This window comes from Quercus robur, chromosome 5, assembly GCF_932294415.1.
Source record: "Quercus robur chromosome 5, dhQueRobu3.1, whole genome shotgun sequence".
NCBI lineage: Eukaryota > Viridiplantae > Streptophyta > Magnoliopsida > Fagales > Fagaceae > Quercus > Quercus robur.
In genome coordinates this window covers 40,852,212-40,921,481 of record NC_065538.1, presented here as the reverse complement: position 1 = coordinate 40,921,481, position 69,270 = coordinate 40,852,212, and the positions used below count along the sequence as shown (strand labels likewise).

Below are 69,270 nucleotides of genomic sequence, written 5' to 3'. Positions count from 1 at the left end.
TTTTTTTTGAGAAAGATGTATGCACTTGTTTGTTCTCAATGATCGAGCTTACAAACAGTCTTCCTTTGTATTCGGCCTATAGCGATAGAATGCTACTTCTCCGTGACTATCTGCTTCGTATGTTTTTTTTTTTCGAATCTGTACTGTAGAAGCTGGTCCATATATGGTTAGATATTTGTCAATGTCATTTTTATGGTCTCTTGTCATGCATCGAATTTTGATTGGCTTGGCTTTCAATTTCAAACCCAGCTGGTTCATGCATGATAGAAGTAGAATCGAGCCCAAATTTCCATCAAAGATACAAGCTAAATTAAGAATCTCGTAATTTTGCAATATTAAGTTTGGTTCAGCTTTTTATAAAAGTACATAATAAAAAATTAGAGTTTTCAAAAAGTACATAATGAAAAAGTATATTTTCAAAAAGCTGAGTGTAAAAACTGTTAAAAAGTACTTTTTTAAAAAGCTGAGTGTTTTGCTAGCACTTATAAAAGTGACAGTTTGAGGGATAAATTACCAAAAATGACAATGTATATATAAGGGAGTTTATTTCATAATTTTTTTTTTTTTTTCTGGATGTGAGTTGGTTAATACTTAAATCAACTACTTCATCATACTTAAATCAATTTTTCTCTTTCTGAAAAAATTATTTTTTTCTCACCAATATTAGTTAATAATAACCTACCACTCAAGATTTATTGTAAAAATATTGTGATAAAAATTGATATTGATTTTAATTTTAACGTGCTATTAAAATTTTTTTTTCTCTTTCTAAAAAAATTATTTTTTTCTCACTAATATTAGCTACTAATAACAGCTACTAATAACCTACCACTTAGGATTTATTGTGAAAGTATTGTGATAAAAATTGATACTGATTTTAATTTTAACGTGTTATTAAAATTATTTTTTTCTCTTTCTAAAAAAATTATTTTTTTCTCACCAATATTAGCTACTAATAACTTACCACTTAAGATTTATTGTGAAAGTATTGTGATAAAAATTGATACTGATTTTAATTTGAACGTGCTATTAAAATTATTATTTTTTCTCTTTCTAAAAAAATTATTTTTTTCTCATCAATATTAGTTAATGTAAGGACTCAATTTGTGATGACCCCAAGATGATATTGGGCTCGTACATAAAGAGGGCCCAAACAATATCATTTGTAGAGCATGAGTTTGAAGGACTAGGCCTCAGTCACTGGTCGGTGGATAACCATGGTGTTCATACAAAAGTAAGCCATGTTCGCTTCAAGGAGTCTTTCTCCTCGATACGGTCTGGGAGGCTCTGGTTCTTGGCCTTTTTTCCCAACCCTTTTTTGGCGCATCAACCTTCACATTATATAGCCCTTCTTGGTTGATCCTAACCCTCCACTTGTTGATTAGGCAGGTGCCTACTTAAGTGTCCGTCCCATCGACTGCCTCCCCTTACTTTTTGTTAGTTACGATGATCGAGGCCACTCTATTCAGGCGTCTTTTCTCATTACTATGGTTAGGACGTTTGCGGGCGCATTTAATGCGGAGGGGACGTATTTACCTTGAACCAGTTCCACACCGTACCCCCACGTGGGTCCCATTCTACTCGCCTCTTCTTCAGGGGGCTTTTTGGGTGCTACCTTCAACGAGATGTTGCTCTTCCCTTTGAAGTCTTGGAATGCCGAGTACAGGGTCATCCTCGGCTGTGCCCCCAGGCTATTCGGCCTTTCCCTATTCGTCCTCGACAAATACTTTCCTCGGCACGGACCCTGGGCCCTAGTAGAGTGTGGGCCAGATCATAAGTTCTCTGGCCCCACAGTTAATAATAACCTACCACTTAAGATTTATTGTGAAAATATTGTGATAAAAATTGATACTGATTTTAATTTTAACGTACTATTAAAATTATTTTTTTCTCTTTCTAAAAAAATTATTTTTTTCTCACAAATATTAGTTAATAATAACCTACCATTTAAAATTTATTGTGAAAGTATTATGAAAATATTGTGATACCATTTCTTTTTTTTTTCCCTCTTTTTTTATCCTCCACACATTTCCCCTTTTTTTCTTCTCCACACACGTACCCTTACACTTTTCTTTTTTTTAACTTCTTTCCTCTTTTGTAACCTACCACTTCCTCCAAACTCCAGAACGTTCTAGCTCTTCTTCTTCTTCCTTTTTTTTTTTTTTTTCTTAGCACTCCCTTTCTCCCTTTACTAAAAATATACCCTTACTCTTTTCTTTTTTTTCCTTCTTTCCTCTTTTTTTTTTTCCTTTACTCTTTTCTGCTCTTTGTTTTTCCTAGAACGTCACAGAGCTCTCCTTCAGTCCTTCTTCCTCATTTATTTTTCCTCTTAGCATATCGTCTGTAACACCCATGTAAGGGATTGATTTGATTTTTTTTTTTTTTTCCTTAGCTGATTTGAGAATTTGTTATAGATTTTTTTTGTGTTTGGATTTGGAAATTTGTTATTGAGAGGGCAGAGCAGAGAGATGAGATGAGAGGAATGAGGGACGGCGTGAGAACTGATGATTTAATCAAGGGTAATTTGGTAATTGCCGGAAGAGCCCAATGGATAGCTTCAGAACGCGCATGGACTTTTTGTTTATAAACCTCCAGAGCTCCATAATTGGCTTGCGCGTTTTATGCCTCGGCCCAAAACGCAACTTTTACCCAAAAGTTGCGTTTATGCTGAACCAAACATGCGTTTATGTCCAGCTTTCTTTAAAACGTGTGTTTCAGCCCCTAAAAGTTGAAACAAACGGGCACTTGATCTCTTTGATAATGAGAACCATATATGCATGGCTGAAATTCTTCATCCCCACTTATAATAAAAATTGAATTTGTAGGGGTATTGGGACTAGGAACTCATTATCCGTATATATAATGGGTCTAAAGCCCAAGCTGAGGACTAGAGGTTGTTCGAGGAAGGTAGACATTGTCAAGGGAGCATATGTTAGTAAATGAAGAAGTCAGTTTTGATCATAACTGTCCAGGTGATTGGGTCGAGGACTAATGCCTCCTCGGCTAACCAAGGTCGTAGTCTGTAGAGTTGTTCTGCCGTCTGGGGGAACGTTCCAGGAGCATTATGTTGATACGGATAAGCACTACGGGAACACAGGACAGAGATGAGTCCTAAAATATCTAAGAAGAAAGCTGCTACCACTGCATTGAATGCTTTGCAGCTAACTTTCTTGCCACATTAATGTGGAGAAGACCCCTGAACAGTGTTGCATTGGCTACCTCAATACACAGAGGAATTGAGAGGGTGTCCGATGGGACAAGCACTTAAGTGGTGGCTTGGATGATCAACAAGTGAAGGGCCAAGATTGTCTAAGGAGAACTATATAATAAAAAAGAACCTCCATGGAAAGGGGATCGAGAAATCAAGAGAGAAACACTGTAACAATCAGGAACCAACTTTGTAATTAGGGAAATGCTAACGAGTGCCCTTAGGGCACTGGTTAATAATCCATATAAAGAAAGTTTTTATGGGAAATGAAAAAAAAGTAATTAATATTTTGACAGTTTTTTTCATTTCCCATAAAAGTGGTATCAAAACTTTCCTAAAGTGGATTATTAATGAGTGCCCTAAGGGCACTTGTTAGCAAAACCCTTGTAATTAAACTTGTGAGAAATATATAGGAACTGACCTCCTCGAACTGTGCTGATGATGATTTTCTTTGGATTAATTCAATCTACTCTCCTATTCTTGTCAATTGAGCTCACTTTATCTGTTGTCTAACTCATTTTAACTCAATTTTCCAACTCCCTCTCTACAAATTCATTGTTTTAGGCTTTTTGGACCTAGGTTCGTCCATCGTCTGGGCTAGGGACTCAAATCTGGTTCTTACAAAATTATTTTAAAAATGCATAATAATATAAATTGTGTTTTTTTTTTTTTTGACAGTCTTTTAGAACCTAATATTATTTTTCTATACCGTGACAAAATCCTACGACTTTCATTATTCTCTCTATTCTCAAGACACACATTTTAATTAAAATGAAGATTTTAAACCTTAGTAATAATTCAAGAGTACATCTCATCATTTGCTCTTTGCCTAAAGAAGCGGGATTGCTTTTTTCTTGGTTTACCTTAAAGTTCACTCAAGCAAACAGCATAAAGTGCTTAGGATTTTTTTTTTTTAAAAGAAATGGACACTGTTTCGTTAATTCATCAAAAAAAAGTTAATTGTTATCATTGCGCCCAAAAAATAAAAAAAGAGTAGCATCTTCTAAAAATGGTTAAAGTAGACCACTTACTTCATATTTAATTAAAGAGTCCAATCATTGCATATCATTATGGTTTGATAGTCACTTTATAAGTATAAGTCAACAAATCTGAGGTTTAAGTTTTCATGAGAAAACTATCTGGCCATCTCAAAAAAAAAAAAAAAATATATATATATATATATATTTATAAAGAGTCCAAGTTGCTAATTAATTTATTATAATCGGCCAACTCCATATATATTAATATTTTTGTGAGTCTGAGGAGGTAACTTGCTAGCTAGGTATTTACGGGGTGTTTCTATGCAGTTCCACTTCGAGACAAACATTGGTCCATGTAGTACAACAATCGAAATTCAAATTCGACACGATTTTGTGAGCGTTTGGTTTCAGTTGAAACCAACGTTCACGTTTTCATTTCATGTTTCTGTTCCTTTTTTTTTTTTTTTTTTTTTCAGCGCATGAACAGTAAATTTATTGTGCAGAGACAAAAATCACTGTTCATGCACTGTAGCAGTACTGTTCATATACTGTAGCAATACTGTTCATACATTAAAAATATTAAAAATAGGTCCCACGGTACTTTTCACACATTTAAAAAATTATTTTACTATAGTGTTTTCAGTTTTCAGTTTCAACAACAATAAGTTCAATCCAAACGGACTCTTTAATTACGAAAAGGCAAGGGACAAAAAGTGCAATGTGGCAGCTAGGGTAGGGACCAAATCCCATTTTATCCTTTTTTTTACTTAATTAGCTGCCTGCGTCAGCGCCTACGTTTCTATCTACACGATCGTCTTCTTCCAACTATTTTCCCTTTCCGCGGCTGACAAATTATTGCAGCAAAAGCCGAACAGAAACACAGTTTGGTTGTAGCTTCATACAATCCATAATACAATTGCCCTTTGGAATTTGGACAATGAAATAGCTAGATAATTAAGAACGGGTAGGTACTAGCTAGGTACTACTACTACTACTACTGCACTCTCTTGTTTACTACATGGATTTGATTAACGGATTTTCTCAATAAAAGAAAGACAATAAAATATGGATTTAAAGGAATGAAAAAAAGTGGTGTAACAGTATATGCGTTCAATGAGTGGTGCAAAAGTAATATGTGAAAAGAAAATTTTGAATTTTATTTCATTTTTTTAGGGACTCTGAATTTGGTAAAGATTGGTGTAAACTCATATTTTAAACTGGATATAAATGTACTTTTAGTCTCTATATTTTCCATTTTTTTTTTTAAATTTTGGTTCTTACATTTTATTTTTATCACTTTTAGTCCTTAAACTAATTAACGCTTGACATTTAGGTCATTGTCGTCACCCAACTAACGGCAAAAGCTGATAGTAGAATAAAAAATAATATAATCACACATTAATTAATTAAATTAAAAACAAACATTAAAAAAAAAAAATTCATTAGTTTTTCTGAAGAACATGACTGTTCATATTCTTCATTTTCTTCCTTAAACATGTTTGCCCAAAAATTTAAAATATCGAAGATTTAAAATAACGCATTAATGCCCTTGAGTCCTCTCTTCACCATTTAAAAAAACTTACTTTGTATAAATTTATGATCTTTCCTTTTCTTCTTCCATTTCAATTCCAGATCCTTTCGTTCTCTTTCTCTTTCTCACGGTGCATGTTTGTGTTTGTATCTTTCTTTTTCTTCTTCCTTTGATCTAGCTGTCGATCCCTTACTCTCTCTTAAATCTTAATCTCTGATTTCTCTCTCTCTCTCTCTAAACCCAATTCTCTCTCCCACTTTGTTGTTTGATTGATGATGGTGGTGTGGGTTTGATCGGCAATGGTGGAGTGAGTTTGATCGGGTTTTTTTGGGTTTTCGTGGGGCTGGGTTTTTCTAGCTTGATCGACGATGGTTATGTGGGTTTGATCAGGTTGTTATGGGTTTTCGTGGGGTTAGGTAGTTCTGGCTTGATCGGTGATAGTGGTGTGGGTTTGATCGGGTTTTTCTGAGTTTCCAGGTCTGGGTTTGATCGACAATGGTGGTGTGGGTTTGATCAGGTTTTTCTAGGTTTCCGGGGTTGGGTTTGATCAGTTTTTAATGGATTTCCATGGGGTTGGGTTTTTTTTGGTGATAGTGGTGGTGTTTGCTGCTTTGGGAAATGGGTTTGATTGGTGGGGTGGTGTTGTTGATGGTAGATTTTGGTCAAGGATGGTGAGTTTGGTTTCGTATTTACAGGTTGTGGGTCTTGGATTTATGAACCTTGTATGGATGAACGTGAAAGAGTGTTTGGTTATGGGTTTATGGGTCTATTTCTTGGATTTATGGGTTTGATTTAGTAGAGGTTTCAATGTTGAATGTGTTAGAATTTTCTTTGTTGAGATTGATTATGAATGTTGGCCGGTTGAGTTTGTCTTGATTTGGTGAAGAACATGAAGTTCATGTTCTGAAGAAGAAGAAGAACATGAAGATTATTAACTGTCATGTTCTTACCAAAAACTAATGAGTTTTTTTAATTTTTATTGTTTATTTTTAATTTAATTAATTAATGTGTGTGATTATATTATTTTTTTATTCCACTGTTAGCCATGTCAGCTTTTGCTGTTAGTTGGGTGACGGAAATGATCTAAATGTCAGGTGTTAATTGGTTTAGGGACTAAAAGTGGTAAAAATAAAATATAGGGACCAAAATGAAAAAAAGTGCAAAATGTAGAGTCTGAAAGTGCATTTACGCCTTTAAACTATCTAATAAAAAATTGTCATATATATATATTTATATACTTAAAATGCAATGCATCCTATCACATATAAATAATAACAACTCATCTCAATAAACTCTTAGTTATTAGAATTGATTGGATGTGGTTGCGTTTATTTTTTAATATATAATAAAATGATGTGGCATGCATGTATAGATTAAAGGGTGTAAAACTCAAGTTTTAAACCTATCAATATGTGATAAAACTTGTGTTTTATATCACATCTTTATAGAATTTAATTTATTTTCTAAAATGTTTCTTAAAAAAAAAATTGCTTTAATGAATTGATGAAGATTAAAAAAAAAAAAAAAATCATAGGTGTAGAAAAAGAAATTTTATATATTTCTTTAGTAACAATTTATGTTTTTTGATTCAATTTCTTAATGATAAGATATACCATAGGCAGATTCCAAAAAAGGAAAAACGAAAAAGATACCACATATGTTTCTATAGCTAGCCGTGTCTGTGCTGTGTTTGGTTAAAACCATCAAAGGGTAACATGTTGGTGTGTACAAAATAATTTAACGTCAGGACAAACGAGCACTTACCAATCGCACTAGAAAATCGAAACCTAGATCTAGAGGTAGATGATGTTCTGTTCGTACACGGAACTTATCTACCGTACTAGATAATTGAGCAATCTTTTTCTTCTTTGAAAGGACCGTAAATCATAATCGTTGCCAAATGTAGAATTTAAGGGACAGGTCGTGTGACTGTGTATCAGAGTATGACATAGACTTGATTGAGAGAGAGAGAGTTTGTTTGTGTGTTTTTAGTGTTTACTAGTAGCCTAGACCTAGTACGGTAGTACCACTACTTAACTTACAGGGGGGTCTCACGTGAAAGCATTTTGAGTTATTGACCTTTCCCAAAATGCAAGGGAGGAAATAGGAATGTTTTTATGAACAACTTTTAATTTCTTGCAAATTAATACATTTACAACATAATTTTATAAATGTATTTTATTTATCTATATACTATTAAAAGCCTGTTCATGGAAAATATAAAAAATTTACGCTAACACTAAAATAGTGAAGAAAAAAAAAAATCATAAATTCAAACTCCTAAAATTTTACTTTCAATTTTAGAGTCTATATCAGATTTGGTGAAATTGGACCTAACTTGGTGACTTGACATAAATTTAAAGGAAAATACTAGATCTAAACCCAAGATTTTTTACCTAAAGTAAAAATGAGTTGACCTATGCTCCGACCTATTTTTTAAACATATTTCAAGGACAATGGGATAAATAGGGCTAAGTGTAAATAGTGTGAAAAAATTTATATGCCAAATAGCGATTCTCAAGTATGAAGATTTTTAATACTAAATTTACTATAAATGTTGAGTACGTTGAAGTGCTATTCATATTAGATATTTATTTATTCTTCTTTACCTAACATGTTATGATTTATTTTCAAAACCATTTTTTATTTAGTTATCTTTCTCAGTAATAATAATATGACTTCGTTAATATTTTACATGTAACAAGAATATATGCACTTGAGAAGGTTGATAACTTGACATGGTCTACGACATTCAAATTTTTTTTTTTTGGGTTATTTTATGGTGATGATATTAATTGTGAATTTTGAATTATGTAAACTTAAGAATTTACATATTATTTAACTTTTATTTTTGAGTATTATATTATTTTTGACATTTGGTATTTTTTTTTGTTCATTTATTTATTTATTTGCATGTGAAAAAATGCAAGTAGCTAGACACATGTAACCCAATCAATTCAACCCGGTTACCAAGTCTACCTAAAACCAACATTTTGTCTATACTCTATAGGTTCCTTGACATCAATTTCAATATTGAATAATCATCTGGTTTGGAAGAAATCCAAGAATTTATAGAGAATCCTAAGTTCATGATATACTTAAGCTCAAAATATGTAATTAACTGAATCCTCGGTATATAAAATAAACTTTACTAAAATTTCAACTTCTTCATATATCCATTTCCTTTAATAGTTAATATATATTCTTCTTTATGTTCGTTTGCTCTTCAGATGATGTCGAAGCCTTGGTGGCTGTGAGAGCCATCCTTTTAGCACAAGATTGGGATTTTCATCATTTACCCTTGAAGGAGACTCCTAGGTGGTCATCAAGGCTTTTAATGGCAATGATGACTATGAGTCCTTCACTTCATTTGGTCACCTCCTTATCTTGGCAAAATCCTCTATAATTGCCTCAAGTAATATTTTTTATTCCCATACATGTAGATTAGGCAATGCTACAGTGCACAACTTAACTAAACATGCTAGGTACGTTAGAGGTTTATTAGTGTGAATAGAGGATGTTCCTCCACGCTTCTATGCTGTCTTTTTAGCTGATCATGATTGCCTTTCTCTCTAATGAAAGTTTGAGATCTTTCTTTTCAAAAAAAATTTCGTCGCATGTAATTTACAAACTATGTAACACCTTTTAACCTAGCTTCATAATATTGGGGTGAGAGGTCTTAAACTTTGGAAGTTTTCGTTGGAAACACTATAGTGCCAATTAAGGTAGAAAGCTCTTGGTATTTAGCTTCATACTTTTAAAAGTTGGAACTAATCTAATTTTTATTAATTTTTCAAAAAATTCTTAACACACATATAGCTTGGGTAAAAGTTTTGTTAGGGCCATTGAGAAAAAAAATCACACCATTTCTCACGTTCCATTCCACTTGGACCCATCACAAACATAAAAAGCAAAAGAAGTGTGAAAAATTTGACACCAAATTTAGCGTCTTTAGACTTCTCAAATGAGTAAAGAAGTTTTTATTTATTTATTATTTTATTATTTTATAAATTTGCCAATCACCAGGGTAAAGAGATTAGTTTGTTTCAATCTGGTCATTTGTATAACATTGCTCTCAAAAAAAAAAAATTAATTTATTACAAACACAAAATAAAAGACCATAGTCACCAAAATTCACAAAATACAGATCTCCCAACCTTTTATTTATTTTTATCAATAGCATTTCAAACTTATGATGTCCGTTTCATGATAGTTGATCTTTATTATCAAGTTAAAATACTAATTGATTTTTTGGGGTAAACGAAGATTAAACCTAATTATCTTATTTGACGACAAGAGATTTTACTAATTAAATTAAGGCCAAAATGCAAAATTGACCTCTAAGTTTCACTTTTTGTTATTTTAGTCCTCCAAGTTTCAGTTTTGTTATTTCAGTCTTCTAAGTTTCAAGTATAGTTAATTTAGTCATCCGTTATTCTTTTGCCATTTACAAACCAAAATGACGCCATTTTGAACGATTTTTTTTTTTTTTTTAATTTCTTAATTAAAAAAAAAAAAAAAACTGAAAACGTTGATTACAAAAAAAGAGAGGAAAAAAAGGGCTTAGGGAACGATGTCGTTCCCTGGCCACTGAAAGTCATAAACCATCGTCACTCTCACTGCCAATTAACTGAGAAATTTGGGGGAGAAGATTGTTTTGCAAAAACCATTTGTAGAGGGTAAAGATCCCAAGCAGACTAAAAACACCTAACAAGATCTTGAGTGGAATATAAAACGAAAGGCAATGTTGATGCATTTAAACTTTAAAGGCTGAGGAGTATTTTCATTTGTAACCAAGATCAATTTTGAAAATTTGGACTATTATTTCTTCCTAGTCTCCCAGTTCGGTTTTCCAAATATTGATTCACTGTTTGCAACTAAACAATATACTGCATAAAGGACAAAGCATTTGAAGGTGCTTCCCAATAGAACTGGGTTCATAAGTTCTCCACATTTCTTTTCAGCATTGACTTGATTGCTCTAGACAAGAGGAAAAGAGAATGGTGGGCAGTCTAGGTTCCCTAAAGCCTTCTTCTTCTTCTTCTTCTTCTTCTTTGTAATTAACGTTTTTCATTTTTTTATTTTAAAATTAAGAAATTAAAAAAAAATCATCCAAAACGACGTCATTTTAGTTAATAGATAGCAGCACTTAATAGAAGATTAACGAATGACTGAATTGACTATACTTAAAACTTAGAGGTCTGAAATGATAAAACTGAAACTTAAATGACTAAAATGATAAAAGGTAAAATTTAGAGGGTTAGTTTTGCATTTTAGCCTTTAATTAATTCAACCCGCTTCAAATTTCTCCTCTGTTGCTTCTTGCTGTTGTAAAAGAAATTGTTACCAAATGTAGGCTTGCATCTAGCTAAAAAAAAGAAAAAAAAAAGAAAGTATTCTTGCCTTGTCAAAGTGGGCTTTAGCTGAATTAAAAAAAAAAAAAAATTTGGGGGTTGGGGCTTTTGCACAAAAGTCCAGCCCTTTACTCGGGCCAACTTCGATAGAAACCCATTAATAATTATCCTCCTGTTTCTTCTGTGTTCTGAGTCTTCTGACCAACCAAAACAGCGTCGTTACTCACTCTCGTGTGTGTGTGTGCGCGTGCAATTCATATATTGTATTCGTATATCATACTCTGAAAAAGTTGAGAAAAATATCCAAATCTGTAAGAAGAAAAATAGATAGCAAAACGGTGAGCACAGCACAGTGCTAATAATAATATATATAATTACCTAAAATTACGATTAGGGTTTCAAATTCGAATTCTAAACCTACAATGTCCGATTACGCCTCTATTGACAACGAAGAAAGACGCGAACCCGAATCCGAACCCGGTCGCTCATCTCCTTTCGATGCTCGCCATTCGCATCACAAGGTCTTATTTATTTATTTATTTCTGTATTTTAATTGCTTAATTTTTTATGATTCAATTTTTTCGAATAATGTGTTTATTTTTTGGTGTGGTCATAATGTTTCAGCAAGTGTTTAGACTTTTGAGTGATGTGGTTTTAGAGTCCGAGTTCTGTTTGAGATTAATTTGTGTTTGGTTCATAGCTATGTAAAAGTATAGTTGTACTTAGGAAAAATATATACGAGGTTTTTAAAAGCAGCCGGACGTGAAAATAAAATGGTATTTTGAACTAAAACAAACATGACCTATGTAACCTTTGGGGCTGGAATTTTCCCAATCCAGCCTATGGTTTTGGATTATAAGCTGAATTTAGTTGAATGAGTAACTTGTATGTCTGTGTGTGTAAAGACGGCTCGTGCTATCATGCCCTTCCGTGTACCATAAATACTGCACACATTTGGCAGACACACTGACATACTGTGCAAAACATCAAGGAACAATTCTTTTTTGTGTGACAGTTTTTAAATTTAGCGATAAACTTAGGTTCTCCAATTAAATGCAAACACGTCTAGACTGTATTGTACATTGTACAAACAATATTATCTTTCCTAAGGAGAATTAAAGTCAATCTAGTTACGTGTTTGAATTTAATTAGAGAACGTAAGGAACTGCATCTAAGGTACTATGCCTAAGTTTTATCCTTAAATCTATTGGTAAGTTACACATGCAACCAGTAGGTGATCGCATGACCTTGTCCTTCATCCTGTTATTATGGGAGGAGGAAGTGCCATTTGAGGTAGAGCTCATTGGCTGTGTGGCGTGCTTAATCAGCTTTCGTGAAATTTTGATCATTTTTGCGTTTTGTTCATGGATGTTGGTTTACATTTAAATTTGTAACTTCTCATATTCTAATAGTTTTGGTAGTTTTACTGCTTTGTTGTTGTTGTTGTTGATATTCTAGCTTGCAGTGTATTCTTTGTATCTCTTATACTCTTAGTTTGTTTAGTAATCTGTCATTATGGATATTAATCAAATGACTGACTAGGGTGAAATTATCTCAGCAAAATTCGCGTGGATCAGATCGTGAGAGGTTGAGGGTTAGAGAGCGAAATCGGGATAGGGAAACAGATGGAGACCATCATCACAGGAACTATAGGGATAGAAGTATGAGGGATGATAAAGGAAGGGGCAAGTATGATGATTATGACCGTCATCAAAGCAGCCATTATGACAGGTTATCACGTTCTCACTGGTTTTATTCATTTACTGATCATCAAAACGATTGGAACTAGTCAGTGAAAAAAAGAAACTATTGGTTACAAGATTTACCTGCACATTTTAACGTGTGGTCCTTTCTAGACCATTGTTGCACTTTGGAACTTATTTAATGTAAATCCCATTTAATGTCCCACATAAGTGAGTTGAACATGCTTTTCAGATATATTCTTATATTCTGACTAGTAAATATCATACCTCCCTTTTGTAGGCACCGTTCTTATGGCGGAGACAGAGAGAGGAGGCATAGACATAGATCACGATCCTCTTCTAGGGATGGATCTAAGAATGAATCCAGATCAGACTCTCGTTCTCGTTCTCGATCAAAAAGGTATGCAACATAATCAACTATTTCTGTTTTTTCACTTTGATTTTCACACTTGCAGATATTCTTCTTCAATCGCACTGGATTGATCTTCCTATTTTTCTCTAAATAACTGTTGATCTTACTATGCATTTGTATCACATGTTCCCCACTGATTGGTATACCATAAAATAAGAGAAATGGTGGGGAATTTGTTATAACTTTGAGATCCATAGAAATTTGGAAAATGTTGTTATTTAATATGGTTTTGAAAACTGTATCACTCCACTATTATTTTGCTGATTGTCTACATGTCTGCAGCAAACGAACAAGTGGTTTTGACATGGCACCATCTAATGCCGATGTGCTGCATGGTGCTGCTGTTCCAGGTTTGCATCTAAACTCTTTACTTACATATAGCAATTATTATCAACTAGTTAACTATACTGGGTTCTGTTCAATGCGAAACTTGTATTTTCATTTTTTAGTAGTTTCTGCTCTTGCCTGTATTGTTTAGAGTTGCTTGTGGCTTTTATTAAATGATTTTTTAATTTTTTAATAGTTTACTGTGGTTACTGAGAACCATTGTTGTGTTCTTTGGCTGTTGTGTGTGGTTTTTTGTTTGTGTCTCGTGATTGTGGTTTGGGTAAGGAGGCAATGTTGGACTACATGTCCCACTGTGGTACACCTCGGCGTGACTGCTGTAGATCTTATGTTCAATGGAGAATCAATGCACTGATTGGCTGGATCTTGTTCGCCTCCCACCGGCAACAGTTTCCATTTGGTAGACTTACACATATTTCCCTATCATCCGCAAGGGATTTCATTTCTTACTTTGTTTTTTGATGGTATAATTTAGGTATGGTAGGTTTCTTTCTTGTTCTATTTATAATGCGATAGATAATTAGGCTTTTAGATGTGTAACTTCTCAAAAATCTCTTGTAACTCATTTTAATCTTTCAGTTATATTAGTCATTCTTCAGTATTTACTTCTTCCTTTCTGGCAATTATGTAGTGCAACCACCAGTTGTTTCTCAATCAATGCCAGGAATCGTACAGAACATGTTACCTTTTGGGACATCACAGGTGCATGTTTTCCACAAGCATCTTTTATTGATTTCCTCTGTCGGCTCTGCCATTTTTATCTTCATGTTCCTAAATTACATGTCATATACTGCAGCTGGGAGCTATTCCCCTAATGCCAATCCAAGCCATGACCCAGCAGGTGAATTGTGATGCCTTCCCCCCTCCAGTAATGAGGTATGCTTAAAAGATTTCCAATGGAGTTTTCTCTACCTGTTTCTTTCTTTCAGGCTACAAGGCATGCACGACGGGTATATGTTGGTGGGCTTCCTCCAATTGCAAATGAGCAGGTTTGCCTTGGTTTTTGCTTCTTGTTTCTCTTTCCTAAGTATAGACAAGGCTCCTGTTTCCCTTGTTTGACATAATACCAGCACCCTTTATGAGTTTATGTATATATTCCGCTACGTGCACTTTCAAATTCTTATTTTTTGTGATAAGGTTGGTAGCAGGCCCCTTTCTGTTCCTTTTTCTTAGCCTTAATCTGGCACTCTTGTCGTGCTACAATGTGTATGCATATGTTGCATACATCTTTTTACTGCTGACTTGCAGAACCATAAATTAACCCAAGAGACCCATTCATGATTTATAGTGAATAAATCTTTATGCTGTCCATCAACCTACTACAACCCTTTTTTTTTTTCCCGGTTTTGGGATTGGTTGTGAGAAAAATATATAATACTAAGCAGACACAAGTTATAACTTAACCCAAAAGATGGTACTGGGAACCAAAATTTTTATATTTGACCAATAACTTAATTTAAAAAATTATCGGAGGTGACTGAAGGATATTAGTATATATTTCAGGAAATAAGATGTATCATTTTCTGTCTCTGCTATGTACTTTATGCATGGATGGGTAGTTTCCCTTCAATAAATTTACTTTATGCATGGGTGGTACATTGTATTATTATCTAACAAACTCTTCATGAAGCTAATCCAAGTCAAAAGGCATGTCTCTAATTCAAACTATTATCTCATATAGAATAAAGTTAAAGTAATAATTCTCTTACTCTTAGCATAGTATACTAGCATCTAAAGTTTCTTCTCTCTTTTCCTCATTCTGTGGGAGCTTTGTCAGACAATCATTTATGTCTGATAGGATTTCCATATGCATGTTATGCTAGCTAGAATGCTAGTTAATCCATGTTCTTTTGGATCTTTCGTGTTGCTAATTTATAAGAAAGCTTGCTAGATGCTGTTACATGATAGTTGCAGTTAACCTTGAAACTTTTTATTGTATTTTATTATTATTTAATTTTCCTAATTGTCACCTCTTATGCATCTTGCCCTTTAAAATAACTGTTTCGTTTAATTCTTTGAAGCATGCTTTGAATGATGATTTCCTTGTATATTTGAAACAGACAATTGCAACTTTCTTTAGCTCTGTCATGGCAGCAATTGGTGGAAATTCTTCTGGTCAAGGTAGTCATTTAACTATAAACATGTTGCCCATGCATATGTTTGCAATGGATGATTCAGTTCGACTTTGTAGTACATGTGTATGGTCTCACAAGTTTTGTTTGATTCATAATCCTGTATTTGAACTTGTAGGTGATGCAGTAGTCAATGTCTACATTAATCATGAGAAGAAGTTTGCGTTTGTGGAGATGAGAACTGTTGAAGAAGCAAGTAATGCGATGGCATTAGATGGGATTATATTTGAGGTGTGCCATTCTGAAACCTTTTTTTCTTAAAATATCTATTTCTTTTTCATAAGGAGAAAGGTGGCTTTCGTAAATAACAACGAAACGAGTGGATGTGAGAATGAAATGAAAAGCACATATGGGATAGAAACTCATGTTATAATGTACATAGAAAAAGGAACTGAACTGAGCATTGACTCAGATGAAGTTATTTGATAACAAATTCCTCATTTGACATATTTTTTGTGATCACACAAGGGGGTTGCTGTGAGGGTGCGAAGGCCTACAGACTACAATCCTGCATTAGCTGCAGCACTTGGTCCTAGCCAACCAAGTCCTCATCTCAACTTATCTGCTGTTGGGCTTACACCAGGGTATGCCAGCTCTATTGTTTAATTCATGACTTGGTTTGGAGATGTACTCTTTATAAAGTCTTTGTAAATTAATATGTTGTGATCTGATTGCAGTTTAATTGGTGGAGCAGAGGGTCCTGATCGTATCTTTGTTGGTGGACTACCATACTACTTTACTGAAGCACAGATAAGAGAATTGCTACAGGCCTTTGGGTATGGGGTTTAGTGTTGTTTTTATTGATAATTACACATGCACCTAGTAGGTCTTGAATATGAGCTGGAGCTCCTTGGCAATTATGGGGCTTAAATAACTACGTATCTATGCTTTTTTGTTCTTAAAATCTCATGTTTTCTTTCCCCTTCCATTGATAGATCTGCTTCCATTTGTGATCAACTATTTTTTCATGTCCTAAGTATACACTTGACCTATCACAGACCTCTCCGTGGGTTCGATCTTGTTAAGGATAAAGACACAGGAGTCTCTAAAGGATATGGTTTCTGCGTCTATCAGGTAAATAAAGTTAACATTTAGAATCTCCAGATCTTAACTTGGACTGCGGAGACTTAAAGACTAATCAAGTTGATTAATTTATATGGCAATCTCTATTCTCATATTTGTACAACGTTATAATTCTGGAGGATTCTTCCTCCTGAAAACTGTTCAGCTAACATACAAGAACTTCAGGATCCAGCTGTGACAGACATTGCTTGTGCTGCTCTTACTGGCTTGAAAATGGGTGATAAAATCCTAACGGTCAGGCGTGCTACTGCCAGGTTTGTTTTCTTTCAACCCCCGCCTCCCCCCCCCCCCCCCCCCCCCTTTTTTTTTTGTCAATTGAGCCTCAAATGTATATGAATTGACAATCTTTAGACAATCATCATCAACAGTGTCATTTTTATTCCTGCTTGTTTTATGAACATTGTAGTTTGGTTTTAGTGGAATTCCTTCATTTTACTTCCTCTTTTAGGTCTTTGACTTAGTTGACACAAGAAGTGCAGTAAGAAATTCTATTTGTAAAAAGTTTCTAGAAATTAAATTGACTGGGGAAGAAATATCAGAAAAGTCTGCACTTTTTCTAGCATTGAGAAATTGTGTTTTGATCATTAAATCTTACTCATATAGGATATATGTATTTGTATCATGGAATATTTATATTTAGTTTATTTTGATTTTCACGGTTGTAAATATGATAACTTGGGTGCAAAAAACCTAAGCCTTATGAGATTTTCCCGTTCCAAAAGTAAAGTGAAAGTAGATCCAGTAGATACATTGGGTCTTTTGATCTATATCTATCTGATGTCTTGTTTAATATTTACAAAAGATATGATAAATGTCTATATGTTGCTATATATCTACAAACAAGCACTAATTTGTCAAATTTAGTAGTGGCAATATGCATGTTTAATTATGAGCCTGTGTACATTACCTGAAACGTTGTTGCCTTGGAATTTTACAGCTTGGGGCAGTCCAAAACAGAACAGGAAATGATCTTAGCACAGGCACAACAGCATATAACTATGCACGTAAAGCCCGAGTTTGTGTGGCTCCTGTTTCTTTATTTTTATCTCATTCATTTCCATTTTTGATTTATCTATTGCTTTGTCTTTTAGAAAATGGCTTTGATAGCTGGTGGTTTGAATCTTCCTGGGGTAGCACCAGTAGCAAATGCAGAACCTGCAACTAAAGTTTTATGCTTGACTGAGGTATAGCTTCTAATGTAATGTAAACCGCAGCTATATGGATTTTCCTATTATTATTGGCTTCCAATGTTCATTGTTCTGCCACTATAGTTTTAGTAAAACATCCAGACATCTGTCCTGCTTGTATGGTTAAGATAGAACATTATTCTTTAGGTGATCAAGTTTTTATTTCATCAGTTCTTTTCCCCTTTGAGATTGTGGTTATTAATAGGTTGATTTAACTAGCTGATTTCAAATACTTCGTTTTTTCTTCCCTAATGATAAAAGGCAATTACTGTGGAGCAACTGAGGAATGATCAAGAGTATGAAGAAATCTCCGAAGACATGCGGGATGAATGCGGCAAATTTGGTATACAAGTCTTATGAATTTGCTTCTCCTAATAACCAATTTTATGTTTCTAGTGACAAACCTGTGTATGTAGAACATTTACAAACTAAATAAAAAAAAGAGAAAAAAAGGGGGGGGGGGGGGTTGGTAGAAAACCACCATAAATTATGGGGTACTTGCAATTTGCACCCCAAATTATGAAAATGCTCAATCACCATCCCAATTGTAATAAACCTTGCAAATTGCACCTCATTGTGTTAAAATTAACAGTTCATGCAAGTCGTGTAACTACAAAAAATTTAGTATATTCCCCCCTCACCCCAAACAAAAAAAATACTGAGTTAAATGAAAAGAGAAAGTTGTGAATTGTTATGTGTAGACCCAAGACTAGAGTAATGATTCAAAGAGAAATTGAGAAAGAAAAGAACAATCACATAGAAAAGACAAGCAATATACATGGTTCAGCCTTTGGCCCGTATATATATGTATATATATATATATATTTTAAGTAATGAGAATTTTTAATGGAAAAAACTGAGTACACCGGGGTGTACTCAAGAGGATGTACAATCAAACACTTAAAATCACAATGCTTAAACATATCTAAAAAAGAAAAACAGGGAGCAGAGTGAACTTTCTAACAATAGATGAAATACAAATACAGGAATTGCTGGTCTCTCTCTTGAAACCTATCCCCTGCACTTGGAAGCAGGATTTTGATTGTAACCCAAAGATTTTGAGACCTGTGTGCCGGTTTGTTTACAATTATTTTGTATCCTATATATTTGGTCTCCCCACCCCTCTCTACCCCTTTCCTTCCCTTTGCCAACAAACTTGTAGGTTGGACTACAATGATTGTTAGGGCAGCATAGAAGACACCATTATAACAAAGTATCCTTAAGAGATCCACGTATACTATATCTATTTCTGGTTCATGGTTTATACTACTACCAATATATAGTAAATAGAAACTTTTTTTTTTCTTTGGAATGATAAGGAACTTTGGTGGGCATCATTATTCCTCGTCCAGATCAAAATGGAGACTGGATCCCAGGTGTTGGAAAGGTATATTTAGTTCTGTTTTGCTGTATGTAATTTATTGGGTTTCTGCCTGATCTTAGTGCATTCAATGTTTAATTCCATTTCTTTGCTTTTTAAATGTACTACTACTGTTAAGTGTATCATTTGCTATTTTATGTTTGTACCTTGGGCATTAAGATCTCTGTATGGTTTTTATTGACCTAGAGAAAGTGTATGGTTTTTTTTTTTTTTTGATAAGTAGAGAGAGTGTATGATAGGGTACCTGTATCTCTCTTTGCACTGGTGATGGCTGCGCTCACTAGATTAATTCAAGATAATATCGCTTGGTGTATGCCTTTTGTCAATGATATAGTTTTTTTAGTGAATGAAACTGGATGTGTTGAAAATGTTGCTGTGAGGGATAAAACTTAGTCCCCTAACTCCATTAGATTTTGTCACGCATTGTGACCACTGAGGCAACTGCCTTTGTTGCATCATTTACATATATTATCAGATTTGTTTTTTCTTTTTTAATGATCAATAGTTATATATTACATTTTTTTTTTTTTTTTTTTTTTTTTGTATTCTTTGCAAAATATATTTGTGATTCAAGAAATGAGCTTTTGTACGTGAAAGTGCTATTTATGAATTTATTCTGAAAATTGTCTTATTTTATACTAAAATTCTTTTTACTTGAAGGATTACTTGAGTAGTAAATGCAATATGCTTAGATATTTTCTAATAACCTTAAAAAAACTGTGAAAATTCATTTGAAAGTTATTTACCTCTTTAGAAATTTTTTAGTCAAATTTGCTAATTGTTTGAATTCATTTTCATTGCATGCTGGAAGCTATTAAAATGTCAACCAGTTAACATGGGAAGAGAGGAAAAGAGATCAATAGATGTAATATCTTAAATAGCCATGTTGGTGCTCTTTTCAGTGTTTGTAGAGTTGCTATGGCATCATGTATGGCCTGATCATGACAAAATTTGTGTTTGTTTGGTGGCTTTCCTTCTGAGTAGGGCAATTGCATATTGTTTTGTAACATCTTAGTCTTCTTTGAAACTAATAGGCAGATGGTTTTGCAGATTTGCAAGATTTTGTTTCTACTTGTGTTGGGAAAAGGTTGCGTTCTTTTAATTCCTTGCTAGATTTTCCTCAACAGACTGTCCTTTTAGCATCTCACTAGATTTTTCTAAACAGAGTTTTTCATTCTCTCTCATTTTTTTCTCCCCCCCCACCCCCACCCGATAAGTAAGTTTCCTTCTCTTAACTCAAGTCTTAACCAGGTTTTTGACTAGAATGCCCTTTTTATACAATTGCTTGCCTGGCTGTATAATTCATTCCAAATTTTAACAATGATTAGGAAGTGAAATTGTGGTTCACAAGTATTTTGAAAAATCAATGGCGGGTACATCAGTATTATCATCCCTTATGATTTTTCATTTGCAGGTGTTCTTGGAGTATTCTGATATCTCTGGTTGTGCTAATGCAAGGAATGCACTGAATGGGAGGAAATTTGGAGGCAATGTAGTGAGTGCCGTTTATTATCCAGAGGACAAATATTATATCAAAGATTATGGGGCTTAAGTATCACAATGTCAACTAGTTTGCTTTTACTGAGATAATTTATAGACAATGGTTAAAGTGTAGGGACAGCTTGTCATAACCTTTGATTTTGTTTATTTTTCGTATTTGGGTCAGGCCTTTCCTGTAGAACCAAGGCTTTGCCCACTTTTCCGGGTAAATTGTAGCTACACATCATGTATGTAAGACGTCATAGAGATTAGCTGCACATGCTGTATCTATACGAGGGCATACCTTACTGTGTTCTTATACACCAAAATGAACAGTATCATTGGAGTTGCTTATTTTCTTTATCAGTTTCAATTTAACTCTGCTTTTGTATAATTGTCAAAATTTTGAAATTTCAACGAAAACATATGAATAATAAATCTAGTGACCTAATTATTTCTCACCTTTGCACTTCTGATGTAGTTCATTCTAATAGGTATATAAATAATAAAAGTAGAGTTAAATTAGAGATTTTACTGTGAGAAATGCTCTCTATTGGCCCGAGTGTTGAAAAACAGATGGAGATTCGCTTCCAGCAACTTTGATAAGCTTCCTTGCTCTAGCACCTGGATTTTCATGAAGAAGGGTTGGGATATTTTTGAAAGAGGTACCCAAGTGGAGTCTTGGGCGGGGCAGTAACCTCAATTTTTGGTTTGATTATTGGATTCAGGGGCTGCTTCTCAGGGAGGAAGAAGATTTTTTGTTACCCATAGTTTGGATGGAAGGAGAGAGGGGGAAAGTAGAGTAGAGTTAGCCGAAAATGAGTCTGCTTAGAAATTAAAGTCATACCTTATTCTTGTGTGGCTGCAGTTAATTATAGTTTAATTAGGACCCATCCCCCTCATAAGCTTGAATTTGGAGGACGCCTATGCCACCTTAACCTCTTTTTTATTTATTTATTTATTTTATTTTAGGTGTGGAATTGTATGGCAAAATATGGGGATATTTGGCCTCTAGCATGATTATAGAAATAAATTCGTTAGGAAGCAAGGTTTTCAAACTATTTAGGAAAGTATCATCTCGAGCTTTAAAGGCTTGAGTTTAGTGAAGAAATTTGAGCCTCAAGGACTTGAGTTCCAAGCTCATGTGGATAAATAATTCACGTGGAACTTGACTCTTGGAGGCTCAATTTCCATACAGTGGTGTACAAGTGTAGGAGAAGAAGAAGAAAGAAAGGAGAGAAAGAAGAAAGAAAGAAAGAAGAACCTAGAAGAAGAAGACTCACAACACGCACAAACCCAGTCTTTGTCAAGCACATCCCGATTGTTGATCTACGGTATAGTTCACGATCTCCATCACCACACACGATTTGAACCAATTACACACACACACACATGCACACATAAAGATGTGAATGATTTGAAGGAAAAAGCCATGGAAGAGAGACGAAATTGAATGAGATTTGAGAGGTTACAGATGATTTTTCTTACAATGTCTTCTGCAAATACCCACTTGATGGACTTGACACTTCAAGCCCATTAATCACTGAGCTACTATTATTATTTCTGTACACACTCAATGAACTCAAGTCTTAAAGACTCAAGTTCCACGTGGGTTACATGTGTATACTGTTCCACATCAGCTGTGTGCCACCACTGGAACTTGAGTGACAAAACTGAGTCTTAAAGACTTGAGATACTATTTCTCCAAATAGTTTTAGAAAGATGACAACTTACAAAACTGTTATAAAATTAAGGCTAAATGCAAAAAAATTCCACAAAACATGGATATATCTCACAAGCTTGTTTTTATTTTTATTTTTTGTCTTCGTTGTAGTAGCCTAGAAACACCAATTCGTGTTCTACAGGACTATTTTTGGTCAAGACTATTTGGACTAAACTAAATTTTACATGTTACTTATTGTGTTTTTTTATATCCCGTTGCAAGATTGAGTAAACGAAATGCACAATTCAACTCTTCTATTAGGGGGTATTCCGTATTCCTTGGAACATTACTCTCCCTTTTTTACTTCTTGGACTATTTGGTTAAATAGGAATTCCTCGTTTTCTGCTATGAATTTGTTCTTCCATCAAAGACCATTAACCTTGCCCTATCATACTTTATTGAATATATTTTTCTTAGTATAAACATTGATGGGTAACCAAAAAATGAGTCATCGTCCATAGGAGTTGTCCGAGAGAGAATAAAGAAGAAGGATCCAAGAGAGAAGATGAGCTCTTTCTTTCTTAGTATCAACATTGATGGGTAACCAAAAAATGAGTCATTGTCTATAGGAGTCATCCAAGAGAGAAGCACTAGCTATTGGCATTTGCAATGTTTGTGGACGTCATTTTGTTATGTACAAATTTCCTAGTTGGTATATAAAGCAGTTTGTATTTTTTACTAAGTGTTTTTAATTTGTTATGAAATTAAAGTCCACAAGAAAGGCTAAAAACCATAGATGAATAAAATCTCTAGACGCAGAGACATATCGTCAATAGCCGTCCTTAGACGACAATCATTGATGGCAAAGCACCAAATGGTGAAACAAAACCTTAAGGTAATAAAAAGTAAAGGAGGAAAGAATAAACACCTCCCACACATACTCGTTGATGAGAAATAAATAAACAAATTAAAGCATGCAATAAGTGAAGTCCAAACAATGGATGAGAAAACACTTAAATATTTCAAAATCTCTAAAAAAGTGAAGTCCAAACCATGGACAAGAGAACACTTAAACATTAAAGCTAGCAACAAAAAGGGATAAAAGTAAACGTCCAAACACGGACGAGAATGTATTTAATAATAAGGGGAAATTACAGTAAACCCATTTGTGATTTGGCCTGTTTCCACTTTGTCTACCCGTGGTTCAAAACTTAACACTTTGTCCATCTGAGGTTACATCTGTTAGTCTTCTGTTATCCACTTCCGTTAAAAACAAGGATAAATATGTATTTTTCTCACATTTTATGTCTCTCTCCTCCCAAAACAAAATAATACATAAAAAAAGAGGAAGAGAGAAATAAGATCTAAAAACAAATTTTTTAAATTTGTAAAACTTTATTTGAAGAACACCCTTCCTCTGGTATGAACATTCTTGAGCCAATCAATCCAAGTAAAATAAAAATTCAAAAAACATTCACAAACTACACTTATATACATGATTAACTTAAAATTTCAAAAATCCTACACTTTCAGGCACACAAGTAGCAACTCAAAGAGAGACAGACACAGGGAGAGAGAGAGAGAGAAGAGTAGATCCAAGACTTCACCAGCCGATCAACTATCGATCTCAAAAACCACCATAACCAGAACCCATGACAGATCCACCACTGATCTCCAAGACCACCATGACCAGAACCCATGGCTGATCCACCACCAATCTCCATGGCTGAAGCTTCACTGGAGCCATGGACGTCTCTACTTTTGAAGCTTCATCGATCTCCATGGTTGACGATTTCTCTCTTAAACCCTATCTGCTTTCTCTGATCTACACCAAGCTCATGACCTCAAGCTTCACCCCCTTTCTCCCTTAGTCTTTGTTCTAAACCAAATCCATACCCATGGTGGAACTTTTGTTCTGTGTTTATTATGATCTATAGGCTCTCTCTCTTCAATCTTGTGTTGTATTGTCTTGTATTTGTTGTGATATGTAGGCATTTGATTTATATTAGTTTTAATTTCAAATAATTTGATTTGTAATTGTTTGGAATTTGATTTGTAATGTTCATCTTTTTTTTTTTTTTTTTGAAAAAAATTCAAACCCTAACTCTTTGATTCATTTTAAATATTTTTCAGTCTTAAAAAAATGTTTTTAACAGAGGTGGATAACATAAGACTAACAAAGGTAATCTCAGGTGGGCAAAGTGTTAAGTTTTAGACCACGGGTAGGCAAGGTGCAAATGGGCCAATCCACAAGTGAGTTGATTGTAATTTTCCCTAAAAACAAACTTGATCAGAAAAGGGTAGACAACCACTGTTTAAAAACCCTTAACAGTAATAAGCTTAAAAAGCAAGTGTATGAAACTTCCATCCTTAAACATGGACGAAGTGAATGTACTTAGAGAAATTTAAAAATGGTCCAAAACAACGGACCCCTAGCAATACAAATGAAAATAATTTTTGCTCACAAAGTAAAACTATTTGGATAAACCATTGGGGACAACGTCCCTAGACTTTGAATCGTCCTTTGTTGGAAGAGTAGAGGCATCGTTTTCAATGTTCACGTCCTTTGAGTTGGCCTAGAGCAAAGAACTCTCAGCTGCAATGGGGAGCTTAATAGAATCAATGTCCACCAAGAGAAAGCTTCAGTGGTGTCTAGACGGAAGTCCTCAAAGCCTGCAGCATAATTCTTGTCCAGGAGATCAGTAAACTCGCTAGACGTTTTGAATTATTTAGTGGCTTCGTCCTTAGCCTTGCTCAAAGAGGAGTTGAACTCATCATTTTGTTTTGGAGATGGTTTAACTCCTCGATGGGGTACTTCAAGTCCTTCACCTCGTCCTCCAACTTCGCTCTCTCCCTAGCCTTATGACTTACCTCCTTCTCCATGTCCCTGATCTTCGTCTCCATTTTGATCCTCTCTTTATCCAACTCCATGGCTTGCCTGGACACTGCCATGAACTTGGACATAACCTGCAGTAAAAAGAAAAAGAAAAATCTGTAAAAGGCAACTTAAAGACAAAGTATGCAATTTGCTATGGACAAAGACAAGTTACCTTAAAAAGATTATGGATCGTGGAATGTTCAAATTCCTTGACTGACATATTGTAGCATATGGAGACGTCCTCGTTCCTCACCACTTGCTTGAACCTACTCCAAGCCAAGTTCTCACTCCTTAGAAGGGTCATGGGATCGTTTTCAGGAGGAAGGGCTTTAGGAGATGAGCCAGACGGCTCTGCATTAAGACGAGGGATGAGAGCGTCAACCTTAGGGGCCATAGGTGGTTGAATAGAGGCAGGAGGAGCAGCAGGGTCAAGAATAACCACAAGAGTCTTGGACGGCATTAAGGAGTCTACTCATGGCCTCTTGTTACCTTGACAGCTGGGAAGGTTACTCATGTCAAGCTTCTTAGACATAGTCTTCCTCTTTTCCGACGAGATTGGAGGGACGAGCTTTAACGCAGATGAAATAGGTGGATAAGTCTAAATAGGGATATCATCCCTCGTTTGGATGACCTTATCACCAACAGCAAGGCCCTTCCCTTTGTTCTCCTTCATGGTTTCCATTCCTACAAGAAAGAAGAAAATGATCGTTAAAATTTGAGACGAGTAAAAAAAAAAAAGTGTATATGACTTACGACAATGAGTAGTAAGCTCGTGAGCTAAAGCCTCCTCTGTAGGTTTAGGTCCAAGTAGAAGTTGTTCAAGGAAGGACATTTCACAGCTGAAAAGAAAAAGAAAATGGAGTTAGATAAATATGATGGAATAAGTAAGACGAACTAAAGAAAGTAACATACCCTTAGAATGTAGATGATCCATCTCACCAGTGTAAGGAGGGAATGTGTCCCTGCCTACCTCAATAGGGTTCCTTGCCCATCACCCAGAGACGAAGAAAAACTCCATTTTCCAAAGCTAATCAGGTAAGGGGAGGGGCCTTATTAGCCTACAACTGGAACCCCTAGCCGAAAGTTGATAGAAACATAAAGATTGGCTTATCTTAGAGGGTTTATAACAGTACAAGAACTCGTCCACAGTAAGAGGACGGTCTCGCCGAAGATCTCTCTCCACCGCACTTGCATGGACACTATGGTTTTCCATGCCTTAGGATTAAGCTGGTTTGGCCCTATACCTAACTTATGAAGGAGCTCCCTAGCAAAGGCATTCAAAGGCAACCTAAGACCCCTTAGTAGGTAGGCTTCATATATACCAACCCTAGAATTTGGGGTACAACACCATTCACCTAGAAGAGCAAGACGAGGATTGACCTTGTTAGGGATTTGGTATTTACCCCTAAGCATATAAAGCCTCTTCTCATCTATTTTGGACTGAATGTCCATGGCACAACAATACAAAATGTCCTCTTCATTAAGGGAAGAAGTGGATAGTTGAACACTAGTGGACAGGCCAGCAAATGACCCAGAAGTTGCCCTCCTCATCTCCCCCTAGAGGACCTCTAGGGGAACTCCAGGGACTCTAGACTACTATTGCTCATCCATGGAATCATTACTACGACCACTACTACTAGTCTGGTGATACTCGTCTATCTCCATCTTATCTCTATCACTAGATGAAGACATTATGACCTCAGCCATTTGTAAAGACTTCTAAAGGAGAAAACCTATAGGCGAAGAGAAGAGAATACCTAATGCTAGACGAAGAGGACTAAGGATGGAAGAGGACTCTTAGACGAAGCGCGAAGAGTGACTGAGACGAGAAGGTCAGGGGAGAAAATATGAGAAAAGTGAGAGGGTAGAAAAGGTATTGACCTATTTATAGGTAACAGGGTGGGATATTGAAGCAGCACGAACCGACCAGGAAGCACCACGTGGCAAATTTTTTGAAGAACAAAACAACATGACGTGTAGACCGATAGGATTAAGTCATGTGTCGACATCCAGGACGTCAGATCCCAAGCCACCCCAAGATGCCATGTGGAAAACTCATCAACCACTGAAAAATTACCACATGAAAAATAATAATAATAATGACAAAATTTTCAATAGTGGTATGGACAACATAAGGATAAAGGGGCAATTGATTTAAACCACGTTCCATTCATCCATGATGGTCATCCATGACCAAGCTACGTCCAAACTAGTTCACAAGAAAGGGAGCCTAATAAAAAGTACCATGGATGGTGAATAAGATTCGTCCACAAACATCATGACCGTCCAAAGTAACCTGGTCATCCATGTCACTTAGAGGCATGGACGACCAAATAACACTTAGCAAATTTTGAAGGATTTTTCTACAAACACCAAGCAATCTGACCACGATCTATCATTCTAGAACGTGGAGGAGGATTCCCCGAAATTCGCTCTATTTTCTCCACTAACTATACACATCTCCCATGATGGTAGTGGATCTGAACAAGTAAACCCACTAAAAACTCTCTATAAAAAGGATCTGACTCCATCAGCCCAGGGTGCATTTTTACTATTCACTATCCTTGTGTTTTAGAGAGAAAACTAACTTAACCTTCAGAGGGTCATTGGCCGGTTCACCCTGGTCACCCTTGATAGTCTTTATTTCTCTTCAGGTCATCAAACCGTCATCATAGCCCGGAGCATTCAGCCTACTAATTTTCGTACATCATCAGAGTCATCTTCTTGTAGTTCTTCAATTGGATTCTTTTTCTTTTCTTGAGCTTTCTTAAGATGGTGAAGCGTTTCAATGATAGGAGCAATCATTTTTGTCATCATTTCTTCCATCTTCTTCAACATATCTTGGTTGCTTAATGCCATTTGGTCAATAGAAGTAAGATTATTTCTTATGAGTTGATTATCAAATGTTCGAGACCAAGAGGGTTGTGCAAGATTCTTTTTAGGAGCAACGGTGGGTCACCTACAAGAGATTTATCTTTATAAGAGACATTTCATAAAGATCACCAAAAGTAAATTTTACTTTTTTTTCCCACTTAACCATGCCCCTAAAATGAAAAAAAAAAAATTAAAATAAACAAGACCCAAGAAAGGTAAAACCCAAAAGGATGAAACTTAAAGACACAACAATGAAAAAAAGTAAAAGTAAAAAAACCTTGCCAAGACCTGGGCCTAATGCCCCTAGACAAATAAGAGTAGCCCTAACACCCAAACAAAGGACAAGATAAGGTAACAACCCTAGATAACATGACATTAGCCTAAGGCCTTAAAACAAAAACAAGGACAGCTCAAAGCCTAGACAAAACCAAGGATGGGCCAAAGGCCCTAAGACAAGACAAAGACAAGACACGGATGGGCCTAATCCCAAGACACAACAAATGATAGGCATAAGGCCCAAGACGACACAAAGGTGGGCTTAATGCCTCTAGACAAAACAAGGATAGCCCTACGGCCCAAGACAAGACAAAGGACGTGCCTAAGTCCAAGACAAGACAACGGATAGACCTAAGGCCCAAGACAAGAAAAAGGATGGGCCTAAAGCCCAAGACAGGATAAGGAAAGACTCAAACATCAAACAACACGGACTGCTAGAATAGGCCAACTTTTGAAAAAAAAAAAATTATTGCTAAAAAGAAACTCAAAATGAGTTTTTTTTTTTGAAATAAACTCTTTCTTTAAAATTCAATTTGATTTTTTAGAAAAAAAATATTTACCGAAAAATTCACTCTTAAAATAAATAAAAAAACTCTTCTCTATCTCTAGCAAAATCACCATTGTGGGCGTAAGCACTCGTGACGAGTGGTATCCTTGTGGGAAGTACACCTCAGCCTAGAGTCGACCGGGTGGAGGGTGAATCGCCACCTGGTTTAGGTTTAGGAACCAAATTGAGCCTTTTGGGCCATTTACTTACATGTATAGGTTTGCATACCAAATTATGGGTCCGGAGTTTTGGTACAGTATGGGAAGGTGTTAGGCACCCAAGAACCACCCGGCTTGTGGGCTGGCCTCTATTATGTGTTGTTAGACCATGTTTAAATAAATAAGTTATTAAGAGAGCCATAATCCTTAACCTAAACATACATCATGCACTTAATTAAAAGTACACACGCAACATGTTAAAGGTCACACAATAACTGAAAAGGAAATACATTAAAACCACAATCAAACATATACTAAAAAGGAAAAGATAATAATTAAATAAACACACAAGGAAAAAAAAAATCACAAATAAACCAAACATGGAAAAATTCTAAAACAAACATGGAAAATAATTAAACACAATTAATTAACTAAATAGAGCCAAATTGAATCAAATAACATGTGAAAAATGATTAAAACAATAAAAACAAGATTTTTGTCAAATATGGGTTTAGGGGTGCGTACGCATACCAAAAAATGAGTCATTGTCCATAGGAGTCATCCAAGAGAGAATAAAGAAGAAGGATCCAAGAGACAAGATAAGCTCGCCTAAAGGAAAACAAAATCGTCTAAGGAAAGAGTTCATTGACGAAAGATAAACACTTAGCAAATTCTAAGCAGTCCCATCAACTAAGAAGTCAGTTACACCATGATTAACTATTCCGAGATGTCGGGTGAATTTCCCAAAATTTGCTCCACTCTGTCCACTAAGTCCACGCACCTCCTATGATGGTAGTGGCACCTAACAAGTAGACCTACTCCAAGTTCTCTATGTAAAAGACCAAACCTCACAAAGTAAAGGTATGCACACTAGTCTTCCACTTTTTATACTTGAGTTCTTGAGAGAAACACTGACTTAACCGTCGGAGGGTCCTTGGCTAGCATCACATCGGTGAACTCCGATAATCCCTTTTTCTCTTTTTAGATTTTTGATTCACAATTGTGTTTAAAGCATATGGCCTACTGATATTTTACCTCATCAAACACTATTCCCCTTTGTCCAAAACAAGTAAATTAAACAAGGATGGTTTCTCGATGGACAATTTGGGACCTATTGGTGCAAGTGGTCTCATTAGGAACAAAATGGTACATGGTTTCTAAAATTTCCTCTCAAAATATGGTGGACTAATAATGTGATTACAGAATTATAGGTCCTTAGGGGATTAAGAGAGTATTATGTTTCGTTTGTTTCGATAGAAAATCTTGTGTAGATAGTTTTTTTTTTTGGTAGTATCAAAATAAATATGTCAAAGGAAAACTATTTTTGGTAAAAATAAAATCCCATTAAAAATATAACTTATTTTTAAAAGATTGTTTTCCTTTAAAATCTTTGACGTGATGGTCATTCCATAAGTACAAAGTTCTATTGGGTTGGGCGGGGGGGGGGGGGGGGGAGGGGGGGTAAGGACCGGGATTCAAGTTTTCAAGAAGGAGTTTCATACACATATACACTTACATTAGATTAGAGTAGAATTTCTATCTTGTATATAAAAAACAAAGTTCTAGAAAACAGCTCTATCTCATGCCATGCTAAATAAAGAAAGTTAAGAGACAATATTGCAATTATTGAAAAAAACTCTATCTCCTTTATAAGGATGCAACCAAACATAGGAAAAAAAAAAAAAAAGATAATGATTCATTAATGTCAAAACAAATGGAGCGTTAGTTGAAATTTGAACTATTTATTGTTACAAAATACCTATCCACTACCAAGCATATCCCACCTTTGATTAGGGGTGTGTACAGGTTGGGTTGAGTGGGTAGAGGCCAATATTTTTAACCAACTGGTTAATGGCAGGTTGGGAAAAGTCCAATCCACCACTAACCCACCAATCTCTAAAGTCGGCAGATTAGTTGAAAATCTTAGTGGTTTCAACTTGACGAGCAAAGTAGGTTGGGAGGATTGTCAAATTCAATTTGACTAAATATATTTCAAATAAATTGAATAATTGTTTGCCTCCTTAAATAACAAAAGAAATAAAATAATAATTTTTAATAACAATCATTTTGAATATTACATTACTTTTTATTAGAGTTAATGAAATTTTATCACTCTAAAAAAAATTCTAAAATATGAAATTAGAGTTGTAAATATAGTAAAATCAAATAACAAAATCTTAGAAAGAGCAATTGAATTTTATTAGAGAAGAGAAAGGTGAAAATAAGAAAAATAAAAGGGTAGAGAAAGAGACGAGAGTAATAAAGTGAATGAATAAGTGATATAGAGTTTTACAATATAATATAAGCTAGCACGTCAAGTTATGACGGGTGAGAAATATCTCAACCCGACACATCTCACTTAATGGACCCGCACAAATTGGGTCGTGTGGGTTGGCGGGTCAAATGATTTTTTTTGCACAACCCTACCTTTGATGTTAAATCTTGTATTTGATTCCAAGTAAGATAATGGTAGGCAACTATTATATATATATATATATATATATATATGTGCTAACATTTTGGCTAATAAGGGCTATCAAGTGTCAACAAGAAGTAAGGGAAATACTGTATAATTGTACCAGTTTTTTTGCTTGATTATTTTATTGAAACAATACTTGAATCTTTATTTTGCATATTTTATCAGAAGCTTTGTTTAACGAGCACCCTTATACACTTGTTAAGAGGCTTATAAAGGATCCCACTTACATTGAAAATTAACAAAAACTAATAAAAATATAGATTTTAAACTAAAGATGAATTGATTACGTTATAAAATTCTAACGCACAAAACACCATTAACAAGACCTATACAGCAAAATGTCACTTCTAAGGTTGTTGCACATGTTTTGCAGTCAACCGAATTGAATTGTTTTTTTTTTTTTTTTTTTTTTTTTTTTTTTAAGACTCAAAACCCAATTGATTTAACTTTTTTTTTTTTTTTTTTTTTTTTTTTAATACTTAGTATTTTTAACACACACACATGGAGAGATGAGAGAAGGTCCTAAAGAAACTAACAGTTGTGTATATTTAAAAGGACCTAAGGAAGTATGGTTTAGAAACCTGAACTAAGAGCATCCGTAGCAGCCGTTGTAAATATTATGTCATTTTACCACACTAAAAGCCTACTTTATTCTTTTACCACATCATTTTACAATATCTCATTTATCAGATGTTCTATATTTTTACCACTTCATTTAAATATTATTTTTTTAATTAATTCTTATTTTATCCTTTCTTTATTATTTGTTCAACGGTAACATTTCAAACAATACTCTTAATTCTTTTTTTTTTTTTTTTTTTTTTAAGAAACTGGCCAGCCCCTGGGCTTCAAACAATACTCTTAATTTTTTTTTTTTTTAAGAAACCGGCCAGCCTGGGCTTTAAACAATACTCTTAATTTTTTTTTTAGAAGCCGGCCAGCCTGGGCATCAAACAATACTCTTAATTTTTTTTTTTTTTTAGAAGCTAGAAGAGTATTTTCTCATCTCCAATTCTAAAACTAACATTCCTCGAAACTTGGTTCCCATTCATCGAAACACACTCATGGGAATTAACATTTAAATTAAGGGGAAGCTGAGATGCTACATCAATAGGCCCAAAATCTTGTGCACATTTCACACAAGTGCCAAGCAAGTCAGCAATAAGATCTTCCCCTTGCTTCTCATACTTCAACCATGCCCCAAATACAAGCTTCTCATGAACAGTGCTAGCCTTCTGCCACGCTGCACGGAGGCTTCTCCGCATCAATTTGACCTCTCCAAGGCCTCTAAACACCTGAAATTGTAATAAACAGAGGTTTGACCTCTCTTGCGGAGGACATGATTCGAGTTCTGCATGAATTTGAGCTAAAACTTCTACATAATCAACAGGTTTAAAGAATGGGAGTATCTGTGGCTCAGGGACCTTGATAAAAGATTCTCTACACCAATTTAAACCCCCCAAGAAACAACAAGACAACACCAAAACTACTTTAATTCACTGCGTTGGAAAATAAATTAAGCTGCTGTAACTAAATAATTTGAGTAGAAAAAACTTACATGGATGAAGAAGAAGAAGAAGGATGCAATGAAAGTTTGGGAAGTTTCCCTCTTTCAACTTGGAGCCAAGACTGTGGATTGAGAGCATTGAGTTGAGTTTCTTTACAAGACTCAGAGGGAAAGAAAGTCCTCATCAAGCATAAGAGATGAAACAAGTCCCAGATCTCCACAATAGCAAGATGGGTTTCTCTCTCCAAAACAACTCAAACACAGTGAAAGTATGGGGGAAAAACAGCTCCTTTTAATCACAAATCACTACCCTTAGCTGAGACAAATTCTAACCCCACCCTAGCAGACACCAAAGAAGAACCTAAAAGAGCCTACTCTCTGATGAGACGAAAGGGCTCGGTCAGTTCACTGGGATATAGAACAGAGAGGAGAGACCCACAACCCAAAGGCCTATGCCCACGCCGATCACAATCGGAAAATAAAACCAGACCCACAAACGGAAATCACAACCACAACCTAGACCCAGACCCAGACCCACGCCGATAGAATAGAGAGGACAAAGCGAACAAAAGGGGAAAAAAAACCGGTGAAGGATATAGATCAGTGATGGTAGAGACGAAATTGATGGTGGCTCATATTCATGAACCGGAAGACAATAGAGCAATGGGGAAGACCCACAACCAGACCGACGCCAATAGAACAGAGAGGACAGAGTGAACAAAAGGGGAAAAAAAAACCGGTGAAGGATATAGATCAGTGATGGTAGAAACGATCTTGATGGTGGCTCATATTCATGAACGGGAAGACAATAGAGCAACAGGGAAGAGGGAAGGAGAAAGAGAATGGGAGAGTGGAGATGGAGATGGAGGCGGTGAGCTGAAGGAGAAATGAAAGAGGTATGAGGGTTGAAAGAGAAATAAAAAATTAATAAACCAATATACCACAGCTTTACCGTACAGTTGTATATTTGTGATTTTACTGTAGCAAGTTGCAAAAAATATAACATTTACAACATCTGATAAATGGGCTTAAACTGGGTTTGGTGTGGGATATGTGCCAAATATTTAGCATTTGGCACATATCCCACATGTACTGTGGGTGCTCTAAGAGCATTAACATTGGGAATGGTATATGCCATATGTTGGTTTAATTTAGCATAAAAGCTCAAAAACCCTACTGCATTCGGACTTGTAAATGTAGACTGTTGCAAAAAAATTTGCAATTGTGCGTAGAATCGCATTGTAATACTAAATAATTGTTTTTTATTCCATTTGACTTTTTCTCTCTCTGTCTCTCTCTATCTCTTTATTTTCCGTGTTTTTCAATCCTCTCTCTTCCTTTAGTGATTCTCTCTCTCCTTCAGTCCTCTCTTCCTTACTCCCACTCTGTCTCTCTGTCTCCCACTCCCTGTTTCTCTCGGTGTGCAGTGGTGGCTTGTTTGTGGTGGATCTCGGCATGGCAAGGTCACGGTGGTGGTGTTTTTTTCTGCAAGGTCACTGCATGGTCTTTTTCTTATTCTTCTTCATTTTCTCTGCAGCCAAAAGTATAAAGCAAACAAAAACATGCTTTCTCAATGCCGAGAAAATGTAATCAATGAAACAAAAGTGTAGCTAATTTTCAGTGTGAATTTACAAAGACCCAACTTTTCATACACATTCTTCCATTTTTCACTCAAATTCTCAGCAACCAAACAAAAGCTCAAATCAAATAACAAATCAACCTGAGACTGAACATAATTGATGAGCTTAAACCCATTGTAGAAATCCAAACCCAGCTTCGTCTGAACCCTGCGAAAATCGAAATGCTGCTATGAAATGCAATGGTCGAATAGCGCATCGTAGGAACCGTACCTAGAGTCACAGAACAAGCAAAGGAGATTGGAATCAGAGCCTTCTTCATCATCTTCATCTTCTGCGGCTTTGTCTTCAGCTTCCCAATTGTCCTAGCTTTCGAGCTCTTCGTCTTCGTTTTCTTCTTCTTCTTCTTCTCCATCGTCGAATTCATGGTTTTTTGGTTCTTCTTCGCTTTTTGGGTGATTAGAAATAGCGGCCATTGGTGCTGTGTGTAATTTGAAGGAATTGGAATATTGGTATATGGGTTCATGGTGGTGAAGGTGGGGGGTTGCTGTGGTGATGGTGGTGGCGTGGCCATGGGTTTCGATGGCTGAGGTTTCTGGGTTTTGTTAATCTATGGGTTTCTGGGTTTCGATGGCCATGAGTTTGTGGTTGGGGTTTTTGGGGTGGCTGGGGTTTTTGGGGTTGCCGTGGTGAAGATGACTTTGGTTTTCAACTGATAAATATCAGTTTGGGTACTGAGTTTTGGAGATAAAAATCAGTTTGGGTATGCTCTTCATGGTGGTGGTAGCAGGTGGTTGCAGAGGTGATTTGGGTTTTGGGCTTTTTTTTTTTTTTTTAGGCGAAAACAGTCCCAATCAATTTGGTCCTTACATTTTCGTAACAGTCAATTTAGTCCCTATAATTTTTAACTTGCAATCAATTTGGTCATTGTCGTTAACCCATTAATGAAATATCTTACATGGCAAACGGTTTGTATAGCTAGCACACTTGATGCTTACATGGCTAGTAAAATAACATTAAAAAAATTTAATTTGTATTTGAAATGGCACATCAACATTGAATAAAAAACTAAAATTTGAATTTTAAAAGAAAAAAAAAAGATTTCTTTATAGGATAAAAAAGAAACATGAAACTAGATTTGGTGAACCATGAACATGAACCTAGAAAAATCATGGCCCGTTTGGTCATAGAGTTCAAACATTGTTGTTTAAAAAGATGTGAAAACTGTGGTTTAAAAAGTGTTGTTGAAAAACGTGTTTTTAGTGTGAATAAAACAAAAAAATGTGTTTGATATCATGGTTTAAATAACATTTTTCAGTGTTCAAAAAATATAAATATGTGTTTGGTATGTGTGTTTTGGATGGTAAAAAAAGCTGACCAAAGTACGAAATAACATTTTTTTAATCAGGAGAGAGAACATCCATATATTCCCAATGCACAGTCCTCTCTTTCCTTCTTTATCCCTTCTCTTCCTTGAGAGCAGAAAACCAAACCCACGCACAATCCTCATCTCCATTGACGCCAAAGAAGATCCACGGCTGGGCTTCACGTTCCTCGGATCTCATCTCCACTGTCAACACTCCAAGACCCAGCAACTAATCAAGCTTCTGTCGTCGCCGACCCATCACTCCAAGATCTAGGTTCGAATCTCACTTTCACCTTGCTTGTCAATGGGTTTTTGTCTAAAGACTGAACCGTTCCTTCTTCACTCACAGATTTCTCACTTTTTTGTTTTTGTTTTTTTTTTTTTCCTCACCAATCGGGAAAACCCAATTTTTCTATTCTTTGTTTGTTGTTGAAACAATATTTGATTTACAATCCAAACATACATGCCCTACATTCTCGAAATCTTTTGCTATTGAAACAATGTTTGATTTACAACCCATTCGATTTTTCATTTTTCTTAACACTCTGTTTGGTTGTCAAGAAAGCTGATTATTAGTTTCATTTTACTGTTAGTTTTAGTTGATTGGGTTTAGTTTAATTATTCATGAATTTAAGCTTGGTGAATTTGATGATTTTGTGGTCAGTTTGACTGAATTTCGTTAGTGAATTTTTACTATTAGTTTTAGTTTATTGGGTTTAGTTTAATTATTCATGAATTTAAGTTTGGTGAATTTGATGATTTTGTGGTCGGTTTGACTGAATTTCGTTAGTGAATTAACTATTAGTTTTAGTTGATTGGGTTTAGTTTAATTATTCATGAATTTAAGCTTGGTGAATTTGATGATTTTTGTGGTCAGTTTGACTAAATTTTGTTGAATTCAATTTGGATATGATGGATATAATGTGGTGCTGTTCAGGCCAATTCCTTAATTATAGTGATCAACAGAAAGGTTTTGTGAGGTTTAGGAGTACTTTTGGTTTTCTCTGTTCTGGTTTTGTGAATGATGGTTTTCTAATTCAAAATTTTGAAAGTTTGTATTAATCTTGCACTGAAAATTGAAAACAGTTATAGGAAATTGCATAGCCATAGGGTCTGCTTGGATATGTTGCTATGTTTTTTGTTGCACGAATAGAAAGCATGTTTAAATGGTTGTTTAATAGTGTTGATTACGTTCTGTAATGTGTAAGTGAGTAGGTTTGTGGCTTCTTCTCGCAAATGTTGGATGCAATTCATGAGGATATTGACGATGGCCTTCGATTCCGAAATTCCAATTGTTTCTGTGGCTTGAGAGCAAGCATGAGGATTTCGGATAAACGAAATGAGAACCGGTACAATCTTTTTCAATGTTGCCCAAAGGATGAATGTGGGTTTTTTCAATGGTGTATTCCCTTGAAGACGCCATTGTGATATACGGAGGATTTCCAACAACTACAAGAAGAGTTGTGTGTATTGCGAGAGGAATTGAGGGTCATGCATAACTAGGTCCACCCCATAGATAAGACAAAAAAATGGTTAAGATAATGTCCATTGGATGGTGTTTGTTATGCACCGCGCTTGCACTACTGCTAACTATGACAATGGTCTAAACCAAACTGTTATGATGATGTCCTTGTTCTTGCTTTGTAACCATATTATCTTATTATGTACTACCGACTCCTCATGAACTTGATGCGTTGTGTACTATTTTTGGACAATCTTGAGTCAGCCATTTTGCTAGTACTAGGTATATGTATGGGGCTGACTCTTAACTCTTACAACTATATATTATTGTCTTAATAGTACTTTTTACAATAGTATGTTATTGTCGCATTCCTCTAGCTCTCCTTTTTCCTACATATATATTGTACCAGTACAATAGTGAATGCTTAAAATTTAATTTTGTCAAGAAATTGTTAAGTTGGAAGCTTCTACTTAGCCAATTGTTGGAATTAATGTTTTAAACAATAGACCAAATTTACTATCTTTTACCAACAATTTTAGTTCAAAAAGCAGTCTCAAGTTAATTGCCACAGTACCTATAAATAAAAGAAAACCAACAATGTCAACAACAGTTACAGCTTGCGTTATAGACTTTCCAAGAAATTCAAATGGTTCATAATTTTTGCATCTCAACTACTTCATTATATACTGAATTGCCTTCACACAACTTAGAAACTATATTACTAACCTTCATTTAGCACTTTTACTGTATCCCTGAACATAATAATTTCATCACAATACCTGATAGGGTCTTACACCCATCTTTCCTTTCAATAGGAATGAGAACCATATCAAACCTCAAATAGAGTACTTAGGTGCCTTGATAAGGGAATAATATCTTATGGGACAATCACATAAGATATGACCTCTCTGACAAGAGTGGTCCAATCTCAAGAGATCTTACTAACCACTTGAGAAGCACAAAAGGAACAAACCAAAAGGAAAGAAAAAGCAAAGTTTAGTTAAAAATTCAAACATAGCATGATGTCATTGCCTAATGACTCCATAACTAGCATCTATTTTTGTCATAACATATTCTTCAACAAAAACAAGATTAAAACTTAAAATAGAGTTTGAATATTGTAATATCCACATTTTTTATAGTCTATTCCCAAAAAGCTCAATCACGGTTGCCTGTGTAATCTGCCCACATAGCAGCAATTATTGCATCACGATACTCCGACATTGCTCATTGTGCCCGAGCATTAAAAGCTTCTTCAGTGCCACCACTGCATATACGTGCAGCTCCCGCTATGGTTGCGTCGTTGTTACTCACAAATGATCCTTCCCACGCATGGAACGTTTCATTCGCCCGGTTATACATGCGGATAAAGTTGTGCAGTGCACAGCAAGTGGTCACAATCAGTCGTTGTCTAGAGAGGGAGAAGGAGTGCATTTCATTCAGGATCGGGAACCTTGCCTTTAACACACCAAAGCATCGTTCAATCACCATCCGCAATGACGAATGCCTATAATTGAACAACTCTTGTGGGGTAGTAGGCTGCCGGTTTGCACCCCGAAACTCTTGGGCATGGTAGCGTGCAGGCTTGTGTGGGGGGAGGAATGCATTGCCTATTACGTACCCCGAGTCAACGAGGTAGTACAATCCTGCAATAAGAGTAATAACCATTGGTAATTAATGTTACCTAACACAACTATTTTTAAGTGACAATAAAGTAAAAATTGCAAAAGGATCACCATACACAGAAACATAGTTACCATTTATAGAAGTGATGATGCAAATACATAATCTAACTTCATAAACTACACATAAAGATGAAGTTAATAAAGAGGTGAGAAACTTTAGTATGCGCTCATAAAATCACCATTTCAATATTCAATTCTCCTAGTTATTAATCTATATGTAATTTTATGTTACAATTTGAGAATAGGAAAGATAAATGAAGTTTTGACAAACATTAAACAAAAACATCCATTGCCCCCAACAACAACAACAACAACAGCGGTCTTTCATAGCCTTTCCCCGCATACAATACAAAAGCATATAATATTGAATGGTCACTAAAAAGGACCACCTCATCCTTACTTAGCCACAAGGTTTTGTTTGTTTACATGTAGAACCTCAATCATTTGCTATTTTTTATTTGGTATTCAAATATTCTTCACGTTTGGATTCTGATCCTCTTCTTGTGTGTATGTGCATCTACCATTTTTTTTACACAATTTATTCTTTAAGCCAAAAAAGAAAGAAATAAAATAAATTCAATTCAACACACACTTGACCAGAAAAGAAAAAAAATAAATAACAATTTGTTTTAATTTGTTGTCTAATTATTTGGGTAGCCATGAGAACATTGATCAAAAACTCAAATTATATGGTAATAATAAACATCTTCTTCCGGATGTAAAGTAAAAACCCATAATTATACCTTACTTTTCCTATCAAAAGCTAAAAATTCCTTAACAGATAGTATTAACTTAAATAAGGGAACCATCTCAAATAAGGGAACCATCTCTGGTAGTTTAATTATTCAGCTCAAATAAGGGAACCATCTCTGGTAATCCACATTTCAAATCCAACTGAATTACTTGAAATAAGTTCAAAATAAAAAAAGTGGACGACAAGTGCCTAAAACACACAGCTACTATTGACTAGATTGCTTACCAAAAATACCCAACAGATCTCAATCCCAAAGAACAAATCCAAAACCAAATGCACCAAAAGTTTTTTTTTTTTTTACCTTTAGGTGGCCAAGGGAACTCATACTCGACATGTCCAAGTGCGTCTTGTATGACTCGTGAATCATTCGCACTCCCTTCCCATCCAGAATGCACATACGTAAACCGCATGTCGAAGTTGCATGCACACATCACGTTTTGGGTGATGTCACTTTGTCTATCTATGAATGTGATGGTCCTATCGGATGGGGCAGAAGCACTTACGTGCGTCCCATTGATGGCCCCCGCACATTTCTGTTAAAAAAATAGGTAGCTCTAATTAGGTAAATTCAACTTATGTGCAATAAGATCTCTTTCACACTTCATAGGGGATTCTTTCTATTCTCTATTACATATTTTTCACATTTTAATGAATCAAAGTGATAATTTATCTAAGAACTAAAAAAAGAAAAATCAAAGCATACCTCAAACCATGGGTAATATTTCTCATTCCCTCAAAGTGAATGAGGAAGCTTAATTGCATCAACGTCGGGCCGGATGATGAGACATCCCAAAGCATGGATAGCACGCAAGGCACGCCGGAACCGCCTTTGAATGGTCTTGAGAGAATGTTGGAAGTGGTTGGCAGTTAGCCGATAGTTAGCGTTGTGTCCAACGATAAATAGCACTGTCCAACGGCCTCCTCAACTAAAACAATACCAGTGTCATCCTCTAATAGGTGCAGTCGCTTCAACTCATTACACAAGTGCCTAAAAATGGTCTTGTCCATGCGGAATATGTCGTAACATACTTGGGGATTTTCTTCTAGTACTTCAATCACATATGACCTCCTACTCAGGATACTAGTGTACATAGGTCGCTTCATGTAGTACTTTTGCACGTACTCTATACATAGCTGAACGTAGGCTGTGGCAATCTCAAGCTCCACCTCACTATCGTACTCATCTGAATTGGGGTCAATCATGACTAAATCATGATCTGAATCAGTGTCGGCAATAACTGAATCACACTTGTGTGCAGCCAAAAAGTTCACATCAGCCACTATAAAGAAGTACATATATATATATATATATGTTGCTATATGTATATATATCTATATTGCTGTATGTATATATATATATATATATATATTGTTGTATGTATATATATATATAAGTCAATATATATATATATATATATAAATGAGTATATATGGCTGTATGTATATATAAGTGAGTATATATATTTCTGCATAAGTGAGAAAATATAATTCTGCATAGCAATTTTTTTATTTTTTGAGAAGTGATTCTGCATAAGTAAGTATATATAAATGAGTATGTATATATAAGTGAGTCTATATGTTGTTGGAAGTACTACATATATATGTATATATATATATATGTAGATATTACTGTGTGTACCAAAAAAATTATATATATATATATATATATAGATGTTACTGTGTGTACCATAGAAATTCTGTAAAGAACACATCAGATTTTCTGAAATATATATATGTCACCAAACAAAGCAATTCTTATAAGATACGACAACCACAAAACATATTTCTTACATAACTAGCATAGATGTCCAAAGCATTATATAGTAATAATAAAGGAAGGTAGCATGCAAACATTGTCCAAAATATTAACATAATACAGACTTTGCCTATTCACATTAAAGCAAAATAACTAAACTAATTAACTTCCTAGGCTATCTAAACGACACACATTCTCAACCACCCCCACAACTACTGCAGTCCACCCCCAATGAACTCAATCCAAACCTTTCTCCTATCAACCGTCATAGCAAAAAAAGTGGCTCTACTATTGAAGTTATAAAGCTCCTACATGACCTTGCAATATGTGACATGATCCACATCGGTGTACTGGTTGAGCAGTGTTACAGCTTGTGTAACTGACTCAGTGTCACCCCCCACACCAGACTCTTCGGTGTCGGTGGACCTTTTCCCCCTCCAGTTCCTCATGTCAATAAACCCCCAAATAGCCTCAATCATGCTTTCAAGGGAGTGCCATTTCTTCCTTTTTCCGCTTGAATAAGATGGTTCAGTGGTCGCTTTTCAGCTTGCCTCCAGCTTTGGGCTTCACTTGGTGTGGGCAGCTCCTCCACATCATCCACACTATCGGTGTTGATGTTAACATGCACCCTTGATGATAGGAAGGTTGCATCCAGCTCTCTCTCTTTGTCACTGTTTGGAGCTGGTTGGGCAGATGAAATTTGGAGGAAACCCGTGGCTGTGTTTGAATTGAAAAGCCTGCCCAACAGGTCGTAGTGTTTCAGCCCCTTTTTCTTGAAGTCCTTGAATTTATGATTGACCTATTAACAACCGTATATATTGGGTTAGATGACTTATTCATATAAAACCCAATACAAATTAGATGGGTAATAACCATCCACTCTTAGATACCAAAAACAGAAAGAGTAACAGCATTTCCTCAAAATTTAACTTTATACCAAAATCAGATTTTTGTTTTCTACAGTAATAAACCCCTTAGATCAAATTTTATTCAATTTCTAAAAGTATCATTATGAGAAAATGCTACAAAAAAACTATTTCAGCACACTATTTATTAATACACCATTTAATAAACCTCATATTCTTGATATGCAGGGAAAGGTAAACAAAGATACGTATACACTTACAACATAGTGCTGGTTCATATAAACTTTTTTGTTTTTTATTTTCTTCTCTTTTTTAGTTGTGAATACGTTCAGTGTTTAAAAGATGGGTCATGCTATTATGAACACAAGGTAGATTTTAGCATCATTTTAATTACAACCATAAACCATGCATATAGCTAATTGTAAGAAATTTTGTTTGGAGTATGTTAAAAGACTTACCGCAAATGCAGTAGCCTATGCTTCCTTATTGGCCATCACCATATTTGAAATGGGGTCCCATCCCATTCCTGTACGTGTGATGAGCTGGGAGAATGTGCGGTGTCGACCTTTCATTCGTTGATATTTTTGTGTAAGTTGTGTGTTGTTGTAATTTTTATTCGCGCGTTTGTTAAACTCATTCATAATGACTGTCTAAGTTCCAGTCTTGAATTGGCCTTGGGGCATATTCCCTTTAGCGTCCTCTTCTAACAATACATCAACGAAATGTTTCTCGACTACTTCAGGCCACAACTTCCTATCCTCGACATCAGCTGTTCTCTCTTCCATCTATATAAATTTTGGTATACTTACATAGACTCGTCATTTGAAATTGTATGATATGGATTAAAAAAAATTAACTTCCTACTCACTAAAAGACCCAAGCAGTAGGCATATAAGAGAAACTAAGGTCTAAATCTGGAAATTTTAAGATAGATTTTCTGAATTTTAATATAAGCAAGGCCAAGGACCATAAATGGTCATATATGATATGAGAACCCAATAATTTAAGTGGCTGCAAGGTTGCTAACAAAGTGGATTAACAAGAATTTGCACATTTGAAGAACATATAAAACGTCTAGTAATTATAATGGAGTAGTATAGACATAAATTACATATCAACAACAATCATCTCTCAGTAACTCATATCAACAACAATCGTTATTATAATTCCTTGGCAGGACTCATGTTATTTAATCTTATAGTAAACAAAAGCTAAGATTATTCACTCCACAGTTTCAACTTACATATAGTTAGTGTATTATTAGTGTAATAAAAGGAGAACCTCTTCTGACTACATAAAAGGAAGTCTTTAGTTTTGAAAATAAATGGCCCAATGATGCAAATTAGAAGGGAAAAAATTGCTGGGAAATCAAGAAACTGGTATTTAGAGCATCTTTATCCATACATCTACTTACTCTTTGTTGGGATAATGGCCAGCCTTACTGTTTATTTTTTTAGGAAAAAAGAAGGGGAAGGGGGGAGGTAACAAGGGTAAAAATGATCTAATTAGATTATTATACAGCAGGAGAGCCAAAGAGCAGTAATCAGTTGCATGTGGACATTCCTATTTGGGCATGGAAACAAGCAGTATTGAACACATTATATGATTTGTGTGTTTGCAACTGCAAAAATATAATTCTTCCTCATTTTATTTTACAAGAAAATTTAACAAAACTAAAGGAAAAATACATAGGTATGCATTGTATACACATCAGTTTATCATACACTTGCAGTGGCATTGTATATTTATATAATTGTAAGTGATTATCCCTAAAAAAAAATTATAGTGATGTCAATTTAATTATATCATGGACCTTTTTATTTTTTACTAACTAAAATGATAGTAGAACTAATTCAATCAAAACCTTTGTACAAAAGGCAAGAGGAAATTAGGACAATCTCTATCCATATTATGTACTATATTTGACACTAGCCTCTTCTTTTGTCAACACAACGTACATAGAGACTATGGAGCTTAATTGGGATTATTTCATCTTCTTTTGTTTATTTTGCTTAATAAATACATATGATATAAGTACAATTAATTTTTAGAATATTGTATTCCATCAAAACTTAAAATTTTGTCAAATGAAACGGATTATAAGTAGATCATGTTTCTTATATAGTGCATCATTTACAAATGCAAAGGTACTGTAAGAAAGATGGATTATTCCTTTAAAGCAATGGGTAAGGGAGAATGGCCCGAGTACCTAACTTTATGCCCTTCATTCTTTTGACAGCAAAAGATACATGTTTACAGTTTACAGTTACACTTACATATACTAATCTCAAGGATTTAAAGACAACAACACAGAGGCCACAAAATAAAGACAAAATGCATGACCTAGGTACAAAATTATGACAAAACAATCAAACAAATGATTCACTACCTACGAAATTATAACAATTTACATTTAGGCAAACCTACCAGTAAGGGAACACGGTGAGAGGAGGAAGCAGATGCTCTGTATAGCACAAGAGAGGTGGATGAGGATGAGAATGAGGCTTCCATCTGAATGAAGATGTGGGATTAAATAAGCCCTAAGCTGGATTAATGTCAACTGATCTGAGTTAAATTGGGATGTGAAAGAAAGCGGCAACAAGTAATTAAGAAAATTACAAATCTTTACCTGACCAAGCCCTTCGCACTGTGTGAGTTTGGCTTTTCGTTAGCACCAAAGCTTCGTAGGTGAAGGTGGGATCTCTACGAGGATTAGGGGTAGTTGGGCATGGAATTATGATTCTGAGCAAGGGGTTAATGTGATTGATTGAGGTTGGTGATGCGGTGTAAGTTGAGTGTGTAGAAAATGCATTTATGATGGGTCGGTGAGGATTTAATGGCGATGGGTTGGTGAGGGGAGTTATGGAAGTGGAATGGTGCTGGGTCGATGAGGGGAGTTATGGAGGTGGGTGAGAGTTATGCCACTGGGTTGCTCTGACTGTGTGATCCTCGTACTAGATGCGAGAGGATTCGACGTGAAGAGATGAGAGTAAAGAGAGGAGACAATACTTGAAAAAAAGCTGAACAGCTGGGCCCATAAGAGTGCTCAATATAATTACCGAAGTGCCATTGAAACTAGTGTTTGTTGTTTAAAATCAACTCTGAGGTGATTTCAAAAACATCTGTTTAAACATGGGTTTTTGAACAATATTTTTCAAACAACCCTGAATAGAAATGGTCCACCAAACACGTTTTTTTTTGTTTTTTTTTTTTTTGGACACTAGTGTTCAGTGTTTAAACACTAAATACTATGTTTTGAAATAGGTGACCAAACGGCCCCTCAACCTCCCCCATCATGACTCAAACTGCAAAGCATTGTTGTCTTCCTTCCAATTTGAGGAAGCGAATCGGGTTGAGAAGCTTGGACAAGGGGATTGGGGTGGCGTCCTTCTAAGAGCGATAGATGATGCCATCTTTGGAATTAGACCAAAGAGTGTTTCAAATTAATACTGTAGACTATTTGTTAAAAGTGTATAATCCAAACCCATTTTTGTGTGTGTTCCTTGTTCGTAGATCAAGAACCCTTAGAAACCTCAAAGGCCTCATTCTTATCAAGTCCACTTTCAACTCTCTCAAGTTTTTTATTTCTAGCGAGACCCACTTCGATTTTGATGCTCTTTCTCAAAAAGCTATGGAATTGCTTCTTAAGCTTGACTCCATTCAAGTAAATGATTCATGGGTATTTGTTATTTTGTTCAAAGTTTGGCTCTTAAAAAAAAAAATGTGGGTTTTGTTTTCACAGTATCTTCAAGAATCTAGATTAGATAGATTGTTGTCATTCTCTAGAATTGTGTTTTGGTGAGTTGACTTGGTATGATCCTGCTGAATCAAGTGGAACATTCTAGTTTCAGTAACATTGTTTTCGAACTTATGTAGAGAGTAGAGTTTGGGTTTGATCTGGGATTTGCATACGTTTGTGTTTTTGTGTGTTTTTTTTTTTTTTTTTTGATGAGATGGTTTTGTATGTTTGGTTGCTAAGAAAGGTAGGAAAATAAAATAAAATCTTGATGTTTTTAAATTTTGTGTTTTCTTGTTATATTTTTCTGATTTAATTGCTTTTTTCTTTTTTCAATTTGAATGCTGATATGGAGGTTTAAAAATAATAATAAATGGTTATAAAAAAAAAAAAAGGGATGATGTGGCATTTTTCAATCTCTATTAAATTATTATTATTATTATAGACATGTCAAATTCAAGTGTGCCAACTATACATTCCATTTGCTATATAGACATTTTTCGTTAGTGAGTTAACGGTAGAGACCAAATTGACTGCAAGTTGAAAATAATAAAGATCACATTAATGGCTACTAAAATGTAAGGATCAAATTGATTATAACCTTAAAATGTAAGGATCAAAATAGTGTTTTTGCTTTGTTTTTATTTGGATTTTGGGATATATTATTTTATTGTGTAGAAATATTATTTTAATGTGTTATATTGTAAAATAAAAATTGAGATACTAAGAATATAGAAAATAGTGTTGTATAATTGATAAAATAATTTTTTAAGATGGTAAAATAGAATAGGATAAAATAATAGGATACTATTGCTCTAAGGAAGTATCAATATATACATTGATACACAGGTATTACTTTTATTATCAGATATACATATACACGTCTTATTGATATTGATATATGATGAAATTCATATGATAATTGATAAGACCACTTCTTTTAAACCGTAGAAGAAGCCCACAATAAAAAAGAAGAAGATTGACATGATCAAATAAGCAATCTAGGCTCAGCCGCTGCCTGGGAATGGCCAAATTGACATGGACGGTACTTTTTACTCCACATGGAGAATGTCAAAGTTCAAACATAAAAGAAGATTGACTTATCCACATGGACACGTCAGAAGTACGAGATGTGAGAGAGAAGTCACCGACACCGATGATTTCGCTGACTCGGATAACTGTCAGCTCACTTTTTTATTATTTCTTTTGGATAAAGAACATTAAGACAAACAAATCAGAATCAAAACCCCTGGAAACTAGTACTAGATTCTTTCATTCTATTACCATCTCCTAGGGCCTAGGCTATGACCACTGACCAAAAAGGGGGTTTTTTAAAAAAATAACTATAAAACACATACTATATTATAAGTTAGACAAGGTTTCAAACTTATTGCATTTCTAGCCATTCGAGTCCAGTGGACTCGATTTACCCAGAAATATGACGTGGACAAAGTGGGAAATCGAGTTTACTGAACTCGATTTCTATACATAGAAATCGAGTTTAATAAACTCAATTTCTGTGTACAGAAACCAAGTTTAACAAACTCGGTTTCTATGTATAGAAACCGAGTTTATTAAAATCGATTTCTATGTATAGAAATCGATTTCAATAAAACTGAGAATGCCATCATTTCTGCTCAAAAAATCTCAACATTACACCCAACAAAAAAAAAAAAAAAAAAGAACATAAGACCCAGAAATTTCTCTAAAACACAACCCAAAAACCACATAGAAAATCAGAACCCAAAAAAAAGAAAAGAAAATCCAGCCTTTATCTCGACGGCTACTAAAAACAAAATACAATCTGAACAAAACACAAACAGAAAATGCAATGAAATCAGAAAATACAATCTTTCTCATAAACTAATGAAATCAGAACAATAAAAAACAAACAAACAATCAAACCCATTTCGATCGTATGTCGTTGGCAGTGGGGAAGAGGACGAGTGGCGGTGAAAGCAGAGCAAACGACGGAGGACGAAGATGACGCGATTCTCTCTCTCGCCTGTTGAAGCACAACGCCGATTTTCCTCTGTTTGTGTTTGATGAGAAGAAATCAAATCCAGATGGTGAACCTCCGCTCCGATGCCGTCGCCCCTCCGTTCCGTCGTCGTCACCGTCGCCCCTCCGTTCCGTCGCCGTCGCCATCGCCCCTCCGTTCCGTCGCCGTTGCCGTCGTCGTTGCCGTCCCAACAACCGGTATCATTTTCTCATTTGATCTTCTATGTGGTTTTTGGGTTGTGTTTTAGAGAAATTTCTGGGTCTTATGTTTTTTTTTTTTTTTTTTTTTTTTTTTTTTTTTTTGGGTGTAATGTTGAGATTTTTTGAGCAGAAATGATGGCATTCTCAGTTTTATTGAAATTTCTATGTATAGAAATCGATTTTAATAAACTCGGTTTCTATACATAGAAACCGAGTTTGTTAAACTTGGTTTCTGTACACAAAAATTGAGTTTATTAAACTCGATTTCTATGTATAGAAATCGAGTTCAGTAAACTCGATTTCCCACTTTGTCCACGTCATATTTCTGGGTAAATCGAGTCCATTGGACTCGAATTGCTAGAAATGCAATAAGTTTGAAACCTTGTCTAACTTATAATATAGTATGTGTTTTATAGTTATTTTTTAAAAAAACCCCCAAAAAGGATAGGATAGTGTACAAACCTAATCAATCTATCTCTAAATTTTAGGGAAAGATAAAAGTTCTTTTTATCTTTTGAGCAATTCACGATTCTTATCTTATCTTTAAAACTAATTAATTTTATCATCTATCTATTGTACTGCGTACTATCTTTGGAAAATAAATTAACAGTCAAAATTAGTCCTTACTTTTTCGGTTAACTGTTCCATACCGTAATAATAATTAACATAATTGCCAAAAAAAAAAAATAATTAACAAGTTTTCTTGTAATTTAAAAATATATATAAATTTTGGAAACATGTCTCAGCATTGTAATTGGTTTATAGGACATTAATAATTAATTTTAAAAAATCAACAATACTGTGAACATAATAAATTTTGATTTTATTTATAAATATTTAAGATGACACATAGTGAAGAACAGTAAAATATCACTTTTATGAATTAATTAATAAAAACTATTATAGGGTTGGTATCTTCCCAGCCTTGATCTACGTGGTTTGGATAACGTTGCCACGCACGCTCTCTCTGTCTCTCTGACTATATATAGAATATATGCACGACCAAGTTTTCTTCATCACTACTCTATCTCTGTTAATCTATTACTACTTCTAAGTCTGTTTGCTGGTTATATTATATTTCTGGTTTAGATCTCTTTGTGTGTTTTGAGGGGAATTATATTTTGAAAGCACAGCAGGAAAGGGAAAAAATAATAGTAAGAAAGATGTTGGGAATATTCAACAAAGAATTGGTGCAACCTCCTCAGGAGCTGAATAGCCCGGCCTCATTGAATTCTTCTTTGAAGCCTAAGCTTCCAAACGAGATTTTGAACCACTTCATTTCTCAATCTAGTGATGCCTTCTCAATCGGCTTTGGAGATGCAATGTCTTTGGCATATATTCCACCAGAGAAAACATATTCCATTCATCAGAGGTACCCTCTCTCTCATATTTGTGTTATGTGTGTTTCTGTTAATGGGTCATGCAGTTTTGGTCAATTGACTTCAAGGGCTTGTCTTTTTATTTCCACTTTCAACTTCTCATTTATGTGAGAATCAAACAGTGTCATTGAGCCACCAGATTCCATTTGTTAGATAAGCCTTTTTTTGGGAAAAAAAAAAATTTTGTCTAATGCATATTGATTTTATTTGTGATTGATATAATAATTTAATCACTTGAATATTGCAGGTTGTTCTGTGGTATAGATGACATATACTGCATTTTCCTGGGGAGCCTAAACAATCTAAGCAGCCTCATCAGGCAGTATGGCTTATCAAAGGGCACAAATGAGGCCATGCTTGTGATTGAGGCATATAGGACCCTCCGTGACAGGGGCCCATATCCTGCTGATCAAGTCCTCAAAGATTTGGATGGAAGCTTTGGATTTGTTGTCTATGATAACAAGGCCAGAACAGTCTTTGCTGCACTGGTAAAAATCTTCTACAAACTCTAAAAGGAAACATATGTAAAATGTTAGTTCTGAATTCATTTGCTTATGGTTTTTGTTAATTTGTTTTGTGTAGGGTGCAAATGAAGAAATTAGGCTCTTCTGGGGTATTGCAGCTGATGGTTCTGTGGTGATTTCTGACAACTTAGACGTCATAAAAGCAAGCTGTGCTAAATCATATGCACCATTCCCTACTGGTATGTAAAGGGTGTTTATTGTCACATTCAATATATTTATAGGTACATTCTAATTGATCTCAAAATTTCCATGGCCTCGAGAGTTTTTTAAGACCCTAAAAGTATGATCGTGTGGCTATCGATTTCTCTTTGAATTCCATTGCATAAATACTATATAATTACATTGAAAGCAATCTAAAGCTAAGGTTGGGTGAATGCAATTGCAGGGAGCATGTTCCACGGTCAGAATGGGTTGATGAGCTTTGAGCATCCAAAATTGAAAATGAAGGCAATGCCTAGGATTGATAGCGAGGGGGTCATGTGTGGGGCCAATTTTAAGGTTGATAACCAATCAAGGATCCACAGCATGCCACGTGTTGGAAGTGAAGCCAACTGGGCAACATGGGGCTCACATTAATTCCTGACTCAGATTCATAACACAATAGTGTGAAACCTATATCTACCCAAACATTTGATTTGGTGTTGATTATTAGTGGTTTTTGTTGTACATTTGCCTCACTTATTGAGTTGAATTGACTTGCAATCCTTGTATATGAATAAAATGTTTTAAAGTTTATATGGGGCTAATTGATTTGCAAATTTCTCCGTCTCTTGTACTTTCTTACAAATTCCTACAAAAACGTTACCCAAACATTTGATTTGGTGTTGATTATTAGTGGTTTTTGTTGTACATTTGCCTCACTTATTGAGTTGAATTGACTTGCAATCCTTGTATATGAATAAAATGTTTTAAAGTTTATATGGGGCTAATTGATTTGCAAATTTCTCCGTCTCTTGTACTTTCTTACAAATTCCTACAAAAACGTCAACTGCAATCATCTTTTCAATGAAGTGAAAACATACTGCTGCTTCTAGTTTTAGATCTTGTGGATAAAGTATGCAACAATGCTGCCTTAGTTTTAGCTAGAACATGCTTGTAACTAGCCACCATTTCTCACTCCAAATAACTCTTACTCAGAGAGAGAGAGAGAGAGAGAGAGGGATCATTATCACGCGGTAGCCACCATTTCTCACACCAAAGAGCTCTTATTCAAAGAGAGAGGGATAATTATCACGTGGTTACTAACCCGATCATTTAACAAAGTTTATTTGACCATCGCGCACTTTTGGTGCGATGGTCACTCCATAAATATAGGTACTTGTAAGATGTGGGGTGCTTGTGGGGTGTGGGGGACAAAGACTAAAGTTTAAATCTCTAAGAGGGGGAGTTTCACACATATATCGGCAATCTCACATATCCATGCAATATGCGGGAAAATTTAACATTTTTTTTTTTGTTAAGTAAAAAAGTGAGAATAGTAGTTCAGACTTATAAGTAATAGTTCCAAACTTATTTTATAATAATGTGATTACATTGTAATATATAATATATATTCTCTAAGTAAAGAAGTCTATACTCTATATCTTGCTTTTTTGTATTTATATATATATATATATATATATTTTTTTTTTTTTTGCAAGAAAACATGTTGCACTTTAAATTATTATTTATGCTAAGATATTTTGTAATACGGTTATAATATAATGAAACATGCATTAGAATCCAACACAATAAAAAAAATTGAGAATGTCTAATTTTTATTAGAATATGAAAATGAATTTTGATGATTTCATATGAAAGCTAACATTATTTCAAATTTTTGGAGAAGTTAATTAGCAATTTATTTAAACTTTGTTTCCATTTTATCACATAGGAACTGTAGGGTCACGTCTCGCAACGAACCGCGGTAAGGTTGGGTTTGCGCATGAATGGGCCCATACAATATCATTTGTAGAGAGTGGGTTCGAAAGGCTAGGCCTCGGTTACCCAGCGGTGGGTTTTTGTGGTGTTCATATGTGATTTAAGTGCCTTCACCCTTGGAGTCTTTCTCCAGGAGGTGAACTGGAAGCGCTTCTTCTTTTGGCCAGCCTTCCCCCCATCCCTAGATTACTTATTTTTTCTTTTATACTAGTCTGCATTCACTTTCCTTCGTCCACGTGTAGGGTCGACATTTCCAAGACTGATACTTGTCCTGTCAATCCAAACCCAAAGTTGTTGGGAGTGGTTAATAAAGTTAAAGGATAAGGCTCTGTTAGGCGCAGAGATATGCATGGGGAAGATGGTAAAGGCAGCCTTTCCTAGATATTTTAGATTTCCCTTCAAGCATGTCCCTTTACCGTTTTGCCCCTCTTCTTGGTGGATCTTTGGGTCAGCCGAGGACTGCACTGTCCTCGGCTGCTTCTTCGGGCCAATTGGGCCTTATTATTCTTGAGCTCGGGCCATGACCTTTTTCGGCTTAGGCCTTTGAACTCTCCATCAGCAAGTGGGCCTGGCCCATCAATTATTGGACCCCACAGGAACTATTAAACAAAGTTATAAAAATTTATATTTTGATAATATCTAAACTCAAATATGAGAATCAACAATTACAAAAAAATTTCTCCAAAAAACATATACTAATTTTAAATTTTCATTTTCACACAATTTAAAAAATGTGAAAAATTGAGGAAGCTAAATGTGTAGTTGATCTTAGTCAATCAATAACTAACATAAAAGAGGTAGGGGAAAGCAAACGTATTCATGATGTAATTGTTTATCATGACCATATTTGTTTTTGTATACCATGGAATCATCTCATTATGTTCTACTGAGAAATTTATACATTTAATTCTCTTGTTCTCAAAAAGATTCACATAGTAGCTCTACAACTATATGTTGTTTTATCTCTCCTAGGTCTTTAGTTTTGACCAACTGACAGCATATAAACTAATGATTATGAAAAAGAACCTAGCAAGATGAAACCAAACACAATTTCTAAATTTTAGCAAATTAGCCAAGAAAATAGTAGGGGAAAAAAAAAAAAAAAACTTTGAAGAAGAGCAAACTTGTTTGTGCATCAAGCCTAAACAAATTTTTTTTAATTGTAGGTCCAATTCATATTGTGGTGTACAATATGACAATAGTTGTTAAATACGTCCTAGTAAAAAGGAAGAGAAGAAGACTTGAATTATAAATTATCATGTGTCACAATTAATGCAATAAACTAATAAATTAACTCTAAGCAATGCTACACTATTCAATAACTTGTTAATGAATTTATATTTTGAAAATTCTACCGCTGGATTACATGTTTTGTATGTTCTAAATATGCATGCTAATTTTCTTAGCAATCAGATGTTGTTTACTATTCAATCCATAAACTCATATTTTATGCATTATTTTAAACTACAAGAACTTGAATTTATACAATTGATAGATGACATGACTATTGAACTTTGATCACCTTGAAATTTAATAAGTATGAAAAATATATAAAGATAATGTAATCTAATGATCAATTTGTCAAAATTCACATCCAATAAAAAAAATTGATTGGTGTTGTAGGGTCACGTCCCGTAACGAACCGCGGTAAGGTTGGGTTCGCGCATGAATGGGCCCATACAATATCATTTGTAGAGAGTGGGTTCGAAAGGCTAGGCCTCGGTTACCCAGCGGTGGGTTTTTGTGGTGTTCATATGTGATTTAAGTGCCTTCACCCTTGGAGTCTTTCTCCAGGAGGTGAACTAGAAGCGCTTCTTCTTTTGGCCAGCCTTCCCCCCATCCCTAGATTACTTATTTTTTCTTTTATACTAATCTGCATTCACTTTCCTTCGTCCACGTGTAGGGTCGACATTTCCAAGACTGATACTTGTCCTGTCAATCCAAACCCAAAGTTGTTGGGAGTGGTTAATAAAGTTAAAGGATAAGGCTCTGTTAGGCACAGAGATATGCATGGGGAATATGGTAAAGGCAGCCTTTCCTAGATATTTTAGATTTCCCTTCAAGCATGTCCCTTTACCGTTTTGTCCCTTTTCTTGGTGGATCTTTGGGTCAGTCGAGGACTGCACTGTCCTCGGCTGCTTCTCCGGGCCAATTGGGCCTTATTATTCTTGAGCTCGGGCCATGACCTTTTTCGGCTTAGGCCTTTGAACTCTCCATCAGCAAGTGGGCCTGGCCCATCAATTATTGGACCCCACAGGTGTAATATTGCAAACAATATTACCTGGTGTAACTTGAATATATATATATATATATATATATAGAGAGAGAGAGAGAGAGAGAGAGAGAGAGAGAGAGAGAGAGAGAGAGAGAGATGGGTTCAAGTTATACCTGGTGTAATTTCACAAGAGTTACACATTTTTGGAACCGTTGATTTCTATCAAATCTAATGGTAAATAACAAACTAATTGCCATTGTGGGGTCCAATAATTGATGGGCCAGGCCCACTTGCTGATGGAGAGTTCAAAGGCCTAAGCCGAAAAAGGTCATGGCCCGAGCTCAAGAATAATAAGGCCCAATTGGCCCGGAGAAGCAGCCGAGGACAGTGCAGTCCTCGGCTGACCCAAAGATCCACCAAGAAGAGGGGCAAAACGGTAAAGGGACATGCTTGAAGGGAAATCTAAAATATCTAGGAAAGGCTGCTTTTACCATCTTCCCCATGCATATCTCTGCGCCTAACAGAGCCTTATCCTTTAACTTTATTAACCACTCCCAACAACTTTGGGTTTGGATTGACAGGACAAGTATCAGTCTTGGAAATGTCGACCCTACACGTGGACGAAGGAAAGTGAATGCAGACTAGTATAAAAGAAAAAATAAGTAATCTAGGGATGAAAAAAAAGGCTGGCCAAAAGAAGAAGCGCTTCCAGTTCACCTCCTGGAGAAAGACTCCAAGGGTGAAGGCACTTAAATCACATATGAACACCACAAAAACCCACCGCTAGGTAACCGAGGCCTAGCCTTTCGAACCCACTTTCTACAAATGATATTGTATGGGCCCATTCATGCGCGAACCCAACCTTACCGCGGTTCGTTGCGGGACGTGACCCTACAGCCATGTTATCAAATTTCTAAAAATAAGTGATGTCAAAACAGTAAAAGTCATTAATTCCTTTATATATATATTTAAAAAAAATTCATTGATCTCCGCGCTCTCTCTCTCTCTCTCTCTCTCTCTCTCTCTCTCTCTCTCTCTCTCTCTCTCTCATTCATTTGCCTAGGCCTCTTTGAGCTCAACTCCTCCTCCACTGACCCACTCAAATCATTGGCCACTGACCCGCTCAAATCATTGGAGCTACACGTTAAATTTAGCTGGTGAAATTCAGAAGTATAATTTAGCTTTAGATATAAGTCTAACACCGATTAAGGCCAAAAAAGTTAAATGAGGAAAATCATAGCTATGCCTAAATCATAGACATCTTTGATCTCTTTAAAATGGATCTTAGAGAAAATGAATAAAAGTTGCTTTAAGGCCACTGCGATTAGGTCTACCTCCTCGAGCTCTTTCTCATTCATGCCACAATATCGCAACTGGCTTTGTATTCATCGTTGAAGAGGGTGGCATTGAATTTACAGTTATTTTTTCCTCTTCCTCTCAACCTTTAGATGACTTTACATATAATAAACAAGGAGAGATAAAAAAAAATGCTTCTATTAATTATGCAAGATGAGGTTGAAAGAAGTGATTTTGAGCCATTAGATCTAATATAAATCAATGGTTATAAAAATGTGTAACTTTTGTAGAGTTATACCAGGTATAACTTGAACTCATCTCATATATATATATATATATATATATATATATAAAAGAGAATTTGATTAGTAATATCTTGCTAAAAAGTGTGACCTATGTGAAAGTAAACAAAATTTTAACGATCAAAAAGTGAAATATTGTAAGAGAACTTGATTAGTAATACCAGCATTATCACCCAAAATGACAAGAAACAACTACTTGCAAAGAAAAATAGACAACCCAACAGCCATTTATCATTTATTGTCTTAAAGAAAAAAAAATGGTAGTAATTCTGTGTTTATCTTTGAGTGATGTTATTGAAATTGCTTTACTAACATGAACCTGCTATTATCTTGACAATACTTATCAAATTTCTTATATTAACTTTCTTCATTCTAATTATTTCAAGAACTACTCAAACTTGTAAAAAGCTTATCGCAAAGCATATATTAAAACAAACAGAAGATCATGATTATTGAGAAATCAAAATGTAAGTTTTGGAAATTGAAAAATGTTGAGAGAGGGGAAAGGTTGAGAGAGAGGAAAGGTTGGGGAAGAAAAAAAGACCTTGTATGTTTTGGTAATTGAAAAATGTATTTGTGACTGATAATTTGCATAGTTAATGGGGTGATATATAAATATATATATATATATATATATATTTATATAACTCATCGGATAAAAGCTATTTGCCTCTTATGAATAATTTAAGAGGAAAATAATACCCACTTTAAGGGGGGAAAAAGGGGGAAAAAATTGACAGAGTACTTAAAAGAGCTAAAAGTAAATATTTAAAGTACATATTATATAAGAATTGCTACAATGGTGGAATTTATAGTATGCATTTAAAGATTTTTATTATAAAAGTACACAAGAAAGGCCTAGTTAATTTCTTTCATGTTTTATTTATCTATTATATTTTTATGTGATTTCTATCATTTGTATATTAAAGAAGTATCATGAATTGAAGTGCAACATATCATAACCAAATTGAACTTAGAATAAGAGATAAGTTTAAGGGTTGGAATTTTTTTTTTTTTTGGAGAATGAGATAAGCTAAGCTAACTAAGGATTTCCCAAGAATGAGATAACATCGAGATATATGCTTTAATCGAGAGAATTTTTTAATTCCAAAGTAATAGATTTTAGTATTACCATGGAAAACATAAAGCAATACTGCATGCATGTCCATACTCATAAAATGGGTGCAATAGTTAAACATTGTAAGCATCCTAGAGTTGTTTCCTTAAAAATTATAAATGGTAAGAATTTTTTTTGAGAAATAAATGGTAAGAATTAGAGATTAGATCTTTAAAAAAATAAATTTGTATGTTTGACTTACCAAATGTTATTTACATCATAATTTGTCAAAAAAACTAATGAAAAAACAAATCATATACAAAGAAAAAGATGAACACCATATGGCCCATACCTATCGATCATAATAGTTTGTTTCCTCTTCCAAGGTATCCTAAGAAATTAGAAATTAGCATAGATTTGGATGAGATTAGAAGACAATTAGCAAGAATTTATGTAGTATTTAATATAAAAAATAACAAAACCATTTAGAATTTTTTTTTAAAAAAATGGGAGGCAAATGACTATGTATTATATCAATAAAACACATTCCAATTCTTTAGACAAATAATTTTAATGGTTAAAATGCAGTTTTCTAAAGAAAAATTGTAAACATGAATACAAAGAAATAGACTAACAAATTGAAAATTGAAAAAAGAAACACAATATTTACAACCTCACAAAAGAAAATCCAACAAAAACCATAAAAACGGCAGCACAAAAGCAAAGAAGTTCAAGGGAAGAAAAGGAAAAACTGACCTCAAAGGGACTTTCTAATTCTAGTTGTAATTTAGAAACTTTTGGGGTGGAAAGAGAGCAATTCAAAATCTATATCTATATATATAATTAGTGGGTTTTAAATCTAAAGGAAGACAATTGAATGTTTTGATGAGAGAGAGAGGGAGAGAGGATTGATTGCTGAATTTAAGGCAACTAGATGATGTCTCGCATGATGCGCGAATACTTTACAATTTTATTTGAAATCATTCTTATGTATATTAAGACTTATAATACTTATTTTATTATATAAGATTTATATTTGCCAATAATATTGTTGAATACTTTAAAACTTGATTCTCTTAATTCATATTTTATTTTAAAAAAAAATTGTAATAACACTATAAGACTATAACATATTATAATATTAATTGTTAAAAGTAGCTTTTATTTTTTAAACTGATTAAATGATTTTGAAATCTGTAAATCAGAATTTAAAGTATAAAATACTTTTATATCTTAAAATTACATAAGTTGAGCAATCTTCTAAAACACTTCCTCAACCAGCCTATATATTCTTACAACCAAATGTAGAGACCTCAATCTCAAACACCCAATTCATTATCTCAATGTAATTGAGGAAATCATATGTAAGTTTCAACCTAAAGAGAACGTGATTAAACAATGAGAAATTGGCTAAAAACACATCAATTTATCAAAATTTAATTATTTTTAGTTGGGGTTTCGTATCCTTTTAAAAAAACGGAAAACACTTAGAAATCATCATTAATTTTTATTTTTATCACTATGACTTATACCGCCCAAAATAGTAGTAAAAAAAAAAAAAAAAAAAAAACTACAAATAAACCTACAAATTATGAGTTCTAAAACAAAATAAAAAATAGCTAATTTCATAAATAATCAATTAGAATGTTTCTTTTTATTTTTCTTTAATTTTAAAGTAAAATACATTTATAACTTTCCTAAACCAAAATCTCAAACACCCAAAGACTCAAAGCGAATCACAACCTTCGTAAAATCCACAACATTCGACTTCAACATCAAAATCCTAAGCCACCGTCACTAAATAAAAAATGCAACACCTTCCTCAGTCATAGCCTAGTCATACGGGTTAGGGTCAAATGGTGCAACAATGTTGGAGACTTGGAGTTATGTAGGTGTCGTTTAAAGGTCTAAGGCAAATAACATCATTTTTGGTTGAAGTGTATTTGAGATGGAATGGAATGAAGGGTTATGAAAATGTAAAGAGTTTTTGTGTGTGTGTGAGAGAGAGAGGAAAAGTTTTGAACTATTGAACCAAATGAAACAAATAGTAGTCTTGAAATATTGATTAAAAGGAAACAAAAAGTAGTCTTGAAACATTGAACTAAAAGAAATAAAAGGTCCATATTTTTAAATTTGTTCTTATCTCTAATGTGGCTTAAGAGTATTTCAATTCTCTTCATAAAATACGCCACATGACAGGACCTCATACTCTCTTGCATAAGGTTTCTGCTTTTATATATATATATATATATATATATATATTGATTGATTTGAATTCAATGGGAAAGTCATTGATAAGAGAAACATGAGTTGTTTGTTTGATGGGAAAACAATGAGTTGAGAGAGAGAGAAAAGATGATTGATTATAGAGAATGTGTGATGTGGAAACCCCAAAATATATATATATATATATATATATATGTATGTATGTATGTATGTATGTATGACTTTTTTTGAGAAAATTTTTATTGAACTTTTATTAAGGTGCTGGTAAATCAGTTAACAAAACATTAAAAATATCTAGAAGAACGGACTCCATCTACGCTATAAAAGGAAAAGAAGGTCTAGCCTAATATAATGGAGTCCTAGTACCACAAAAAAAGCTACAACTCGCTCATGTGGTGAGTTGTGGCTTTTTTTTGTAGCACAAGACTTTTCCAATAGAATGAGAGAATAAAACTCCTGAAGGGGGTTTACATAGGAGATCGTGTCTTTTACTAAGTGACCTAAGCAGGAGTGCAACATATCACCGTTTCGAAGAGAATTGATGACCAACTCAGAATCTCCTTCAAAAATGGATTCAATAAGACCAACTTCATGGACAAACATGACAGCACGCCTAGCAGTTAACAATTCCAGTTTCTACCGATGTTGGATTTGCAATATTTGGGATAGGGAAGCCATTACCTCACCCTTGTAATTCTGAACTGCCACCCCAATACCTGCTTCTCCAGAATCCTCAAAAACAGCCCCATCAAAGTTGGTTTTGTAGGGGATGCCACTTTATTTTAGCACGTCGAGGTCCCTTAGGTGGTCTCCAGGGTGCATTCCTGTAGGTTTTGAGATATTGGCAAGCTTCTTCATCAGTTCTTTCTAGTGGTTGTGCAGCTTCATTGAGGTGAACCTTATTTCTCCTACACCATAGAGACCAGGCAGTAGTAGCAAAAATGTCAAACAGATGTGGTCTTATACGGATCAAAGTTACTAAATCACCGAAGGAAGTGCGAGCAGATTGTGACCTGTCAACCCAGCTAAAATTTTTGTTCCACAATGACTGGATTGTTTCACCCTCCCACAAGGCATGGGGGGTGGACTCGGGTTTTTTGGCAGAGTTGGCAAATATCATCATCTAGAATTTTTCTCTTCACTAGATTCATTTTTGTAGGAAGAGCATTTGAGCAAGCTGATCTCCATTCAAAATGCTTGATCTTCCCTGGAACATGCATTTTCCAGATACCCTTCCAGAAAGAGTGGACTGCTTCAGAATTTGACACCGTGTCTGCATCACTTCTGGCATCCTCACAGAGTAGCTTATAACCCGATTTCACTGTATAGCCAACCATGCCTATTTAGAGGCCAACACAGAAAATCTTTTTGGGGGAAAGAGCATAGAGAAATAGCCTTAATCTGTTGAGCTTCAAAAGGCAGAAAAAATGGAATCAATTAAGTGCGAATCGCACTACTTTGAGTACGGATCGATAAGATGGGAAACAGAGACCAAGTTTGAAATAACAGGATTTGGGGATAGCACACGGCCACTACCTTCTTCAAGTAAGCCATTTATCCTCAAAGATCTGAATATCACACCCATTCCCCACACGTCATTTTGCACCTTGAGAGATCACTTTTCGAGTCTTTAGAATGCTTTTCCAAAAAGTTGTAGCTAGAAAAAAAAATTTCTAAAAAAAAAAATCGAACATTTAAGTAAATAAACTGCACAAACCGAAAATAAACTCTTTCAAATTGTGACTTAAGAGACTGATCAAAATTCAAGCGCCAAAGGGAGTGTGTCTTATTATATAGGGGTTAGGATTTGAACCTTTGAAGGCAATCAGGCTATAGGCTCGCTAGTCCGTATATTATTGTCCCCCCCAAAAAGAAGTGTGTCACCAACTAATGCAAATTTGCACTTCCAAAGTTTGACATCTTGATCTCTTGTGAATTCTTCAAGTGCTTATTTTTTCCTGTTAGATTACCAAAAGTTCTCTCTCATCTTTAATTATTTGTTATAAAATTAAGGATATCTTAGCCGATTTGGTTGGCGCGGGATCAACTCTTCCATAGGGATAACTTAGAAGCACTAGAACTTAGTGTGAGTGTGGATAACTGAGAGTGCAATATGATTGACATGGAACTTCCTCCCAGGTATTAAGGGGAAAATTTCCTTGCCATTCGCCCATTTGCACTCAGGACTGGCAAGGAACTCATTTACACAACTACCAACTTTTAAATGTAATCAGATGAATTAAACTGATTAGTCAAAGGCCAAGAAAAGAACAGCTTCACTGCAGACATGATTATATGATGCAAAGTAGTATTATGACCATTGAGAAAGATCGTTAGCTAACCTTTCTAACTTCATTACTTCATCACTATATTATTCACTTGACAAATAAGTTTTTGATAAATAATTGATTTTATTAGATACACTGTAGTGTGACATTTGAGTGAGTAGGCTGTGAACCATCTTTTAATTAGGGGTGTCCATGAGTTGGTTTGGGTCGGATTTGTGTCTAACTTGCACCCAACTTGATCTTGTCAGGTGGTGGAGAACCAAACCTGCTGTTGACCAGTTAGGGAGGTTGGATTGGATGGTCTTTAGTTTTGCACTAAACAGGTAATGACAGAGAGGAGCAACGATGGAAATCTCACTAGATCTAGTGAGATCTCATTAGAATTTAAGGAAATTTATGGTCTGATTGAGCTGAGTTGATCTTGGAGACCCACCACTCAACCTACCGATGTCAGTCTTTAAAGGCAAAAACCCGCTATTGACTGCAAGAGTAGTCAGATCAGGCAGCGGACAAATTGAGTCCAGTCAGATGGGTCAGGTGGCCTAGATAGCCCTACTTTTAATACATTGTGTCGTGGCATTTGAACAAAAGAGTTATGTATTTAGGTTCCCTGATCTATTATGGGGATGAAGAAATGAGGGAGTTAATTATTCTTCAAAAATATGGAGTCTTGTTCAATTATGTTTATTGTGGACTAAATTGGGGGGGCGGGGGGAAGAGGGGGAGGGAAGGAATCGATGTACTTTTGAAGATGAGGAATGCACGAGGACTCAATTGCTAGCAATCTTCAAAAGTTCCTTATATGAGTAGTGTTATGCAACGGATCTTGTGGATAGTAATTATTCATAAAATCATTACATATGTAGTCTCTTTAGGCAGTGTCATTTGTGCATGAAGTAGTCTCTATTCAATAAAATTATATTATCTATAAAAAAAATTGATACACCTGACAAATGAGTTTAGAAAGTTCTTTGCTTCTTCACAACTGGAAAATATGAAAACATTCTATTTTTCTTATCAATCTTACAACTTTGTATTTATTTATTTATTTATTTTTTTAAAGTAATTGAACTACAAAGTACATTGCTGAGGATGGAAAGATTCATATGAAAGCACGGCAGCAAGTCATACCAGCCTGAGAAGGGTAGACATTAACAATAATTGAGCTTCACAAACTTGGTTGGCTTGTCAAGACCTGCTCAATCTATTTGAAGCCCACAGATGATACAAATCATCACTTCATCTGGTCAAATGGATTAATCCCCACCAGAAGATTACGAAAAAATCAGGTGAAACTGGCCAATAAATTAGTCCAAATCCACGAAAATCTGCAACATGTCCAAATTACAGATCAGAATGGAATTTCAACAGCTCAGACGGCAACACAGTTGAATATATATTTAAACCAAAACCAACAATCGAGAAGATTCACTAAATTAAAGAATTCAAAGAGGATGCGAAGTCCAACTGCTTAAGCTTTTAGTCCAGCTGAACTCCCTGGAATTAATCAGTTTTGAGTCATTTAAGCAACCAGTTTACGCTCCAACAATGGACATTATTGCCAGATCAACCTTGGCCAAAATGGCTTTTCATAACAATAGCATGCATTCTAGCTCCAAACTGTCTTGAAAAATAGCAAAAATATAGTTGACCAACCTCCAAGTCTGGCAAAGGGTTATAAGATTTCTTCTCTCTTGTGTCGAACACTGTAATACCGGTGATTCTCTGAATTCCAAGTTTAGTAGCAATGAGGTCCTGCATTAGAAAAGGCAGCTTTAAGGAATTATACGAGAGATAAAATAAACTACGCAGCAGAAGTATTTTCAGGATAACATCCTTCCTAATTGTCAGAGAGATAAAATAATGGCATGAAATGGCCATTCAGTTATGTAATGTTAAGCCATATAAACTCCTGGCCATCTCACCAATTCATTATGGTAAAAGTAGAAAAGTCGGATGGCACATGCAACAGTAATCTACTCCCTCTTCTCTCTTCCAAAAAAATAAAATAAAAATGCAGCTAAAACTGTAGTAAAACAATGTTTTGTTTGACATACAAATACCCCATTAAAAGTACTATGTGGGCTGTACAGCTCTTCCAACTATTGTGGGCCCACTTTTAGTGTTTACAGGTCCAAAAGGCCCAAAGTTTAGGTACATTTACATTTGTGAACCTCAAAGAATGTCAGGAGACTCAGGACTGTGACACCTACTATCATGCATGATGGCATGAGAAACTATTTATTCCTTTGTATTCCTGTCAAGTGTTAAGTAAACTCTGATTGGGAGCAGATCCATAGGGAGCCAACACAGAAGAGGGGGGGAAAAGTTTAGGACTCTGAATAATCATTGTATAAATTGCTTTTCCCAGATTGGCTTGGAGGAACATTCCTCCAACCCCTTTGACTCAAGTGAACATCCATGTATATTCTTAATCACATGACCTATTTTTATAGTCAAGACTTGTTTAGATGATTTATTAGCCATGTAATTAAAATCATGGATAGTCTTATGAACTGTCACCTAATGGTTTGAATGAGATTTCTTCAACTTGGTTTTGGAAAAAGCCTTTGTCCACAGTCATTGGGGAATTTTTTTTTTTTTTTTTTTGGTTTTGATAAGTAGTCATTGTGGAAACTGAAAAAGGTTTTTACTTGATACGAGGAAAAGGGAGTAAGAGCATTCGCATTGGGCTTGGCAAATGCCAAATGTAAGGAAAATTTGGCATTTCAGGCCCAAAGGAGCTCAGCATCCGAACTGCCAAATGGGAACAATTGTAAAAAATTTTACAATGTTGCTACAGTGCCATTCTACATGTAGAATGGCACTGTAGCACTATTGTATACATTTGTTAATCACTTTTATTCTCTCTCTCCTCTGTCATCTCTTTCTCTGGGGCTGAGATGTCTTCTTTCTTTCTCAACTCTCTCTTTCTATTTTCTCATCTACCCTCTCTCACTCTCTTCCTCTCTCACCACCGCTGCCTTACAAGTTGCTGATCTCACCGCCAGCGACCCCGATGTCCAGATCTTGATCATCATCCTCCTCTCTCTCAATCTCAGCCTCTTTCACTCTCCCCCTTTCAGCTCTCTCTCTCTCTCAAACGAAAATGCAACCTGTCTGCCACGGCCATCGCCGCCTCGCAATCTTGCCCCTCACCGATTTGAGTTTCTGGGTTGTGGGTTTATGGTGTGGGTCTTTGGTTGATTTTTGATTGTGAGTTGTGGATGGTGTTGTGATGGTGTTGATGGTGAGTTTTAGGTGGTGATGCTATTGTGTTTTTTCTTTGTTCCTTCATGGTGATGGGTTTGTGTAATTTTCATTGGTTTTTTAGATGATTTTTTTTGCAAATTTGGTTGGATTTGGGTTGTGGTCATGGTGGCTCGTGGTTATGGTGGCTGGTGATTACAAGTGGATTTGGGATATATTATTTGTGAGCTGTTGTGCAGGTGTTGATGGTGGCCCGTGGTCATGGTGGCCGATGATGGTGGTTTCAGTAAATTTGTGGTTGTTCTTGAACAAAAAGAATGAAAGAGAAAGAATAAATAATGTGTTGTATTGTAAATGATGGTGATTTGGGGATATATTATTTTATTGTGTAAAAATATTATTTTAATGAGTAGAATAGGGAAATAAAAGTTGGGATTTTGGGAGTGCTAAAAAATGGTATGATATAAATGATAAAGTGAATTTTGAGATGGTAAAATAGAATTTTTTGTAAATTCCAGATGCGAATGCTCTAATGAAGCTAACAAAATAGTTGTCTATGCTAAATATGGTAACTTGATAGACCATTTGATAGGTTAATAGTTAGTACTAGAAGGATCAAAATATAATAAAAGTTAGGTGAATTGAAAAATCTCTAATCTCTACTCTCTACAAGCCTAGATGGCTCCACATACGATATAACACAACTATTTTACATTAAAAATAAAGGTAGACACAAATTTAAACTGAGGCATATGTTGGAGCCATATTTCAAAACTAAAGAGGCAATAAGTTTTGGGCCATGTGATTTTTATTATTATTTTTAATTAACCGATGGCCCCCGCTATTGATATGGCTAGAATATTACAATTTTATTATATAGGTACTTTATAAATTAAGATATTATTTTTTTTAAAGATAAGTAAATGGTAAGTTGCGGCTCATATATTTTTCTTTTGATTAACCGATAGCCTCCGCTATTGACGTGGCTAATATTACAGTTTTATTATGTAGGTGCTTTATAAATTAAGACATTATTATTTTTAAGATAAGTAAATAGTGGGAAGAGGGAGCTGGAGGTGGGGTTTGAACTACAGACATTAAGCACCAGATACAATGTCATTACTATTAGGCTATCACTTGAATATACGTTAATTTTTAAACAAATAATAAAAAATGATTCCTAAACTTAAATGAAAGTAGACACAAATTTAAACTGAAGCATATGTTGAAGCCGTATTTCAAAACTAAAGTGGCAATAAGTTGGGGCTCAATTTCTCCTTACCAGATGGAAGTCTGTGAAACTAAATGCTGCAACCTGCGGTAAAGCCTGTAAAACATTTATCAAATCCATAAAATCAGTGCCACAGACAATAAGGATTAGGGTTTAAGAAGATGCAAGATTTAGTGTGACTCTGACTTTTTGAACAATTTTTCATCAAGTGAACCCCTGTAATTTACTCAATTAATGTTCAAAACCTAAAAATTTTCAAGGCCTACAATAACTTCCAGGTGCCAGGTCTGTACCCAATTTTAAAAAGTGAAATGACTTTGCAAGCAAAATAAGCTACTATGTACCTACTCATTTGCATACTATGATGTGTGTTTCCCAATAGAGAGAAAATCCAAAATGGTAAATCATTAATTGAGCAATGAGCCTACCACTGGTCAATGTAAAATGTCTTTAAAAAACATAATGTTAAACGCTTTAGACATGTTACCATGGTTTTACTTTCTTTTCTTTTTTAAAAAAAAAAAAAAGGAAAAAGAAGGAAGAATTACCATGGTTTGGAGACCATTAATCATTACAACCTTCTCCTCATGCAAACCATCGTACAACAATGAAACTTCAAAGGGCCCCAATTCTCTATCTGTCTGGTTTGTAAGTTTCAAGTGTAGCTGTAGGGAAAGCAATTAATTGCTCAGTTTCATAAGAATTTAGTTATTTAACAGGTAACAAAATATTCAGGACAAATATTTGAAGAACAAGGAAAATGACAAACTTTAAGATGGACATTCAGTTCTAATGGACACTAAAATGAATGAAAATTTTCTATTGGCTTAGTTATATTTTTAAAATCCTGTCAGCTAAACTGCACTTCTCTAGTTCATAACAGACAGAAAAAGGGCATCAAATGACTATAATTACCGAAAAGGATCTTTCCAAGTTGATCACAGAAGGAACCTCCAAAACATGTAACTCAATGTCTCTGCGAGTGATTGGCTACAAAAGAAAAACTCCACACATAAGTGAAACAGCCTAAGAAACTAACAAAGTAACAAATTAGCATGCACTCAATCATAAATTCCTAATCAGACTTCCAATAGAAAAAAAAAATTCAAATAAAAATTTGAAAAGTAACTTCTTTTAAAATAGAAAGAACAGTTGGAAATAGGGAATGACACAGAAAAAAAAAAAAAAAAACAAATAGCAGACATTTTTCTTATTGGTAATTACACAAGCTCCTGGAGAGTCTCGACTCTGAACCCACAACTTAAGCCTGCACCTTGCTCTTGCAGGGGAAGGAGATGCCATTTGAGCTAGAGCTCATTGGCACAAATACTGGAAAATATTCCTATTGTTCTATGTTCCAGGGAATGTATCCATATAAATTAAAAAGCTTACTGATATTGAAGAATGAACACTTACAGTGCCCAGAATCTGCTGTGTCTGTAGGCGTCCAGGTTCACCCAAATTTGTACGCCATGTTATCTGAAGTTTACCAAGAATATTACTTCCCTCAACTTTCATTTGTGTAGAACCATGTGATGACAATTTTAATTGATAAAGATAGTTGTGAATTCCTCCGCCAGATCTGATAAGGATTGGTGGCTTAAATGTATCCCTAAAAGTTTAAATTAACATATGATCAATAATTAAGAAATAGAAGGTGATAAAATAAGTTAAGATAATTTTTTTTTAAAAAAAAAAACTTACATAACACCCCCCCCCCCCCCCCCCCAAAAAAAAAAAAGCGGCAAGAAAAAAAAAAGTAAGGAAAAAAATTTGTTACAAAAATTAAGCAAGGCATATCAATTGTTGAAACTCTGAAATAGTAAATATGCCACACACCTAGTCTGGGAATTGCTGTGTGAATGGTGCTCATTGGCTTGTAATATTGTTGCACTCCAATGCTGAGCGGGCTCAAAGTCAACTTGGTCCATAAAAAGGTTTGATTTTGTATGATTTTCAATGCAAGCTTCCAAATATGTAGTTTCCTGATTTTCATAGGGAGGCTAAAAAGACCCAGAAAAAAACCCAAATGAATTTTATTTATAAACTTGAGAACTTGTGATAAGGCATAAAAAAAAATGTCATATTATGAGATATTATTACTTAAGGAGTGAACAAAGTAGAATTCCAATATCACTATAAAAAAGTCAGAAATGAGAAGAACTGGTTAGTTTCAAGCACCATCTACACTGTGTACTTTGTACCAACTTAGGCGTAATACAATGTATTTAACCACCTCATTTCCAATATGGATTTTTAACGTATGCAATTTTTTACTGATATCTACAAAAATTTTGGAGGGGGCCTTATGGTGCTGTGCATTTGATCAGCATCCAGACACAGACACAAAGTATTTACAAAACCTTCCACTCATCACTTGATTCATTTAAATAGCTTTGTACATGAGTGAGAGAGAGAGAGAGTGGAAGAGGAAGAAGAAGAAGAAGAAGAAGAAGAAGAGCTCACCTCACTTTAATAGTATCAAAGAAAGAAATAAGTTTTAAAAATAATAAAATAAAATAACATACAAAAGTGACAAGATTGCTGTGACCAAACAGTAACTTGGTGGAGCTGATGCCATTTACCCAATTGGTTTGGAAATAAATTAACCCACATGGTATATGACAGTGGATATATAAAAAGCAATCCTACGTCAGTTTTGCAACATCTAATAAGAGTTGCAGGAAGATCTCTTAAACTTACAATGAACGAATACAGTCAAACCTCAACATACCTTGACAACTCGAACCTGCAAAAGAGAAATTAGCAAATATTAAAATTAAATTTGCAAAACAATATTATAATGTAACTCAGCCAAAAAAAATCAAAAATAACATAGCAGGAAGCAACCAATGCCCCTGGTATTAACTACGTGTTGTTATCATATTGAAAAGATTTTATCTGCACCTATAAATTGTGTCATTCTTCACCTGGGATTTGGAGGTTTCCCACTTTATGGACAAAATAATATAAAAAACCCAACATTTTTTATTGGACTTAACAAGGCGTGGGGATGATACCTTTGTCCTAACTGAAAGTGG

General features: G+C 35.0%; 5 protein-coding genes and 1 long non-coding RNA gene across 8 annotated transcripts in view; 2 read left to right on the top strand and 4 right to left on the bottom strand.

The window, feature by feature from the left end:
• Positions 1-11,278: 11,278 nt before the first annotated feature.
• Positions 11,279-21,149, top strand: LOC126725932 (splicing factor U2af large subunit B-like). Of its 3 annotated transcripts, none has more exons than XM_050430950.1 (18): positions 11,279-11,594; positions 12,632-12,804; positions 13,057-13,176; positions 13,471-13,538; positions 14,165-14,235; positions 14,330-14,374; positions 14,463-14,522; positions 15,594-15,654; positions 15,784-15,896; positions 16,134-16,249; positions 16,343-16,441; positions 16,601-16,739; positions 16,914-17,002; positions 17,686-17,752; positions 17,840-17,932; positions 18,197-18,278; positions 19,255-19,322; positions 20,731-21,149. In XM_050430950.1, the coding sequence occupies exons 1-18, from the start codon at positions 11,496-11,498 to the stop codon at positions 20,866-20,868; spliced, it is 1,701 nt and encodes a 566-aa protein (XP_050286907.1). In that variant the 5' UTR covers positions 11,279-11,495; the 3' UTR covers positions 20,869-21,149. The 3 variants fall into 3 exon arrangements, with proteins under 3 accessions (XP_050286907.1, XP_050286908.1, XP_050286909.1); XM_050430951.1 differs by having other exon boundaries at positions 11,281-11,594; positions 16,664-16,739; XM_050430952.1 differs by lacking the exon at positions 11,279-11,594 and adding an exon at positions 13,801-13,933 and having other exon boundaries at positions 12,786-12,804.
• Positions 21,150-32,656: 11,507 nt separating this feature from the next.
• Positions 32,657-33,529, bottom strand: LOC126728178 (ETO1-like protein 1). The gene is made up of 2 exons (XM_050434042.1): positions 33,229-33,529; positions 32,657-33,110 (listed from the first exon to the last, which is right to left on the bottom strand). Exons 1-2 carry the CDS (start codon positions 33,360-33,362, stop codon positions 32,657-32,659), a joined length of 588 nt encoding a protein of 195 aa, XP_050289999.1. The 5' UTR covers positions 33,363-33,529.
• A 5,062-nt stretch (positions 33,530-38,591) lies between these two features.
• Positions 38,592-41,298, bottom strand: LOC126729081 (uncharacterized). Its single transcript, XM_050434811.1, has 3 exons — positions 40,725-41,298; positions 40,323-40,554; positions 38,592-39,228 (listed from the first exon to the last, which is right to left on the bottom strand). Exons 2-3 carry the CDS (start codon positions 40,450-40,452, stop codon positions 38,810-38,812), a joined length of 549 nt encoding a protein of 182 aa, XP_050290768.1. The 5' UTR covers positions 40,453-40,554; positions 40,725-41,298; the 3' UTR covers positions 38,592-38,809.
• A 424-nt stretch (positions 41,299-41,722) lies between these two features.
• On the bottom strand, positions 41,723-45,602 carry LOC126725931 (uncharacterized). Its single transcript, XR_007655636.1, has 3 exons — positions 45,273-45,602; positions 45,071-45,188; positions 41,723-42,576 (listed from the first exon to the last, which is right to left on the bottom strand). It is a non-coding gene; the product is annotated as an uncharacterized LOC126725931 (long non-coding RNA).
• Positions 45,603-49,587: 3,985 nt separating this feature from the next.
• Positions 49,588-51,413, top strand: LOC126725929 (stem-specific protein TSJT1-like). The gene is made up of 4 exons (XM_050430949.1): positions 49,588-49,953; positions 50,208-50,448; positions 50,543-50,663; positions 50,870-51,413. The coding sequence occupies exons 1-4, from the start codon at positions 49,745-49,747 to the stop codon at positions 51,058-51,060; spliced, it is 762 nt and encodes a 253-aa protein (XP_050286906.1). The 5' UTR covers positions 49,588-49,744; the 3' UTR covers positions 51,061-51,413.
• Positions 51,414-62,672: 11,259 nt separating this feature from the next.
• Positions 62,673-69,270, bottom strand: part of LOC126725928 (uncharacterized) — a 7,683-nt gene continuing 1,085 nt past the window's right edge. The window contains exons 4-12 of the mRNA XM_050430948.1: positions 69,250-69,270; positions 68,964-68,978; positions 68,069-68,232; positions 67,646-67,841; positions 67,145-67,219; positions 66,778-66,894; positions 66,281-66,325; positions 63,445-63,543; positions 62,673-63,116 (exon numbers count right to left, since the gene is read on the bottom strand). The exon at positions 69,250-69,270 is cut by the window's right edge and continues 82 nt beyond it. Of these exons, the coding sequence (XP_050286905.1) occupies positions 63,096-63,116; positions 63,445-63,543; positions 66,281-66,325; positions 66,778-66,894; positions 67,145-67,219; positions 67,646-67,841; positions 68,069-68,232; positions 68,964-68,978; positions 69,250-69,270 (753 nt within the window). The 3' untranslated portion in view covers positions 62,673-63,095. The remainder of the gene's footprint in view (positions 63,117-63,444; positions 63,544-66,280; positions 66,326-66,777; positions 66,895-67,144; positions 67,220-67,645; positions 67,842-68,068; positions 68,233-68,963; positions 68,979-69,249) is intronic.

What these genes read in the sequence shown, in the direction of transcription:
- LOC126725932 (XM_050430950.1), top strand. Translation starts at nt 11,496, where the DNA reads ATGTCCGATTACGCCTCTATTGACAACGAAGAAAGACGCGAACCCGAA. An exon ending in TAGATGGGATTATATTTGAG is followed by an intron (nt 15,897 to 16,133) that starts GTGTGCCATTCT and finishes TGATCACACAAG; the next exon opens with GGGGTTGCTGTGAGGGTGCG. An exon ending in GGATGAATGCGGCAAATTTG is followed by an intron (nt 18,279 to 19,254) that starts GTATACAAGTCT and finishes TGGAATGATAAG; the next exon opens with GAACTTTGGTGGGCATCATT.
- LOC126728178 (XM_050434042.1), bottom strand. Translation starts at nt 33,362, where the DNA reads ATGAGGACTTTCTTTCCCTCTGAGTCTTGTAAAGAAACTCAACTCAAT. An exon ending in TCTTCTTCTTCTTCATCCAT is followed by an intron (nt 33,111 to 33,228) that starts GTAAGTTTTTTC and finishes AAATTGGTGTAG; the next exon opens with AGAATCTTTTATCAAGGTCC.
- LOC126729081 (XM_050434811.1), bottom strand. Translation starts at nt 40,452, where the DNA reads ATGTGTGCATGCAACTTCGACATGCGGTTTACGTATGTGCATTCTGGA. An exon ending in GTTCCCTTGGCCACCTAAAG is followed by an intron (nt 39,229 to 40,322) that starts GTAAAAAAAAAA and finishes CTCTTATTGCAG; the next exon opens with GATTGTACTACCTCGTTGAC.
- LOC126725929 (XM_050430949.1), top strand. Translation starts at nt 49,745, where the DNA reads ATGTTGGGAATATTCAACAAAGAATTGGTGCAACCTCCTCAGGAGCTG. An exon ending in GAACAGTCTTTGCTGCACTG is followed by an intron (nt 50,449 to 50,542) that starts GTAAAAATCTTC and finishes TGTTTTGTGTAG; the next exon opens with GGTGCAAATGAAGAAATTAG. An exon ending in ATATGCACCATTCCCTACTG is followed by an intron (nt 50,664 to 50,869) that starts GTATGTAAAGGG and finishes ATGCAATTGCAG; the next exon opens with GGAGCATGTTCCACGGTCAG.